Source organism: Gastrolobium bilobum, unplaced genomic scaffold, assembly GCF_033153095.1.
Source record: "Gastrolobium bilobum isolate Gb01-03AN ecotype WA unplaced genomic scaffold, APGP_CSIRO_Gbil_v1 utg500, whole genome shotgun sequence".
NCBI classification, from domain to species: Eukaryota; Viridiplantae; Streptophyta; class Magnoliopsida; order Fabales; family Fabaceae; genus Gastrolobium; species Gastrolobium bilobum.
This window is the reverse complement of record NW_026896335.1, coordinates 1,595,953-1,663,436: the sequence shown is the minus strand read 5'-3', so window position 1 is coordinate 1,663,436 and position 67,484 is coordinate 1,595,953. Positions and strand designations below refer to the sequence as shown.

The 67,484-nt window shown below is 33.5% G+C and overlaps 6 protein-coding genes and 1 pseudogene across 7 annotated transcripts; 5 read left to right on the top strand and 2 right to left on the bottom strand.

Moving 5' to 3' along the window:
- LOC133299214 (histone acetyltransferase HAC12-like) overlaps window positions 1-3,954 on the top strand; it is a 6,263-nt pseudogene extending 2,309 nt beyond the window's left edge.
- A 12,337-nt stretch (window positions 3,955-16,291) lies between these two features.
- On the top strand, window positions 16,292-18,675 carry LOC133299117 (FCS-Like Zinc finger 8-like). 2 transcript variants are annotated; one of them, XM_061498546.1, is made up of 3 exons: window positions 16,292-16,736; window positions 16,842-17,689; window positions 18,283-18,675. In XM_061498546.1, the coding sequence occupies exons 2-3, from the start codon at window positions 16,917-16,919 to the stop codon at window positions 18,371-18,373; spliced, it is 864 nt and encodes a 287-aa protein (XP_061354530.1). In that variant the 5' UTR covers window positions 16,292-16,736; window positions 16,842-16,916; the 3' UTR covers window positions 18,374-18,675. The 2 variants fall into 2 exon arrangements, with proteins under 2 accessions (XP_061354530.1, XP_061354529.1); XM_061498545.1 differs by having other exon boundaries at window positions 16,837-17,689.
- A 17,941-nt stretch (window positions 18,676-36,616) lies between these two features.
- LOC133299172 (uncharacterized) lies at window positions 36,617-37,353 on the top strand. The gene has a single exon (XM_061498613.1). It carries the CDS (start codon window positions 36,898-36,900, stop codon window positions 37,261-37,263), a length of 366 nt encoding a protein of 121 aa, XP_061354597.1. The 5' UTR covers window positions 36,617-36,897; the 3' UTR covers window positions 37,264-37,353.
- Window positions 37,354-43,998: 6,645 nt separating this feature from the next.
- On the bottom strand, window positions 43,999-46,329 carry LOC133299212 (pentatricopeptide repeat-containing protein At4g14820). Its single transcript, XM_061498650.1, has 2 exons — window positions 45,737-46,329; window positions 43,999-45,654 (listed from the first exon to the last, which is right to left on the bottom strand). The coding sequence occupies exons 1-2, from the start codon at window positions 46,327-46,329 to the stop codon at window positions 44,061-44,063; spliced, it is 2,187 nt and encodes a 728-aa protein (XP_061354634.1). The 3' UTR covers window positions 43,999-44,060.
- Window positions 46,330-47,948: 1,619 nt separating this feature from the next.
- LOC133299116 (uncharacterized) lies at window positions 47,949-54,826 on the top strand. The gene is made up of 6 exons (XM_061498544.1): window positions 47,949-48,069; window positions 48,510-48,615; window positions 49,516-49,560; window positions 49,748-49,856; window positions 53,254-53,539; window positions 54,437-54,826. The coding sequence occupies exons 1-6, from the start codon at window positions 48,022-48,024 to the stop codon at window positions 54,647-54,649; spliced, it is 807 nt and encodes a 268-aa protein (XP_061354528.1). The 5' UTR covers window positions 47,949-48,021; the 3' UTR covers window positions 54,650-54,826.
- A 6,638-nt stretch (window positions 54,827-61,464) lies between these two features.
- LOC133299211 (secreted RxLR effector protein 161-like) lies at window positions 61,465-62,079 on the bottom strand. The gene has a single exon (XM_061498648.1). The coding sequence runs from the start codon at window positions 62,077-62,079 to the stop codon at window positions 61,465-61,467; it is 615 nt and encodes a 204-aa protein (XP_061354632.1).
- A 3,938-nt stretch (window positions 62,080-66,017) lies between these two features.
- Window positions 66,018-66,922, top strand: LOC133299137 (uncharacterized). Its single transcript, XM_061498574.1, has one exon. It carries the CDS (start codon window positions 66,203-66,205, stop codon window positions 66,764-66,766), a length of 564 nt encoding a protein of 187 aa, XP_061354558.1. The 5' UTR covers window positions 66,018-66,202; the 3' UTR covers window positions 66,767-66,922.
- Window positions 66,923-67,484: the final 562 nt, after the last annotated feature.

Genomic DNA, 67,484 nt, shown 5'->3' with positions numbered 1-67,484 from the left:
TTTTATAATCACGATGAAGGTAAATAAAAATTTAAAATCAGTTAAATGATATATTATTTAATTACAATACATCCAAATGACAAATTTGAAATCAGATAGAGTTAAAAGTGAAGAATCATAAATCGAAAGAATTTGTTTATATATTTTTATAAATTCGCACCGACATGACATGTATAAACATTGGGTATTTACTGTGTGTGTAGGTATCATTCAATGCTGAGAAAGGCTTCAGAAGAAAATATCGCAGTTGGTTTGACTAATATGTATGATGAATTCTTTGATACAAGTGGGAAATGTGACTCCAAGTCCAAGGTAACAGCTGCTCGTTTGCCATACTTTTATGAAGAGTACTGGTCTGGAGCTGCTATCAATATAGTCAAAAAATTGAAGAAACCGGAGGAAAAAATGATGTAAGAAAGGTAAAGAAATGAGTGAAGAAAAGAACTTCCGAACTTACAAATCCTCCAAAAGGCTCCAGAGACGTTCAAGTGATGCAAGAGGTATGTCTATTTTATTTTTCACCTACATTCATTTGTTATTTTAGGTTAGGTTTTCATTGATCAATGCCTAGAGGAATTAGGTGCTTTATGATGTTTTGAAATTGCAAAAATAATGGGTTTATTTATATTTATTTATATGATGGATTTTATTGAATTGCTTTGGACAAAAACCTCCCAGCCTTTGTTTATATAACCATAAACATTTATAGCTTCCCACAAAATTCAATATAACAAAATTTTATTTACTCATGATTTGAATCTATTTACTTTTCCTCTATGGTGCTAGTTTTATTAGTGACTCAGTGAGTCATGCAGTGAAATTCTATTTACCATTTACCAATAGACCGTTGGTCTTCCTTGTCTTTTCCTTTGTTGCAGTGTTCTGTATTTATTGATTTAACAAATAATGGAATTTTAATCTGATCTTTCTTCTACTACTGCCTCTCTAACAGTTGGGCAAAAAAATATCACCTCACAAGGAAGATTTCATTATCGTCCAGTTGCAGTATGCATGCATCAATTGCAATGAAGTGATAGTGTCCGGAAAGCGTTGGTTCTGCAGGGAGTGCAAGATATTCCAGGAGTGTGAAAGGTGATGATGACTTAATATGCACATACTTAGACTATATCTAGTTGAATTCATTATGCACCTCTTGGTCTCTTGTGTATTTTTCCCTCTTCTTCTAGAATGTGCTGCTTCCTTCTATATTAATTAAGTAGCATTTATCCCTTGGATAAGAAGTAAAAGTACTGATTATTATATACTTTACTATTTTAGATGCCATTCTGCTGATACACACATTTCTAGTAGTGGGGAGAAGCATACACTCTGTCAGGTGAGCTGCCAAAGTTTTAGGCTATTTTCATGAGTTTCTCTCTCTCCTAATAGTAATTTCTGGCAAAATAACATATTTTAATCATGTTCCCAGGTTCTTGTGAATGATATCCCTCTCCGTACTAAGGAGAATGATATCATTCTTGATAATGGATTACTTGACACTAGGGATAAATTCTTGAGCTTCTGCCAGAGGAATCATTTTCAGTTTGATACACTCTGCCAATCTAAGCATTCCTCAATTATGATCTTTCATCATCTTAAGAATACTACTGTGCTGACAGTCAGAAAAACATGTAGTATTTGTTGTAAAGACAATGAGTTCCAAATGAGTTGGCAATGTAAGATATGTTCATTCACAATCTGCTCAGCCTGCTATAAGGATAGAGGTGCATCTTGTCATGAGCACAAGTTGAATCAATGTTCTTCAAGGGAACTTTGCCGGCCAGAATTAAGAGTTAAAGCAGAAATTTGAAGTGGTATGAACTTGGAATGGATTCTCTGGCTTTATATATAATTTCATCATTAATTTTTTTTAGATTAAGGAGGCCAACCGGAACAGTGGTAAAGTTGTTCCTTCATGACTAAAAGGTCATGAGTTCGAATTCAGGAAACAGCCTCTTTGCAATTATGCAAGGGTAAGGCTATGTGCAAGGATTGCCTTCACCCCACACTCGCTAGTCGGGTTTGATGGGGAGTGGTTTGTTTTTTTTTTAATTTGTTTTAGATTGTTGTTCACACATCTTTTGTGAAGTTAAAATTATGGTTACTGGAGTCTGAAAGTTGGAGCTCCATAAAATATTGTTGAAAGAAGGTTATGATTCTATTTTTCAGAATTGCAAATTGGTAACTAGAAATTGCTGGAAAAAAGTATATACTAACAAAAAACTGCTTTTAATGGAGTATCACCTCCATAGTCTTTACACAAACACAGTTAGATGTTGTTTTTATAATTTTATTATTTCCTCTTTGGTTGTGACATGTACACTTGTTTACCAGATAATTGGTCATGCGGTTGCAGAAACTGTTTGAAGTTTTACGGCATCAACTTCAATGTCCTCAATCGAAAATCAACTGTGCTCTCATCCATGGTGTCTCAAAATGAAAAAGTTGGTATGTCATGGAAATAGTTCACTGTTCAAGCTTCTCGGGGCTGCTAACCTTGTAAGAAGATATGGTGGTTACTAAATGCACGCTCAAAGCAATGCAGAGTCATGATGTTTGGATGAAAGATCACCCAACACCTAATAACATTGCAGGTGTGTTACTTTTCTTGTTCACAACCAAATAACAATTTTTGGCTAAGTTGTGGTTGAATAAATATTTATTCCTATATATTTATTGTAAGTTTTGCAGGAATCTGAAGAAGCGTTCAGAATGGACAGCCATTTAACAACAGACTCAAGATGTTTAGATAAAAGATCACCCAACACCTTCACACATTATTTCTTCAACTGTTGCGTCTGCTTGGGAGAAGGTGGATTTTGTTGTGTCTACAAAGGTTTGCTCGTAGATTGGAGAGAAGTGGCTGTGAAGCAGCTTAAAATTGGTGGTGAGCAAGGGGAACGTGAATTCAGGGCAGAGTTAAGGAAAAAGATTCATAATCATGATGTTATAAATTACTATTGATGTTGAATTTGGATCCTACAATCCAAGGGGGTTGTTTTGTAAGTTCCAGCAATTGTGCTATTATAAATCCATGATTTAGGATTAAGAACGATATATTTCTTCACCTAAAATTTGATCTATAACTTGACATGTAAATTTGAATTTTTACATGTCAAAACAGACCAGTTCTGGATTGACCTACCAGAGTTAAGGTTGTTGCTGGTGCAGCTCGTGGAATTGCTTATCTACATGAAGACTGTAAGTTTTTTCTTTCTAATTATTCTCAAATGTATAGCTATCCACATAAAGACGACATTATCATGGTAGATGGTGTTACATGTTTCTTTCATGCTTTGAGACATTCTTTTAAAATATATATATTTTGCTTCGGAATAAGTATACAAAGTTCTTTAGAAATTTGGCAACCACAATTAAGATGCAAATCATAAATAACTTATAAAGGATATTTTTCTTTCTATACGACTAATAGTTATTAGTTTAATACTTAAGTTGGGCAAGGTAGGGTTGTATTATCATAATCTGATGGCTTGTTCAAGTTCTAATCAATACTTTTTAATCTTTGTTCATTTCATTCCTCTCAGGTTGTATATTTTATGAACATAATGTATAGATTTGTAATATATTATGCCCTGTTGTTAAGCCTTTTTCAAAATATGAAGCTGAGTCATTGAGATGTTGATAATACTTGTTGCGTTTACTGTTCTAGTTATGAGCATATCTAATAGAAATAATGGTCTGAATTGCCAGGTACATGGCACCAGAGTATGCAACAAGTGGGAAATTGACTGCAAAATCTGATGTATATCCCTTAAATTGACTGCAACAGACAGGACTTGGAGAGATATATTAGAAGGCATTCAGTTGGAATAGTTTTTGGGTTATTAGAAATTTGAATTTGTTAGTTAATTAGTTGTAAACTCAATTCAAGAGTGGGTACTATATAATGCAATGACTTTATTGTTATCACACACTTTTATGCATTTACATTTCATAGAGAGTAACTGAGAGTGCTCAGTTGTGAAAGGGGATTTTCTCTATGGAGAGGATAATTCCCTTTGTAATCCTTTCTGACAATTTAGCAATAAAGACACTATTTTCTGTTCTTCTTTATGGTGTATCATTCATTTCTTCAAACCCTTTCTTGATTTCTGGTTGTATCATTTTTCATTTGGAATTCAGCTTAGCAGATTTACAGGAGATAACATCACTTACTTAGACCAATTTCTTGAGTGATTTCCACTTTTATTGTAAGTAGGGATCCTTGTTTATTGAGAAATATTTTGTTTTACAATTGATCTTTTATAGTGTATATCTGCAGGACCAAGTCCTGTGTATTTTAGCATTCATGGAAGTTTTCGTAGTTAAAAATTATTATTCTTCTGTATCTATAATACAAATGATTGTGATGTTTTTGCTTCGTATATATTTTTCTCCTGATAGTTATGTTAAGTTTGAAAGGTGTTATTTTGTGCATTGTAATGTACAATATATATCCCCTTTCCCAACAATTGACTGCATAGGTAGTCTCATCTTTTCTTTATTATGTTCTTACTTCAGGTTTTGATGTTCATGCCAGATTGTCTGGCTATCTTCCTGTAGTAAGTTTGTGTAATTTTATGGTGTTAGATTCAGGGATAGTTCCTATTGACAAAGTTTCATGTTTCTCTTTTTTTGAGGGGCTGTTTTTTGTTATTTAGTTAGCATTTGATTTTTTTTATTCTTTGTTTTTTTTTTCAAAAAATCTTAAACCTAATTATTAGGTGGATCAACATGGATAGTCATTTTTATTTTTGGTTCTTGCTATTCTTAATCCAAATTATGGAATGAATGTATGGATATCAGGATATGGGTGATCATGTTTCTGCCCTTGCTAAATTAACTACTATTGGAAAGTTATTCATGTTATAATAGTTGTTTGTTTGTAACTAACTTTAAATATGTTTGGCATCGAATCAAGAATCGTGATTACATTGCAAGAGCTAGTATGCTACACGAAAATTAGTGGTAAGCATTTTTTTGGTCCAATCATACTCCTATATGGTGCCCATCGAAAAAAGCAGAAGCACCTTCAAGTTGTTGTTGAATGAAGAAACAAAATAAAGTTTGCATGCATTTTTTATTCAATTTGTTTCTTTCACGGGTACTATGATAGAGTCCTGATGCTTGTGCTTGTTATTCTTCAACTCATGGGCTCGATAGTTTTTCCTTAAAGTGTGAAAAATATTAAGGCTGAGACTTGGAATCTATGGATAAAGTAGGCTGCCTCTTTCTATTGAGAATACAATTAGTTCCTCTTATATATATATATTTGTATGATATATTCGCAAGTGACTCCAGATTTTGTCTGAAATATACCTAGCCACTAGTTGAGGTGCAACATCAACAAAAAGCATTTTTCAATAAGCAGGATAGAATAAACTTATTCACATGTTTGATTTGTTAGAAAAAAATAAGGATAAAATCAACATCAACCATCAGCAGAACGTAACTTGGCTTCTACTTCTAAAGATTTATCTTCAATGCTAGCTACTAAAGCATTTGCTTCAGCCAACTTTGAGTCTCCTGTAAATTTAATTTTTGCATGCTCTTACCGCATTTCTCACAGAGCCTTCTCAAGCTGTTGACACATGAGTTTCCAAATATCAGCAAGAAATAACCATACTTCAGTTTTATGATAATAAAAGCATTAACGAACACAAACTATCCCGCCAATAAGGTTTCACATAAGAGGCATGCATTTTTATATAAGAAAAAAGTTAACATGTACATTAAAAAACTTACATCAAGCACACACTCTTTCTCAACACCCAAGGCCTTCCTCAGATTCTCTTCTCGCTTCTCTGCCTCAGATAGAGCAATTAAATGAGCTGTTTTTTCTCGTTCTAGAGCATCCTTCACTTCTACTAAATCTTGACTCAGTTCGTTATACTTAGAGCTCCACTCTTTTTTCTCAATCAAGAGAAGACCCATATTGAATTGGTACTCATGAAGCTGGCCCAAAGAAGCATGTAATCATGAGAAACCACAAAATAAACTTTAAAAAGGATAATACTGTGGACTGATGATGGAAATAGGTCGCATGAGCAAATATTTGATATGGGGTATAGCATCTTGGATAAACTCAAAGATCATTCTTTGTTGATGGAGACTAATATTATCAAGATGCATAGGCTGGTGCAGGACATGGGCCTTCGTATCACTAAAGAGAGTAAAATATGTTTTGAACCATACTACACAGTGGAGACGAGGAGGACCAATCTGATACGAATGGAATTTTGAGTAATATCAAGGGCATCCTACGTCTCGACTATATGTGCACAGTGATTGAGATATTAGTTATAAGCCAATCTAGATACCTATATATAGGATATCTCTGAGCGCATACCTTACGGTATTACTATAGTAGGACCGAATACTGACTAATTTATTTTTTAGGAATTGGTGTTTGGCATAGGTTAAAATTTTTTCCCGACTCAACCGTTGATCGAGTGTGATTGTGAAATGCGTGAACTCATACGAAGGAGTGAAATAGTGAATGCAGCTAAGAGTGCTCCGTACCGTAAGTATAACGAAATTATTTCGACAAAGTTGAGTAGCTAGGCTAGTCTAAGTTTGGTTGAACAAAAACTTGAACATATTTTTTCTTGCCTAACTTTAACACACTTTTAAGTTTTTGAATTATTCGCATTAATAAGTCAATACCTAAAATTGCATTAATTGAATGCTTTAAGTTCAGTCAATACCTAAAATTGTATTAATTGAATGCTTTAAGTTCAATGATGTAGGATTTTTAATATACTTAATAAAATAGTTTTAACCTATACTCCTATAAAAATAATTTGGTCAAAGAAAGAATAAAATTAAATAAAAGTGTGTATTTAATTAAAATAATATTTTTAAAAAATATATCTATATATTTTATGAGGCAGGATCCTTTGACACCGGTGTCAAAGAAAAAGTTTGACACCTCATCTGAGAGCCGTTAGATTAAAAAAAATCAATTGTGTTACATGCTTACAAATCAGAATCGTTGATTTTTTTTAATCTAACGGCTCTCAGATGAGGTGTCAAACTTTTTCTTTGACACCGGTGTCAAAGGATCCTGTCTCATATTTTATATCAAATTACTCAGACATTAATAAATTTAAATTTAAGTTATTTATAAATAAGTGAAAAAAACTTACTGATTCAACTATTAATAAACCGAATCACGAGAGTTGATTTTAACTCGCATCCAGCTCTACTTATACTGTGATTGATACATCTAACTTTCGAAGGGGGCGTGTGATGCTGGACATAACCTATAATACAGGGGGCGTGTTTGTGTGGCCCAATGATACTTTGAAAACTTCAGGAACAAAGCCCAGAGTTCCCTAGCAGTTGATATTAACCAGAGAAGACATCAGTCATAATTTCAGTGAGGTCCACCTTAAGATTTGAAAATGCAGGTTCGGAAGAGAGATTAGGTGACATATCTAATGGTGTATGGTGTTGGTCTTTCTATAGGAACAGAAAGGGTTAATACCGAAGTAATATAGTTTTAAAATAAAATTATTAATATAATATAACTTAAAAGTTATTGATAAAAATGATAGATATAAGTCTCACGAATTTGACATGTGAGTGACATGACATGACATGATAATAAGACGACCATGTTTGTGAGTACAACCAAATACAAAATTTATGCAATTGCTAGTATTCGCCCCTACAGGAGTAAATCCTAACCGCACGTGGTGACTGAGGAGCACTGGGTACAAGAGATAGTCACGGAGGTTTTGACGATGGCAATGTCTATTGTCTTCAAACAATTTCCGCGACTGCTGAAACTTGAGGCTTTGTCATAAAAGGGTTACTAAGGAAGTATGCCTTTTCTAAAGGGGAGATAAGGATTTCCTTATCTACTGCTTCTTGGCTTCAGATAAACTTATGTAATTCATCATTATCATTACCAAGGTTATTTATTATGGCATGTTTGGTACATAGTATAGAATAAGATATGATAATATAAGATTTGATAGTATGAGGCAATGTTGTATAAGACCTGATTAAATTTTAATACTATTCAGTATTTGGCATATTATTATTGTATAAGATTATCATCCAATGTTTGGTAATACATCGTATAATACTAGATAGGTAAAAAATAAATATTTTTGTCAAAAATACCTTTTAATAATGAATTTATATAATTCTTCCAAATATATATTATTTTTTATAGAAATATGTTCATCAGTGTGTCCAAAAAATATATTAATTTTTATAAAAATAAAAATCTCCAATATTTGAAAAAATTATATATTGAAAAATTATTTTTTATTGTAATATACTAATATTAAAATAATATATTAATTCTTGAGAATTGCATTGGTTAATACATCAACCACTTATCAGGCATAATCCTACCCTTCTAAGCCTGACTAAGTTATACATCACTTTGATGTATAAAGGGATCTTGCTATATAAACTTATACTATACAATAGTCACATCAAACAATTAAAAATGTCGTAATGTGTAATATAAGCTTATACTATCAGACTTTATACATCACACCAAACAGACCCTTAATCTATTGCAATGACTGTTGCGTGGTACAACGACCAAAGTGGGACAACCAAAGTGTCACACTTTTTTTTGTAAAATAAATATAGAATAGGATTTAAGAAAAAGAAGATTCATTTAATACCGATTTCAAATTTCAAATTTAACATATCATTAAAGATCCATTAAATCAAGGCAAATCAACAATATAATTTCTTGGAGTAGCGGATTGGCTTGCTACCCACTCTTTTGACCAAGATTGGAATTTGCAATTGCTTTACCATCTGCGTATGGGTGTAGTTCGCTTGTGTACAAAGATATGGTTGGGATTGCTATCCCACATATCTGTTAGCTTAGTTTGTGGTTTCTGTTTTGTTTCTTCCTTGTCTGTCCAAAAAAAATAATAATATAATTTCTTACAAATCAAAATCATTAAGTTAAGATAAAATTAACGACACTCGAATGAGATATCAAATAATTTGTCTCTTTAAAAAGTAATTTCTAACGAAATTATTGAACAAGTAAAACTACAACTCATACTCATAGTAAGTAAATATAGTTGTCATATCATAGATAGTACCTTCTGTCATCAAAGCACTATTTTTGAAAAATAACAAATCATTAGATCATAACTTAGCTATGATATTTTTCTTGTTTTAACAAAATCCCACATGGACTCACCCAACAAGGGACAACGATTAAGGTGCCACATTTTTTGCAAAAAATTACATGAATGTCATATTTTGTAAAAAAATTTCAAAATGCTACATCACCTAACTCGCTACAACATATGACGAGTTAGGTGTGGACACGTGGCAGAAGGTGCATGACCATGTAAGCCGCTGCGTATTGCAGCGAGATTACATGACGTCAAACGTGCTATGCAGCATAGTATGTTTAGTCAACTCTTCTGACACGTGACAAACGAACTGTGCAGCATAGCATGTTACGTGTCTATCAAAAAATAAATTAAATTAATATAGATTGAATTAAACTAAAATAATTATCAAACATAAATTATATTTAATTCATTAACCCTCCTAAATTAAATTACATTACTTAACGGTTCAAAAAATATTAACATAACTTGAACTAAATCAAATGAAATTAATTAATAGTTATAAAATAATTTAAATTAATATAAACGAAATTAAACTAAAAATAATTAGTAAACATAAATTACATTTAATTCATTAACACTTCTTAATTAAATTAAATTACTTAACAATTCAAAAAAATTTACTTAACTCACTCGAAATTAAATAAAATTAATTAACATTCTTAAAAATAATTAATTAATAGTTATAAAATATCATAACTAAGTTGTGATGTAATGATTTGTTATTTTTCAAAAAGCAGGGCTTTGATGACACAAGGTACTATCTATGATATGACAAATTGACAACTATATTTACTTACTATGAGTTGAAGTTTTACTTGTTTAATAATTTCATTAGGAATTATTTTTTAAAGAGACAAATTATTTGATATCTCATTTGAGTGTTATTAATTTTATCTTAATTTAATGATTTTAATTTGTAAGCATATTATATCGTTTATTTGCCTTGATTTAATGGCTTTTTAAATGGATGTCAAATTTAAAATTTGACATCGATATTAAATGAATCTACTTTTTCTTAAATCGTATGTTTTATTTATTTTACAAATTTTTTTATAAAGCTTATCTGTAGACATTTTTTACCCAACAATAGTTGGTTCTAATAAACGTGAACTGTTAAACATAAATAAACTTTACTTACAATCTCACCTATTTTTCGCTTAAGATTAGAATTGCGATAAGGGGGCAAAAGAAAAAAAAACTTTTACGAAAAGAAGGAAAATAAGTTATTTAAAGGGTTTTATAAAAGTTATGTTGTAGAAAAAGTGATTGTGTTATGTTATAGAGATTCGTTTTGCGTGCAATAGTTTTTTTTTGCTTCAAAAAATGTGAGCCCCACAAAATGTTGTATGTGTAGGAACTTTTTTCTTGTCATATTAAATGATGAATGCAAATTCCATATTTAAAATGATGATATTATTTGACACAAAACCCTTTGTGTGAAAGGTATTAAAATGTTTGTAAAAAAAAAAGTATTAAATGATTAAAAACCAATTATGCTTGGGCTCAACACTATTGGGCCCAACAATTAAAAACCTATTAAAATGAGTATTAGACTTGTTGTGCCCAACAATCGACAGAAAATTTTCAAAAAAGAAAGAATACATTAAATATTATTTTTTATTTTCTTTATGTCTCTTAATATATCTACTAAACATAACAAGAGTGGCGTGATGATATTTTGAATATCTTAGTACACAATACTTTAGCTAACATAACACAAATGACTTGTTTGGCCCAACTATTTAATTGTTTTATTCATCTTTAAGTAATGTCGTAAATGATATATATTTTAAAATGCAAGGAGCATCGTAATATCTTTTTTTTTTCGAAAAAAAATACAAAACTATAATAAATAAGAGAATTCTCAGGAACTTAATTTTAATAAATTATTAGTATAATTTTTTAACACCATCACTAAATTATGTGCCACATTATTAAAAATTTTATTTTTAAACATTTATTTACTTAATTAAATTCATTTAAAGATATGATAATATATAGTTAGACCGACTATATATACATAAAAACTAAATTTATATATTACAAAAAAAACTAAATTTATAGGAAGAGAGCCTCTTAATAACGACAAATATAATAGTCCTAGTCTAATTAATTAGTAAATTACATGTGATTAAATAATTAAGCGTGGATCAGTGAGTACAATTAAGTATATGGCCTAATTAAGTGAATTGGGGTCACTTTTGAGGTAAAAAGTGTACTCAGTGAAAATTAAGGGGTATAAATGGGTGTAGGCAAAAGTACCCAAAATATAAAAATGGAAGTGAAAATATTCCTAAAAATATATTCCAGACCTTTGGGTAAAGTTTGGTGGTTAATGGAGTCGAATAGATAGATGAGCTAATACCCGCTTAAAGCCATTTAACATAAGTTAAGTGACTCAAAGCAAAAAGAAACCATTTCTTTTTCTCACAATCCGTCGAGCCACATGAAGCAAGGAGAAAGGGAGAAGACATCATTGAAGCCCAAACCCTAGATCCTTCAATCCTCCACCATTTTGAGTGATTCCAAAGCCTAAATCACTCCAAATCTTCTCCTCTTTCATAATCCAAGCTTGGTTTTGAGTGAGAGGCTTTGTGGAGAGAGATTTTACCCTCCAAAATTTCGAACCATATGAAAAGTGGAGGGGTTTGGTAGCTTTTACCTCCATGGGAGCTTGAGGAACACCCATCCCATTGTTGTGTGATCATTTGTGGTAAGTTTCCACTCTCTTTCACCTGATTCCTTGAGATTTTCATGAGTTTAGGTTATGGTGAATAGTATTGTTAGGGTTTTATGATAATGTGAGTAGATTGACTATATTCTGGGAGGAATGAGGCTTGGTGTATGTTGTGGAAAATGCTAGGAATGACATTTAATCGGTGAAAATGAGTTTAGATGGTCATATGATTATGCTTTGAAAATTGCAATATTATATACTTGATTGTGGATTTGCTTGCATTGGTAAACAATGGGTTGGTTTGGTGGGATATTGATTGTGTTCCATGTGATGGCTAGGATTGAGGCAATTGGACCACCCTTGAGTGACCAACCATTGGAGGAAGCTATAGAGCTTGATTAACTCATTGGAATAGGTAAGTCCATGATTTTGTTGTAGCATGAATTGGATAGTTTGGTTGATGATTATAAGATACTCTTGAATGCAATGTTTTGATTGCATTACACATTGTGTAGGTGGTTGTGTGTGAAGTTGATTATTGTAATTGGTGGCAGAACTTGTTGGTGAACAAAGGTTGAACTGAAGCTTTGAGGTAAGCCTTCGAACCTTGGGTGTAATTCCCTTGATTGTTCCACCAAGCCCTGAATGGGTAGTGGTTGTGATAGTGTATATAAATGCAATGAAATAGTTTAATGCTTTGTTATACGTATGTATATGCATTTGGTGTGGCATAGGATGATGTTTCCCTATGTTGGTATGTTGCATGACGATGCATAATTCATACTTGGTAGTTTAGCTGACCAGTAGGACTATTTGCATCTGAGTATCCTTAGGACAGCTTGAGAGCTCGAGGAATTTCTCCTGGAGATGTTTGTGACACACTGCATGGATATGTATTTATTGCATTATTATTGTTATTGTTATTAGACTGCTATTGAACTATGGGGTGGAGAGATGCTCCAAGGACCCCTGGTTTACTGTGATATATTCGTATATCTCACCCCGTGTTGTGGGGACCCCCTTTCAGGTAAGGATGCTGCAGAAGCCTCTGGTGGCAAGTGGTCATATTTGGATTAATAGATACATGAAGATGTTGCATTCTTTTGGATTATACATGACATGTAGTAGTACCAAGTATAGGATTTACATTTGAAAGCTAATTGCTATATGTATGTCATGTTTTATTTGGAGGGACTTAGCCTATGCTCATCTCCTTTGGTATCTCTTTTGTTGATGGGAGCCAAGGAGTTGATCATAGTGGTTTGTAGCTAAGTCTCATGATTTGTAATTAAGACATGTTGCAATGATGTAATGTTGTATTATTGGATATATACCTATATGATGAAAGGGTATGCATGTTTCTCTTAGTGTATGAGTACCTAGAAAGAACTAGGAATCACTTATTGAAAGGATTGCATGATATCAATTAGGTGAAAGAAGACTCGTAGTTGGAAAATCCAAATAAAAGCAAAGATATCCTGTTGTTTTGTCCATTCTCATATCCTATATGATTGATTTGGACCATTGTGTCTTAATGGGAGTTGTAGATCTTCTTCTTAGCTTTCCAATGAGACCAAGATTGTGCAAATATGAGTAGTATAACTACAGTTATGGATGAAATGCCAATGGAGGCCAAATTGCCCTGTGGAGGGAAGCCTGAAAATGGAGGCTTAACCTCGTTCAGGGGGCTTAAGCGCCCTGATGCACCTGTGAAGGCCAAAAACTCTCTGTCGGTGGGCGCTTTAGCGCCCTGGAGCGCGCTTAAGCGCCATCGGTGGCCTAAAAATCCCATTTCCCTCTGCCTTTGGGCGCTTAAGCTCGCTGGAGCGCGCTGAAGCGCTCTGCCATACGAAAAACTGGGTCGTGGAGGGCGCTTAAGCGCAGCCCGTTTTCAGCATACACACAATTTAGTAAAATTGGCATAACTTGAGCTACGGAGCTCCAAATTGGGTGCGGTTTGAACCCACGCGTAGCTAATAAAGAGATCTATAACCTAGGGTGAAGAGAGTTTGGTAGTGAACTCGAACCAAATGATAATATGATGTTAAGCTTAATTTATTTTGTTCCGCAACGTAATATGATTTTGATCACACAATTGGGCATTTTAAATTCGACTTTGTTCAAAAAGAAAAATTTATCCGAATTTCTAATGGAAACAACGTGATTGTAATTGCACTTAATGTCATAATGCGATGTTAACAAACCGGTTCTAGAACGGGGTGTTACAACAATAGTCAAAAGTCAATAGCTAAATTCATTTTTTTTTTTGTCTGCCGTATAAATATTGTGTTGGGATTTATTTCATTTAAATATAAAATAAATATGTTGACACAATTTTTACTCACTGTAAATTTTTGTGTAGATAAAAAAAATACTTAATAATGCATTACGCATATCGTATCAGCGCAAAACACATCACTTAAACATTGCGTGAAGCGATAAATTAAAATATAAGCGTGTAAATAAATAAAATAAATTGTTATTAAATGATAAAAATACGAGATAATGTATGTATAAATAAATGTATGTATCATTATTAAAAGCATAGTTTGTAAGAATATGCTATGTTATTTGGACTGATTAATTTAACCATTAACTAGCAAAGTAACCTGTCTGCGACTGCAACTATATATTTGGATTAGTCTTGCATATAAAATGAGTGCGATCTTATTTGACTTGGCTGAATTTGGTAAAAGCAAAACCCGATGATTCAGCAGGAGTTTGATTGTACTCAAATTATTATTTAATAAAAAACACAAAACAACGCGTTTACCATAAAAAAAAAAAAAAAAAGAATTTCAATGTGATTCGATTTTGACTTTAGCAAACACAACAGCAGTAATAATGATAATTTATTATTATTATTATTATTATTATTATAGTTACAATTTGTAAACTTTTGTTTAGTTGTGTGGTGTGAACTTGTATTTTTTACTTTTTTTGGGCTTATTATACTACGTTACTTGTTATGAATTTATTTGAATTATAATATAACTTTGTAAAATTAAATATTAATTCATATTTATTTATTTGTATTCCCATCAACCGATTAAATAAGAAATTCATTAGTTCACCTACCGAAAAGGAAAAAAATAATTGAGATATAGAAAAAAGACCATAAAAATGATGGAAAGTGATCAGTGCATTTTTTAGAACTGAAAACATTTTCCATTGTCATGCACTCACGCGCAACCCAGATAGAGTAAAATGATGTTCGGTAGTTAGAGGAGAAAAAAAAATTTCTTCAAAAAGTCATCATTATCAAAAATATGTTGAGAAAGTAATTTTCTCAGAAATATGGGCAAAAAACTATTTAATAGGTAAAAATATTAATGAAAATATTGGTTCAAACTTATTAATTTTATATTTGGTTGATTTTTAAATATTATTGAAAATGTCAAATTTTAATGACACCCAAAATTTTAAGAATATCACTCTCCTTATAATATTTTTAGATGTCATTTTGCTATATAATTTATGAAAAATATTACTCTCCTTTTACATAAGATATCTTTTATCATGTTCTTTCACTTCGATTTTCGTACCCTATCTTTTTTTTTTCTTGTAATGGTGGGACCCACCTATTTTCTCTTTATAACCTAAGATAATTATCTTATGTTAAATGAGATTAATAAAATCCATAATTTATTCATAAATTAGAATAATGATAAAATTAAATTTACTTGAAAAATTTTCAAAAATCTTTTACCAAATATTATGGGTAAATAAAATTTGGATTTGGTATTTGTCATTTTAATTAACATAAGTTATGTCATTTTAGGAGAGAGATAGATACAAAAAATGAAAATCACGAGAGAGAAAAAATGAGTGATTTTTTTTAATTTAAATTTTAAATAAAAAAATTATTTTGTATCTATCTCTCTTAAAAACACGTAACTTTAGGTTATTTAAAATAATAACAAACATTTTTCCTGTACAATTCACAGTACCAATTTTTCGAAAATCCAAAAAAAAGTCGATGTACGAAACGCCCACTAAAGGAAATATTGCAAACTGCCATTGCTGATAGCAGAGTCTGTGTGTTTTTATCAAAGCCACTGATTCTCACGCACACGGGTCTTAATAATAACCCACCAAACCCCTCTTTTTTCTCCCCATTGCTCTGCTATCTATCTGCCAATTTTTCAAGGTTCATGACAAAGACTGGAGTAGTGGGCAAATAAAGGACAAGGAAGACTGCAGTGAAAAGATAACCCCACTTGTCATAAAAAGGGTTACAAGGTCTATAGAGAGAGAAAGAAGGGACTTCTTTATCATTTATCATCCTCACTTGTTTTCTTCTTCATCTAATTTATTATTATTTGGCCTTTTCTGTTTTGGTGCTGAAATGGGATTTTTGGGACCAGTTTTGGTTTCACTCTTGTGGGTCTTGACTTTGTGCATTTGATTGGCTTGACCAAATACAGTGCGAAATAATGGTGCTTCTAGTCCGAGACACAAATGCAAAAAATTGAAAGGCACCAAAAAGAAGGAACAAAACTAATAACTCTCCTCCTTTATTTCTGTTGTGTGATGCTGATGCATGCATGCCTGGTCCTTTGATCATGACCACTGACCTCTATTTGCATGTCGTTCCTTGTTTAGCACATGTCTGATTCTATTCTCAGTGACAGGTGAAGAGAGGGGAAAAGGTGACAATTCCTACATAGTTTTTCTTTTTTCCCTCTTGTATTGTTCCACCAATTTTCTCAGTGGTTTAGTAATGGAGGTTACAGAGGTATAAAGGGCTAGAGAGAGAGAGAGAGAGAGAGGGGTTTCTTGGAAACTTTTTTTCCAATTACTGGTTTCGGACTCTTCACATAATGGTTGATTTGACTGTAGCTTTGCCTAGACTGTATTACAAGCTTTCAAAAGTTCAGCCTCTAATACTGCAGTGAAGGCTCAAACACATGTCAGTAGTTTCCTTTCAGGTGATTCTTACAATCTCTCTTTCACACGCGCGCGCGCGCACGCACTCACACTTGTATAAGCAAGCAAGAATGTTCTAACTTTTTGGAGGGTGGTATTCAGTGTAGCTTAAAAGTAAACAGCGGTGGTGATGAAGAGATCCATCCAGAGCAGCTTCTATTGACTGACAAGCTCTGATTCTGATGGCAGATTCTGGTTCCTCACCATCCCTTGCAGAATATTACAAGAAACCCACGTCAACTTTCTTCAATATTCCAAGGCTATTCACCAATTTCACTTCAAAAGTGTTGAATGAAACCGAGGCTATGATGAGCCCAACTTCTATCCTCGACACTAAGCCTTTCAGTGGCTTCAAAAACTCTTTTTGGTCAGAAACAATTAGCCCCAGAACCACCACCGTTGGTGAACACAAGCGTTATTGGGATCAATTGGATTCAAAAGGCCTCGTTGATGCTCTTGTTGATGACAAACCTGCAGGGGAAATAACATCAAAATCACAAAGCAGGTTGATTCTATTTGGATCTCAGCTTAAGATTCAGATTCCTTCCCTGCCTCATGCAACACTTTCTCCATCTCGATCACCTAAGTCCACAGCTGATTTCGGTATAAAGGTGAGAAATTTTCAATTGGGGAAATCAGCATTTGTGTCTGCTACTAATTCCGCCCTTGAAACCTCCAAAACTCCTAGAGTTCTCATTGAGTGTCTCTCTGCTAGTGAAATGGAGCTCTCTGAGGACTACACTCGCGTGATTTCGCGTGGGCCTAACCCAAGAACTACTCACATATTTGATAACTGCATAGTTGAGAGTAGCTGCTTTGATGTTGGATGCTCTTCTTCTGCCATGGAAAGTGTGTTTCTTCCTGATCCCATCAGCTATCCCTCTGAGAGCTTCTTGAGCTTCTGTTTTTACTGCAACAAGAATCTTGGGCAGGGTATAGACATCTACATGTACAGGTACTCACTTATTTGTTATCCCCGTAAACCCTGATTGGTATTAATGTTATGTTAATATTCTAGGCACAGATACATACATGTGAATTAACAGTAAATTTGGCCCCTTTACGGAGTAGAAATTTTAATCTCTGATAAACTACGTGGTATAGCTTTAATAGTTTTATGCATTAAATTTAATATGATACCATAATTGTATTGTGTTGTTGATCACTGGATCTATTTCATATAAAATCACTGAAGTTTTACATTGCTTCCCTCCTTTTTTGCCTTGGCTTCCAACCATATGGCAGAAATTTGATATTATTATCATAATGGATATAAAATTCTGAATCATTTTCTCGTTCTTCCATCTATTGCCCATGTCTCAATAACCATTCCACCCCTCCCCTAAACCAAAGTTACCATTTCAAAAAAAGAGATTATCCATTGGTTATATAAACTGATGACAATATTGGAAACTTTTGAATTTAGTATTGTCAGTTAATGATTTTGTTTTTGGATAAAAAGACCAATTATGAATCAAATTAAGTGAAAATATGTGTGGTAATTAATCCAAATAGTTTTTCAGTGTAGTTTGTGTGCTTGTATTTCAGGGGTGAGAGGGCATTTTGCAGCCATGAATGCCGTTATCAAGGAATGCTGTTGGAAGAGGGGATAAGCAAATTGGAAGCAGGGGATTTATAGGGTACGTGGTTGAGTACCTTTCCGTCAATCTAGCTTGCTTTGCTTCGAAGAGCTTTTAGAACAACTCTGTCAATTTTATTAGTTGTCTAGGTTAATTTCTGGGACATAAGGTGATCCTCGAAGATCCTGGATCACTGTAGCTGATTGTTTTTGAAATCATGAATTAGGAGAATGCAAGGGTTTGTCCCCAGTTTTTGTCCCTCAATTCAAAGATAGTAGTGATAATGATCAATGATGTATGACTTAAGCTGACATTATCTTTGTTTATTGATATAAAGTATTCCACAGTAATAACACTATAATTACGCAAGTAGGACCAATCACCTCATCCCAACTAGATTCTTCTAAGGATCAGCAAATGATGTTGGAATTAGAAGGGGGCCAATTTGAGGTTATATTGACAAAAGATATTACAAAAGGAAACAGAAAGCTTTTACTGTAAAAGAAAATTCTCATTGTAAAATCAATTGAATCAAGTAAGTAGAAAATACAATGTAACTGACGTATATATCAGTATCATGACTAAACTGAACAAACTGTAATAATAGACTAACTAAGTATGGAACTAACTAACTGTCATAGTTAACTAACTAAATAAAATTAACTGCTGTGGTTAATTAACCGATGTGGACTCTATACACTAATACCCCCCTCAAGTTGGGAGTAGGATGTCAATGAGTCCCAACTTGGAAACATTCTCCCTGAAAGGTGCTGGGTGTAAAGACTTGGTTAGAACATCAGCAAGCTGATGTGCAGTGGCGATGAGCAGTAGTTTGAGAAGACCACTTGTTATTTTCTCCCTTGTTATGTGACAATCAATGTCAATGTGTTTACTTTTTTCATGAAAGGTGGGATTCTGTGCAAGGTGTATTGCAGATTGATTGTCACAGTAAATTGGGATTGGGTGAAGCAAGGGAACATGAAGATCATTAAATAGATAAGCCAGCCATTGAAGTTCACATGTGATGGCAGCAAGGGCACGATATTCAGCTTCAGAAGAAAAACGTGAAACCGTGCTCTGCTTCTTCGATCGCCAGGAAATGAGAGATGAACCAAGAAAGATGCAGAATCCGGTGATGGATTTTTGAGTGTCTGGACAAGAAGCCCAATCACTGTCAGCAAAACCAGAAGGAGAAAGAAAGTTATCTGCAGGAAAGAATAGACCTTTGCTGGGAGGAGTCTTGAGATAGCGTAAAACATGACAAGCAGCTATGTAATGGGCTTGGGTAGGTGAAGCCATAAATTGAGTAAGCTGTTGTACTGAGTGAGTGATGTCAGGTCTAGTGGTAGTGAGATATAACAATCTGCCAACTAGCCTGCGATATCCTTCTGGGTCAGAATAAAGATCCCCTTGATCACGACTGAGCTTGTGTGAAGGAGTGAGAGGATTCGAAGCTGGTTTAGCAGCAAGATTACCTGAATCAGCAAGTAATTCCAAAGTGTACTTGCGCTGATTTAATATTAGACCACGTTTAGATCGACTTACTTCCAAGCCAAGAAAAAATCTCAATTGGCCCAAGTCTTTGATACGAAACTGATTATGTAAGGAAGATTTGACATGAATAATCTCGTCCATGCTATCACCAGTCAGCACAAGGTCATCAACATACACCAGTAAGGCTGTAAAGGAAGTAGCAATTTTCTTTGTGAACAGAGAGTAGTCAGCCATGGATTGAATATAACCGAGACCTTGGAGAGCACTAGTGAGTTTGGCATTCCATTGCCTACTTGCTTGTTTTAATCCATAAAGAGATTTCTTGAGTTGACAAACCATGGTGGGTGAGCTACAAGAGAGACCAGGAGGAAGTTTCATGAAAACCTCTTCATGTAGTTCACCATGAAGAAAAGCATTATCAACATCAAGTTGTTCCAAATTTCAATTCCTAGCAACTGCCAAAGCAAGGAGCAATCGAATAGTGGTCATCTTGGCCACTGGTGAAAAGGTTTGAAAGTAGTCAACACCTTCACATTGAGTGTAACCCTTTGCAACCAAGCGTGCTTTATAACGATCAACAGAACCATCTGGTTTTCTTTTAATTTTGTACACCCATTTGCAACCAATGGGTTGTTTATGCATAGGCAATTCAACCAACTCCCATGTGTGATTTCTGTCTAAAGCTTGTAATTCAGCCTCCATGGCCTTTTGCCAGCAAGGAACAACAACAACTTGTTTATAGTTCTTTGGCTCAGTATCAATCAAAAGATTATTGCAGAAAACCGTATAAGGCTTAGAACAGTTATTGTAGGATAGGAAATCAGATAAAGGATAAGAAGGGGAAGATGACATACCTGAAGATGCTTTGGTGTCAGCTAAACTGGATAGACTGCAATGAAACTCTTCTAGATATTGAGGTGCTGCTCTAATTCTAGTTGATCTACGAAGGTTTGGTGTAGATGGAATAATTGGTTCATTATATGTGGGCAGCATAGAGTCAATGCTGAGATCAGTGTTTGATAAGGGCATTACCGAAACTGAAGGATTGAAATCAATGTTGATTTGAGAGAATGGAAAATTATTTTCATAGAAAATAACATTTCTGGAAGTAAGGATTTCGTTTGTGTTTAAGTCAAGAACAATGTATCCTTTTGTACCTTCTTTGTAACCAAGGAAAACAAATTGCTTAGCTCGATTGTCAAATTTTCTTCGATGCTGTGAGAGGGTGGAAATGAAACACAGTGTACCAAAGACCTTTAAATGATCAAAAGAGGGAGGTGTGTTGTATAAGAGTTCATAAGGTGTTTTATGATGTAAGGATGAAGTGGTCAATCTGTTTATAATGTGTACAGCATGAATGATGCAATAGGTCCAATATGACTTAGGAATTTTAGATTGAAAGAAGAGAGCTCTAGCAACATTCAATATATGTTGATGTTTTCGTTCAACTATCCCATTTTGTTGGGGACATTCTACACAAGAAGTTTGGTGTTGTATCCCTTTAGTTTTAAAAAATTCTGTCATGGCAAACTCAGTGCCATTATCTGTTCTAAAAATTTTAATGGTGATGTGGAATTGTGTTTGGACAAGAGACACAAAGTTTTGTATGTGTTGTCTTGTTTCTGATTTGGCTTTCATTGGTATTACCCATGTGAAACGTGAGTAGTCATCTACCAATGTTAGAAAATAACGATGTCCATGAATAGATTGGGTTGCATATGAACCCCATATATCGATGCATGCATCATATTGAAAGGATGTAAAGATTCTGAATTGCTAGAAGGAAAAAGGAAATTTCTTTTGTTTAGAATAGTGAAATATGTCACAAGGTTCAGAATCAGTTTTACAAGATATGAAAGGAAAAACAGTAGACATTTTATACAAAACAGATTGAGAACAATGGCCAAGTCGAAGATGCCATAACTTGGATGAGCTAGAATTAGTAGCAGAACAGCAATATCTATTCGAGTTTTTATTGAAGTTGAGAATGTAGAGTCCTCTATCCAATTTAGCTGAACCAATCATCCTCAAGGTACTGTTCTGCAAGATAGAACAACTTTGTGAATGGAAAATCACATGACAACTTGAATCATGGATTAACTTGGCAACAGATATAAGATTTACATGAAAGTTAGGAACAAAAAGGACATTGTGCAATGTGAGGAAGGGAGAAATGTAAGCACTGCCAGTTTGAGTGGCTAATACCTGAGTACCATTAGGTAGTGTGACAGAAACCGGTTTAATATTTCGAAGGGAAGATAATAGAAAATTTTGGTGACCTATATGATCGGTTGCACCAGTGTCAAGGATCCATTGTGGATGAGGATTACCTGGAGTTAAAGAAGCTGTATTAACCTGAACCAAATTAGACTTATGTATGTCTTCTTGCTTTGGATTCTGTAACAAGCCAAGGAGACTTTGATATTGTTCTTTTGTAAATTGAAATTGGTTAGCATCAAATTCTGCAGTTTCATTCTCTGGTTCAAAACTGAAAGGATCATTATCATCATGAGAAGCCATATTTTCTTTTCTTGGAAATCTGGTTTTGAAGCCAGGTGGGTAACCATGTTTCTCAAAACAGGTTTCTATTGTGTGATTAGATCTTCCACAATGAGTACATAGTCTTGAAGTATTTGTTCTTCCTCCTCTTCCAAAATTCATTCTCCCTCTACCTCTTTGGGAGACATATCCACGATTAAAGATTTGTTCTTGATTGTTCATTGGAGCATTGTTGCCTCGATTAAAATTCTGCTCATGAGCATTCAGAAAAGCCTTCACATCAAGATTAACACCAGCAGCACCAGCAGTGAACTGCCTTTCTTGTTGAGCCACTAAAGATAAAGCTCGATTCATGCTCGGTAAGGGATCCATAAGCATTATTTGTGATCTCACATGTGAGAATTGCTCATTGAGACCCCTTAAAAACCGAATTACATGATCTTTCTCTCTACAAACACGAGCTAGATTTTGCATTTGATTACCACAAAGGCAAGTTGGGTTACAATTACATTTGGGTAATGGCTGCAAACTGTCTAGCTCATCCCACAATGTTTTCAATTTTGTAAAATATTGAGAAATAGTGCAATCACCTTGGCACATACGAAACAGGTATTCTTGAAGATCTGCAATACGAAACACATCTGATTGGGAAAACCTCTCATGAAGGTCCCTCCATACTTCTGATGCTAACTCAGCACATACTATGGATTGAACAATTGAGTCTGCAATGGAATGATGCAACCAAGATAAAACTGTAGTGTTGCAGCGATCCCATGCATAGAACAAAGGATCAGTTTCTCGCGGAGCAGTGATGGAACCATCAACAAAACCCAGTTTGTTCTTCGACTTTAATGCCATCTTCATGGCTCTAATCCAGGGATGATAATTTTTTTTTATCAAGAACAGGGGAAACAAGAACCAGGGAAGGATTCTCATTTGGGTGTAGGTAGTAGGGACTTGACGGATTCGTCAGGTATTCTGGTAAGGGACGTGGGTTCTGGTATGCAGCTTCCATGTTGAAGCTTTCTTCCAAAGAGATCAATAACAAGAACGGAAGAAAGAAACGAATGTAAGAAATGAAGACAATGAATACCAGAACTCAGAATGAGCTCTGATACCATATTACAAAAGGAAACAGAAAGCTTTTACTGTAAAAGAAAATTCTCATTGTAAAATCAATTGAATCAAGTAAGTAGAAAATACAATGTAACTGACGTATATATCAGTATCAGGACTAAACTGAACAAATTGTAATAACAGACTAACTAAGTATGGAACTAACTAACTGTCATAGTTAACTAACTAAATAAAATTAACTGCTGTGGTTAATTAACCGATGTGGACTCTATACACTAATAAAAGAAGACATTACCAGCTAACGTGGAAACCTTATTCAGTTGGTTGATATTTTTCAAAGTGAAGCACATCTTTGTCCTTATTTCTGCTACCAATAAACTTATATCATTATTGGAGCTTTTTCCCATTATAACTGACAAGAAGATAAATAATATGATGGGAGAATCGCATCTAAGTTCTTCAAGGTCCATTTTATTAGATAGAAAAACTAGTGTTACAGAAATATAATATAATTATACAAATATAGTCTAAATATTGGCCTTTTACTTACCAGTTTAAACTCTTAGGTGAAGTAATTGCTTTACATGATTTCCAAGGTCATAAATTCGAATTTTAGAGATACACTTTGCAGGAGGCATAGTATTAAGGGGAATTGTTGGACAGCAACATCTTTCGATCAGTATAGTTATTGGATACTGAGGTGAAGAATATGAACGATAAAATCACTACTAAGCTTGCAGGTTCGTACGAGCCCAGTTATCCGTTGGATTGCAAATTGGTAGGATCAGGTGATCGCGGTGCATAATCGTGGGATCAAGCGTGGAACTCAAATATAAAGTTTTGGTAACACTACTACATTGTCATAAGACTACTAACCAAAAAGTGTTATGAATTATGTAATATACAAACATTATTTTGATATGATTTATATTTTTTAATATTTTACTAAAGCGCTGTAGTCATAAAAGAATTATTTGATCAATTTTTTTAGAAAATTATTAATTTGTATACTTGTTTTGGGCTAGTTTTCATGGCCCAATATATATGGGCAAGCCTGTAAAGGTTAATTAAGAGGTCATTTTTATGCTTTTCCATAGTGAGCACATAGACCTCACCTTAGATGATCTCTTATTCCTCTACACAACTCACTTATTGTATATGGTAGTGGGACAATTCCTCACTGACACCAATGAGGAGTGGGCAGAAACGGTTAGACTCCGTCTCTCTCTTTATAACATTAGAGTATATGATTCCAATACATATAAACCATTATTCTCCCATTGAAGAGGCATATGACAATCATCATATTTAGAAGCTTTTACTATGCCAAAATCTAGAGCCACTGTACCCATACATATTTCTTCTTTCTCAGCCTTGCCTGAGATTGCACTTACGGTGTCTCTCCTAGAGCTTTGGTCTTTACCTTTGCTGCTTGAGCACCTGCACAAAGATATACATCACACATTGCAAGATACATATGAAGCTCCAAATCTACACAATTCAATACTTTTAAAGTAATTTATTTATATGATTTAATAACTAATATTTAACAATAAATAATTAAATGTTTTAAAATACACATTAAGCAATTCCCTAATTCTATATTTAGTTTATTTATTAATGAAAGACGGATACTTATTTCTTATTTCATTGGAGATATTTCATATTTTGCTCAATTGATAAGAAGTAGGCTTATTTGGTTATATTTATGCTCTAACACCTTGGTCCGCAATTTGTTTCATAGAGGTCCAAATCGGCATCTTCTTATTTCATTGGAGTAAAACGGGTATCGTGAAATTTGCTGAACACCAAAAATAGTATTTACTCTAATAATAAAAGATCAAATACACTGCCCCATCAACAAGATAAATTAAGAAAACGGTTCAATCACGTGGATCAAAATGTTTTTGTATATTTTTTGTTGGATTTGAATGCTCTCTTTTATGCATATATGAGGGAGATACCTTAAAGATTAGTGGATTATGTTTATCGGGAAAAAAAAGAGATTAGCGGTTCACTGTGTACTATCGTAGACGACATAGTCAAGACGTAGCATGTGTGCATATTGATAGCTAAGAGGGAGAGAGTTAAAAAATATGTACTTGGTTGGCTTAACCCTTTGTTTATAGTTGAGTTATCTAGTAGGAGTGAACATATGTGCCTCTTAAGAATATTGGGGATCCAATTCTTGATCATTGCTGTCGCACTAAATTTAGTATAATTAAGAAATTTTTCTTTAATTTTTTTCTTAGCTCTTAACTCTTCTTAGATCTTCTAGAATGTAATCTTTATATCAGGTCCATAACAAAAAGCAAGCACACTTTGATCTTAAATTTAAAAGAAATTACGGTGAAAAAAGAAAATAGACACGCATAACGAAACCTGTTAATGAAATTGTAAAAATTTACTAAATACAAAGACTGAAATTAACTATCTACACTAACTGATAATATGATAGGGCTCAACTACATAAGGCCCAATATGGCAAAGTATACATCAGGGATAATAATAGGGGTAAATGACCCAAGAAGAATATTAGTGATGTTGTTTTGTCACATTCCATTGGGCATGCTAAGTCAGCTCATTTGTTACAAAAGTTTGTTACTCATGGAGTGCGAGTTGAAGGTGATAAAGGGGAGTCGTGAACGTGAGTAACGGCATCATGGTGGTCATTGGATTGCTGAGGCAAATGGAGAGATCTTAGGACATCTCGAAAGACCCTGAAGCCTTTTAGATTCTGTTCATTTTTTCTTTATTTTCTTATGCAAATTCTGAGCTATAGCGGCACTATAGTCTGTAACCAGAATTTAGTTTCATGCTGAATGTTGTTGATTCTACTGATTTGAGTTTAATATAGAGGGATTGTTCTGGAAATACTGTTGTATATCGTCTAATTCCTATCATAATATTAAGCAGAAAAATAACAAAACAAAGATAATGACCAACTCAAAATGAACTTCTAAGTTTGGAATAATAACAAACTAATAGTATTGAGCAGGAAAAAAAAACAAATAAAGTGATCTAACCATGTATAAATACTACATGCATAAAACTCTATGTATATTTTATTATAATATTTTTATTTTATAATGATTTAAATATTTTATTATTCTTAAATATATTCACTTGGTGAAATCCTTATGGCCCTATGTCTGATCTGATCCTCTCTAAGAATTGTGCTTTTGGTGCTGATGGGAATTGTATTTTTATGAGACAAGTTTAGTGCCCGTGTCCTGAAATCTTTAAAAATTAATAATGCAGTCTCTTACTTTCACTTTTTATCTCTTATGCTATTCAAAGCAGAGACTAGATCCTGTTCACGAATTTTTTTTCGGAATATTTGACGTCAAGAAATTATTATTAAAGATCAAATTATTACAACAATATTTTCATAACTAAATTAATGTTTTGAAAATCTTTGAAACCAAAAAAAGAGTTTAATTACTCCAAACACGACGTGGTCCTTGCCTCCCAGTCATGTTTTCGCGTAAACAAAAAATAAGGCACCAAACTTTGTTATATAATAATCACATCATAAAAGAAAAATAAAGCTTGATGATAAATATCTCAAATATTAACAAGACAATCCCAATCCAAAAGGGAGAAAGGGAAACTATAACTCAAATATTAACTCAGTGCTTGGTCATTGTCAACTACGACAGCTGAGACAAATGGAACTTATACTCAAAACTTTGGAACCCCAAGGGTCTGGTCAAAGGCAAGCAATCACTAATGTGATTGATAAGTGAATTGAGCCCTTCCAAAAATATTTATCAGATTACCGGATAGTGTTTCCGGGCAAAGGCATTGAGCTCATGCTTGCTTGCCCATACTATCCTTCTTGCTTGAAGCACTACAGATAACCATCAAAGTTCATTAAACACAAAAGGGCTTCAATTACGTACGTGCCCCAAATTATACCAACATCTATATATATATATATATATATATTTTTTCAAGCATGTTGTTCCGCTAAGTTGCAATTGCATCATCCTTTTAACATGGTCAAGGAACTTTCTGTTTTGATGTATGGAGAGGTATATCAGAATTGGAAATTTTTGATAACATTGAATTATGATGAGTTTCACTATGGCTGCCTTACTTAATAGGTCAGCACAATACATTAACACGTAAAGAAGAAAAGAAGCTAAAGATTAAAGAAACTGATACAGTTAAACTAACCAACTGATACAGTTAAATAGAATTAACAGAAAGAGATGAACTGCATTAACAAATTCTGTTACCTTCTATCGTGATTAGTTCCACGCGCATAAACTTCAGACGCTTCATGTGAACTCAGACTCTTTGACTTGTGATCAGCTGCATTCGTTGCTTGGGCCACTGCTGTGTTTGTGATCTGGGCTTTTAGAACTTGGGCTTTATAATTGGACTCCCGTAATATCCCCCACAAGATGGGCTTAGTATGCTAGTAATGCCCAGCTTGGAAATATTTGAAGTAAGCTGTGGAAGAAACAAGAAGCAAGTGCACCAGACCAGAGGTTATCTTTTCATGTATAACGTGACAATCGAGTTCGATATGCTTCGATTGTTCATGTTTGGATTGGTTTTCCTAAACCGTACCTTCCCAATAGATGGAAATTAATTCCCTGGTGTGCCTCCCCTCTTTCTTCTCGTCTCTCTCCCTATTCTCTCTAGGCGAACCACAAGGGTCCGGGAGCACTGAATTTGTCTCCCAATGGACATCTTAAATGGGAGATTAATTTTGGTACATATGAACCACTATCTTTTTGGTTGTCCCTTCACAAAAGGGAGGGCAAAAGAGAAAAAAAGGAAAAAAAAATTGGACAAAACTGAAAAAAATAAAATAAAATTATACTTGTGAGATTGTGAGAGGGAGCATTCAATCATTCAATGGCCTTGGATTATTTTGAATTTTCTTCTCAAATTGGACTTTCAATCGAATCCTCTACCATCCCCTCCCGGAGCCTAACATATGATGAGTCTAGCGTGAGGAATATGTTTTCATATTGTATGTTATCTCATGCAACACACAAACAATTGAATTGGATCCATAGAAGTGAGAAAAAAAAAATCTCATCCACTTTTCATGTGTTTGTATAATGCAATATAAAAAAGTATTTTCCATAAATTTACTAGTAATAACACACAAGTAAATTATGAAACATGACATTAATGAGGTGACGTTTTATTTAGCATATCGTCCTTTAAAATAAGCCAAATTTTTATTACATGCATGTACAGTTGCAATTTGATAATTGGTGGTGGTTGCTATACTATAACAATTTTTGAGAGACAATGAGAATGGTAATGATGGCGGAAAAGGTCAAAAGGACATTAAAGCAGAAATAATGAATGATTGGAAGTTTAGTGGTTATGACCTCTCTGCACGATTGTGGCTTGAGTTTAAATTTGATTCATCACGAAAGTAATTTGTTTAACACTATTTTTGTGAAGCAAAATGGAAACGAGGAAATTTGAGTCTATGACATTCTCTAAATTGCCTGAAGTATTCACCATTAAACCGATCTAATAACTTAAAACAGAAAAGTGAAACATTGTAATAATAACTAATGCTGTTGTTTACAATATAAACTTTTAATAAATTTTTTTAAATAATCACTACATGATTCATTGATATTTGATAGTGTATCACTCTATTTAAACGTGCCATGTTGATCAATCAGCCATACAAAAGATTGGAAAATTGGATAGAAAACTGTGAGTACTGTCTTCCATACAAAAAATGGATAATAGCCTGATTCCCTGAAACCGTATCCTTTTGCACAAAAGCATAAATTCAATTTTTGATACGATCGAGCAGTAACCTGGACTTGCATGTGACTCCAAAACAGAACCAGGACACATCATTTTGTAGTCACTGGAATTGCCGGGCACCTACTAGACAAGCTCTCCTATCGTTGGTCTAAATGAAAATGATATTGCGGCTATTGATAAGAAAGGACAATGCTTGCTTCTTCAACTTGATGTTCTATAACAAAGAAAACCAAACTCTCCTAGCTCACAAGGCTCGCTTGCAGAAGCAGACAGTTTTTGTTTTTATTGGATGGTCCATTTATTATGTGTCTATTTTCCGCTTGAAACAGAACACATCTCGGTACTGGTTTGATTGTAGCGATAAGAGCTCTGAGATTTATCTTAATTGCATTGGTTTCAATAGTCTTTTGGGCATCACAATCATTGTTACATCAGAGATGGGACCTTAATTCAAATTTAGCAAATTTTGATAGTTTCTGTTTCGAAGTGACTTTGATGTGCAAGTGTAACTAACCGATTGTGTGTTTTAAAGGAAAGAAAATGGGAACAGTTAAAACGATAATGAATTTAGGCGTGATATATGTTATAAGGGAAAAACTACTCTTATGCGTGATAAATTTTTCTCCTATACACCCGTCGATAAATGTCACTTTTTTTTTTTTTTTTTTTTTCAGGTGGTGGAGCCCACATATCTATCTCTATGACATGAGATAACTTATCTCCTTTAACATGAGATTAATAAAACTTATGTTATAATACATTACCAGTTTTAATTTGCTGCGTAGTTACTCCTACAGAAGTGATTTCCCAAACTAATGCAAAATTATTAGTTTGAGAAGAATATAGATTTTACTTTTAGTCCTGTGAGTTATCTACTTGCATATTAAGGATTTAAGGTATAAGAAAGATAACATGCGTGAGAGATTTCATGAGTGTCTTGTTATTGAACATAGACCATCGTAAGTAGGACTAGCAGGGAGACATTAAAACGTCTCACATGGAAATTTATTTAGTAATTTTGCTTTGATGCTACTTTAAATTTGTGTGTCCTTTTATGTTTATAATTTTTACTTGATTAAAGTCATTTTTCTGTGTCAACCGAACTTCATACACATACCTAGTTGTGATTAATTTAATTTTTTTTTTAAAATGTAATTCCAAGTTATGCTTAATTTGGTCACCAGCAAAAGTAGGTCCTAAAATAATTACCTAATGTTTGGAATTATTGTCGTAAAGTTAACCCACTCAATTGTGATTCTTCGCGTGCCACGAACCTAACTAATTTTGATTTTGTGCGGTTCAATAATGATCTGGGCCTCTAAGAAAAGATAAAAACCTGAAATAGTCGTATACATTGGTTGATTATATATATATATATATATATATGATTAAACAGATGTTATGTGACTTAAGGTAAGGATTCGTCAAGTTACATTATGTACTACAGGTAGTAAATGATTTTTAAAAAGAGAGAAAAATAATGTACTACCCCATAGTACATAGTTAATTTCTGAAATATATTATGTACCTGTAGTTACGAGAGTAAATGGGTTAGGCCGGCCTACAGGGCTCTACGACCTAGCTTATATTAGGTCAATCTTGACCTATTATAAATAGTTAAATAAAATAGACCTAGACTTTTAAAAAAATTATTTAGAAAGCAGGTCATAGACTTTTTCAAACTTATTGGGCCTATAAGCCGGCGCCTATATCATATTATGTATTTTAAATAAAATTATTATTTTAATAATTTTGAATAATAAAGAAATATTATTTTAGTTATTTTTTTAATAATTGAATATTTAATAGGCTTAAACAGGCTAATAGGCCTAGGTCAAGACTTTTATTTTTTAAATATAGGTCAAACCAGACTTGTAATTTAGGCTTAAACAAGGCTAACAAGTCAGGCAAGACCTACGTTTATTTACACATATCTGGGCTATTTAAGTCAAAGCCTATCTTAACCTATTTACACCCTTACCCGTAGTACATAGAGTAACTTTTAGGTCAAGTCACACGACAAATCATTTCTATATATATATATATATATATATATATATATATATCATGATTATTTGACATCAATATCAAATTAAAAGATCGATACCTCATTTGAGGACCGTTAGATCAAGGCAGATCAACGTTGTCATATATTTACAAATCATAGTCAGATCAATGCGAGATCAACGACTCTTAGGAAAAATGTCAAATTTTGACACTAGTGTCAAATGATTCTGTTTCTCTCTCTCTCTCTCTCTCTCTCTCTATATATATATATATATATATATATATATATATATATATATATATAGTATGGAGATAAATTTACATTAGTCTTACACTTTTAATCTTGGTCACTGATCTCACTTTTATCTAACGGCTATAATTTTTTAGTCATGTGAACCATTTGATACAAGTGGATCAATGGTAAAAATTAAGTGTAAGACTTATTATTCTTACACTGGGATAAGAATAACGCCCCCCATATATATAGGGATGAGATTCTTTGACACTTGTGTCAAACTAAAAAGTTTGACACTAAAACTTATCTGTTAATTTCTATGAATCTAACGTATAATTTATTGGATCACATTTATTTATTACAAATAAATTATAACCGTTAGATTGACAGAAATTAACAGTTAAGATTTGGTGTCAAATTACAAATTTTTTAATTTGACACCATGATCATGTCTCATATATATATATATATATATATATATGGTTTATATTTCTACAGCTGATGTACGTGTAGTAATCAAATAATTGTCATATATATACTTGAAAGCATTAAATGCAGGGAATCATAATCATACAAAGGATGAAAGCATTAAATGTGGGAAATCATAAACACACACCTGTTGTTGCTATACGTAAAACGGCAGGAGAAATGATTTTACCTATATATATAGGGTCCTTAACTTCTCTTTTCATTGTAGAAGAAATTTTGTGCAACAATTAATTACAACTATGTACTATTAAAGTTATTTTTTCTCTCTCCGCCACGTCAGCCGACAACCTTCTGAGGAGAGAAACAAAAACATCTTTTAAAATTGCAACTTTGTACTACCCGAAGTACATAGTTATAATTAGTTGCCGCACAAAATTTCTTCGGCAATAAAAGGAGAAGTAGATTTCTCATATATGTATATATGGGTTTAATATTTCTCATGTTGTAGGAGATAAATTTATCCTCACTTGGATCCACATAAGCCCCACATACTTTTATGTGTGCGTAGGAGATAAACTTATATTCTACAATATGAAAGACATTAAACCCTATATATATATGAGAAAAATTACTCTCACGTTACATGAGATAAGTTTCTCTCTACACACCCTTTGATAACTGTGTCACTTTTTTCTTTTTATTCTTTCAGGTGGTGGAGCCCACAAGTTTATCTCTATGACATGAGATAATTTATCTCCTTTAACATGAGATTAATAGAACCCTATATATATATATATATAGACAACATCATTTGATACTGGTGTCAAACTAAAAAGTTTGATATTAAATTCTAATCGTTGATTTTCATTAATCTGATGATTATAATTTATTGAGTCACACTTATTAATTAACTAATAATTCTCAATAAATTATAATTGTCGATTGGGCACAAATTAATGATTAGAATTTGGTTGGTGTAAAAGGATCATATATATATATATATAACACTAATGATATTCTAAATTTCGGAAAATAAGAGCAAGTAATGAATAAATGGTTTCATGATCATTTTACCCAAATTTGCATTATCTAACGGGATAGTTGGGGGGTTTCAAATTTTCAACAGAACATGCACGTGCCATGTTTCCTTTCTTATGTGCATCCTTCTTCAATATGCACCAACTCTGACTTTGAATTGCTTTCCTTTCGTCATAAAAGCAATTCAAGGTTTGAGTTCATGGGCAATGACAGATCAATTATGATATTGGACACCTCCGAAATGGCGAAGACAAATATCAATTTACCTGTGAAATTGAGTCAACATTATTAGACACAACATTGTAGATGAAAGCAACGTTGAAAGGAGGATATCAAGCTTCCCCATGGCCTATGACGCACACAAAGGTTTAAATTCCGAGAAATTCTAACACTACAATCCTCTAATAATTGATATTACTTCCAAATCAAATAATCAATGATGTTCGGATACGGTCAATGTGGCGTCACATAAAAGGAGACCCATGAAAGTGAGGTAATTGTAAATTTGAAGAATCGGTGCAACATCGGGAAGTGGGCTTGTATTGTGTCTCATTAGTATATGTAGATTAGTTTTACAGGTCGGTAACAGGATAGCAATTGCTAAAATTCTTGCATGCTAGCAATGCAAACTTGATTGGCCAAGACAAACAAGCAACATTGTACATTTGCCAAGTGCAGGCTAAGGAGCATTGCACATACGTTTTTGACTAAAATAACATGAAGATATATTCTTCGTTGCGTACAGGAAAAGAAAAGAAAAGACATAGTTGTTTAGCCAAAAAATAAAGCCAGCAAATTAATTGTATTATTCTTACTGGCAACACCGTAAAAAATCTGACTTTGTGTAGTCGAGTCGTCAATTTATTGTTATGTCACATTCATCAGTCAATTAATTTTGCAGTGATTTTGTGAATAACAATAAAGTTGTGTATGAAATAACAAAGAAGATAAGAAAATGAGCGAGTTAAGGTCCCTTTATATAGGGTATTGGAGATTCCCTTCAAATATTCAAATTGTGATGTCATAATTATTTCCAGTCTTGTAGATCTCACTAGATATGAGGTTACGTAAGCCCTATGTATGAAAAATCATACATGGAAAAATATAAAAAAATATATATACTAGAGAGTCATATGCTCCACGTCCTAAACAAGGGTTGCCTTGCGGAGCAACCATATGGGCGGGCTGGACAAGGTTATCCAGCAGAATCAGAACAACTTCTAGATTCAATTTTTTTTTGGATATTAGATTCAATTTTTTTTTTTTAATTATCTTAGTTATGGTTTTTCTCCTAAAACTCCCCCTTTCTTCGTAAAGATGAAGTTTTGATCTCTAGTAGAAATCCGTTTATCAGCTGAATCAAGTAGCCCATTCGATATAGCTCGCCAAGGGAAATTTATACACAACATTCTACTATAAACTTTATAAATCTGCAATGGCTATGAATATAGGCACTATATATAGCATTAGTCTAATCAAAATAAGGACACAAAAGCTAATGCGCATGAACAATCACATGGCCATTATAAGGAAAATCGCTAGTCAGCACTTTACATTCATAGAATTTAGCTAACCAAACGGACAAGACTAGATTAGCCAATGTTGCCATGTGCTTGAAGTTTCTCGGAGTTTTCCCTCCTTCACTTTTACACTAGAGAGGAGAAAAGAAAGAAGGCTTAGACGTTCATAGCCATTGGCGGACCTATTTGCTTGTAAATATGTGCAAGTATACACATAAATTTGGTTATATATTTTTTTTAGTAAAGAAGAGATATATTTTTTAATTAATTAAGAATGTCACTAAAGGAGCAATTTTAGTGGCTGCATTGTCAGGAATACAAGCACAAGTACTAAGAAGGAAACACATGTCATTTACTGCTTATGTTTTAGTGATTTTGTATCATTAAGTTGATTACTATTTTTTTATGTTAAGTCGAAGTTTTCTTTTCTTTTATTGTTTGAAGATTATATCTCTTATATTATATGAACAATTTTTTTTGTCATTTTAGAAAAAGACAAGTTATATAATATTAAAGTAAGTGAGATGACACATTATTCAATGAATTGGTCTTGTCTTTTTCTTAATATGACAGAAATTTGATTCATGTAACATAAGGGATATAAATCCCTTTTTTGTTTAAATTCTTTTATTTTTTAATGCATTTAATTTTTTTTTTTAAATTTTTTTCGGAGGCACTGCCCCCAAATCCCCTCCACTAAATATTCGAACTAAATATGCACACATAAATAAAATTTCCTAGGTCCGCCACTGATTATAGCCAAGTGTATGTGTGAGAGTATATATATGGGGGAATGATCCGTTTACAAACTTTTTTTACAAATTACATTATGTACTCTCGGAAGTACATAGTGTAACCTAGTGTACTTTAAGGAGTACATAATGTAGTTTGTAAAAGTTTATAAATAAAAAGTTTGTAAATATAACCCTATATATATATATATATATATATATATATATATATATATATATAGGGGCAGAATTATTTTACACCGGTGTACGAATAATAAGTCTTACTCCAAATCTTAACGATTGATTTACATGCATCTAACGGTTAAGATTTAGTGGGTCTCACACATTAATTAATTATTAATTTCTAATAAATTTCAACCGTTAGATGCATGAAAATCAACGGTTAAGATCTGGTTAAGATTTATTATTCTTATACCAATGTAAAATGATCATATCCCGTATGTATATATATATATATATATATATATATATATATGGCAAAATGATTTGTCTTGTGACTTGACTTAAGGATTGGTCAAGTTACACTATGTACTACTTGTAATACATAATGTAACTTGACTAATCCTTAAGTCAAGTTACATGATATAATTTAATATATATATATATATATATATATATATATATATATATATATATAATTTAATATAATTTTTCGGTGTCAAAAGATTTTATCCCATGTGTATATATAATTTAATACAATTCACCAAAATTGGCACTATGTCTCGTAGAGAGATGAAATTCACAATGAGAAATTCAATTTCAGAATATGAATATAACACTAAGATTTTTTCTTCGTATATATCCTCTCATTATTTTTCTTACAATCTCTCTTTTTCTCTTAAATAATTCAATCACTCAAGCACACAAGGACTCTCCCTTGTTTCATCTTTTAAATAATTTATCATCATTACAAATTGACATAAATAAAAGGAACCTTAAATGTATTACTTTAGTCAATCAAATTGACATTATTTTCATTAATACTAAAGCCCATTAATTTTTCATTATTAACAATAATGGATTCAAGCTATTTTCATTATAACAATTAACGTAGTGAATAAATTTTCTATTAACTTGAATCAAGCAATAATTTAATGCTCACTACTATTTTTATTTTTATTTTCCTCCAACACCCCCTCCCTTATTTTTCTGTTTCGGTCCTTTGCTTAGGATTGTTGGTGAGTAGAATTTTGTTTTATTGGTGAAGCAGTCGCAAAATTTGTAAATATTTATAAAGATAGAGGTAAGAAAAGATACAAAATTTTAACATTTATTGGGTTCCCGTATTTCAATAGATGCTGATATATTTGACATTGATTATGTATTAAATGCTAACAAGGGCCAGAGTAAAGGCCCCTCCGACCACGCTCGTCTTAATTTCCACTGCCCCATGTCCCTTAGAAGATGGAGGAAATTATGGCAGTCTTCCTTCCCTACTTAAACTTGCATTCCCTCTCTCATCTCAAACACCATAAAATTTAAAGCTCTCTTTGAACAACATACGCTTACTAGTTCTTGAAGCAACAACACCATCAAATCAATCCCAACCCAACTGAGAAAAATACACCAACATGCCAACAACATAAAGTAAGACCGGCTCTGTCATCATTGCGCTCGAGTCCAACTAAAAGAATTCACCCCTTGGCCCCTTGCTTACAAACAAATACCCTTTCTCTCTTGGTCATCCAAAGATTCGATCTCATCCTTATTATAAACCTTTTCAGTGAAGATACAAATTAAGGGGAGATATTAAGAAACATTTGTTTTACACAGATATGGAAATTGAATCAGCAAAGTGTGAGTGTTGTGGCTTGAAAGAGGATTGCACCCAAGATTATATCAGGGACGTGAAGTCTAAATTTGATGGAAAATGGTTATGTGGGTTGTGCTCAGAAGCAGTCAGAGATGAAGTTAGCAGAGGTAAAAAGCCATTCGCCATGGAAGAAGCTGTTAAAGCTCACATGTCATTCTGTGGTAAGATCAAATCGAATCCTGCAGTTCGGGTCGCTGATGGCATGAGGCAGATGCTAAGGAGAAGATCGATTGACTTGTCTTCATCGCCAACTTCATCAAACAAGTACAGTACGAGGTCAACCACCACTTCTCAGGTGGGTGATTCGTCAAGTTTCCCGTTGGACTGATGAAAACAGAGGAGGATGGAAGGTGGGAAAACTTTGTTTTCGTATCGTTAGAATAAAACTGATGTTTTGTATAGGAAGTGCTATTTCAGATTAAGGCTCTTTTCTTCTTCTTGTTTTTTTTCTTTCTAATGGATCCCTAGTTTGGTATATCCCTCTCTTTTGTTTTCCTTTCCTGGCAACAGAGAACTAATTTTCAAGAAGAAGAAAAAAAAGTTAATCCCAATTTTATTCTGCATGAAACAGATCCATACAACCATTCTCTCCCGAAAACTTCCAGTAATTCACACCACACAACTTTCTCTGCTTAAAATTAAAGGAAAAAAAGAAAAACAATAAAAAGGTGTTGTTGGATTATCTTCTACTTAGCTTTCCATTTTTGTATTCCTTCAAAGAAGGGACATTGTTCTGGTTGGGACTGATGGACTTATCTGATCATATCTCCCAATCTGTCTGGAGAGTTTATTATTATCCAGCACACATGGAGTACTTAGCTCCTTGGTACACGTGTCCCGTCATATTTACTTTGCACGCATAATTCTTTACACATCATGAGTCAAGCTGCCTCATACTTAGTGGGATCTCTAACCTCCAATATAAAGTGATCTTAGCTCCTTTACTATTCATCTTCTCCCCTCTACTCTCTATTCTTGTTACTTCATAACTGTAGCCCTTATATATTTTCCCCCCTTGTGCACCCTCAACATAGGTAAGAGTAATTAGAAATACAGCGTTTGCTACGCAGGATTTTTCGGAATTCCCGGTAAATTGAATTTTTCTAAATTTTTAAGTTTTGAATATTATCATAAACTGAATGCAAAAATTATATTTTTGAAAATCGAGATTCTTAGACAAATAAAAATTTCTCCTGTACCAAACGCTCCCTAAAGCTCTGGTCTATTTCACTGTCTCTTTCATTTCCCTCGTATCAACGTACTTCACTCTCGTTTGAGAAATAAATCCATACTTGGTACTTTAATTCAATTCAGACATGTTGTGTGTAACATCCCGTGCGCTAACGAGGGCGGGGAGTGATCGCCAGTGCAAAGAGGCACGGACAAGGAACGGCTCCTGACAGGCTTTCAGCGGGGGGTTACATGCATAAATGAATCGAATCGACACCCGAAAGAGGGAGATTCCAAAGGCTGTGCAGGTATAAGACTGCACAGTTTGGGATAGCTTATAAGAATTAATTGATACTACCTATGCTAACAAGATGCATCTGCTTTTCGGTAGCCCGGATCAGAAGAACTCCACAGTTAAGCGTGCTTAACTTGGAGCAAATCTAGGATGAGTGACCTCCTAGGAAGTTTTTTCGGGAAGTGTGCAAGTGAAGAAAAAACACACTGAAAAGTCTCGTGTTAGTATGTGGGGATAGTCATTGATTCTTAAAGCGGTCGGGCGTTACAAGTGGTATCAGAGCAGGGCCTCTCATCCAGTACGGTGTGGTTCGAGGACGAACCAGGCCGAAGCTAGTGGGCATGTAACATCCCGAGCGCTAACGAGGGCGGGGAGTGATCGCCGGTGCAAAGAGGCACAGACAAGGAGCGGCTCCATACAGGCTTCCAGCGGAGGGTTACATGCATGAATGAATCGAATCGACACCTGAAAGAGGGAGATTCCAAAGGCTGTGCAGGTATAAGACTGCACAGTTTGTGATAGCTTATAAGAATTAATTGGTACTACCTATGTTAACAAGATGTATCCGTTTTTCGATAGCCTGGATCGGAAGAACTCCACAGTTAAACGTGTTTGATTTGGAACAATTCTAAGATAGATGACCTCTTGGGAAGTTTTCCCGGAAAATGTGCGAATGAGGAAAAAGCACACTGAAAAGTCTCGTGTTAATATGTGGGGATAGTCATTGATTCTTAAAGCGGTCGGGGTTAGATTGTGCAATAGTAAAATTGAAATGATTCACATCAAAATAAAATTTTGCATCCATGTTTCTTTTCAAAAGATCTATTAAAAAAAACAAAAAGATAACGTACTTTGCAAGTCAAGTGACATTTGATGCATTCTAATTATTAGGTTTAAAGTGCAGTTTTTTTAGCAGTATATAGTCTGTATTATCTGTTGCGTCTTGCTTGACATAGATTAGACTCAACTAATCCACAAACATATCTGACAACTGATTATTCTATTAATAAAGCAATAACTATAGTCAACTTCCCACTCCATAATGCCGAGTTAGTTGATGCCATAATCCTCAATTTTCAAACACAAAAAATGTGAATCTTATCACTATTTTATAATGGAGAATGTCTTCATCACAACTTGCCTTAATTAAATAACAATAGTCGATAATTTTTGCTCTTTATATTATTCCTGATCATCTCATATAAAAAATTCACATTATATGCATATTAAATGGATAGATAGAGTGCTACTAAAATTTGTAAATACTTATAAAGAAAAAAATAAATATATTTTTGATTTGAGAATTTCGTGTGAAATTTTAATACAAGACAATCAATTTAGCCTTAAAAGAAAGAACAATGATATCCAATGGATGCTTGACGCAGTACTTAAACATTGTTGTTTAAATCTTAAGGTCTTCTTTAAAGAAGTACTTTTGGGAAGACTTTTCACCTTTACCACATCTGGATGAGAAAAAACAATATGTAAATGAAAAGAAAGAAAGAAAGAACAATGATAGTTTTCTTGAGATTGAACTATACCGTCTCGAAAGCTCACTTAATCCTTAATCGGAGGAACATCAATGGTGAAGACACAAATTCCTTTTGTTGCGGCTAAAGGAGGTTTATGAATTGTGCTCGTTATGGTTATTAATTAGAACTAACAGTTGTTTGAATTATAAAATCATGATTAGCCTGCTGCCATTTTGGGGGTGTCATGCCCCAAAGAAATGGATATTCTCATATGTTTTAAATAATATGATCATGTAAGAGAATTTTAATCATTAATATACAAATCAATGGTGATAATTTTGTAATTTTGTATTCTAATATTTTTCTCTCTCAGCTCTTTTTATCATTAATTCATTGTGTATGAATTATGATTAAGAATCTTTCACATATCATGATTATATTAAATAACATATAAGAGTATCTCCTCCCTGTAATAGGGCATGGATTCCCATTCTTGGAATGCCTTGTTATAAACTACTGATATGAATGAATACGGTCCTTTAGGTGCCGTTTGGTTCACGATCATTCACAAGTTTCCTATACAAATGAAACAAGGATTTCAGAAAACCAATGTTTGGTCAAATGGATTCAGTCAAAAAGGCCATGTATCCAATTTGCATAGCTTTTCAATTTTCTCATGGATACCCATCTTTCGGCACTGTTCAGAAAGCTTTTTCATCGGTAGTTTTTTGTTAAAAGATTGGTAAACCACTGTTTACTCAAATTGCAGAACACCCATTATACCCTATGAGAATGTTTCTCCTCTTTTTGCTTCCCTTCTCAACGCACACATTCTGTGAGCTTTTTTTCTAAGGATCTTCCTTTTCTTTTTTTAAAGATGGGTAAGCATCTTCCTTTTTTTTTTTTTTTTTTTTTCCTATTGAGTGATACTTGTTTGAACTATGGGAGCAAAGCCTTCGTTGGAAAGTTCCAGTTAAATATATCCTCTCTTTTCTTTTCTTTTTTAACGAATCTGATTCAGTGAATGATGAGGACTGTTGGTTTTGTTTCATGATGATGAGTTCTCTTATGAGAACTTTTAGAAAGGTTTTTCATTTTGCTTGGCTCCTTTGTTAACCAATATTTTTTGTTTTTTTGCACAAATGCTCGTTGGCAACTTACACTTTTTTAACAAATGGAACCCTGTTTACAGATAAAGGGTAGTTCATTCTGATTCAAAATTATTTCAAGACAGGGTTATTTTCGTAACTTCCAACCTTCTTTCCCATCTATATTTTACTTACATCCAAACATAGACATTATAAATTCACTTAATTTTCCTGGTAAATTTTTTTCCAACCAAACAATTTTTTTTACATTTTCCTACCTAACTCACTTTCCAATCATTTTTCTATCAATTATATTTTCTCAGTATTCACAAAATTTCTCCTCAACTAAACACTGCTTAAGAAATTTGTTACTGATAATGAAACATGAATGCCACTGCTAGTATTGGGAACTAAGTTTTAACACCACACCTCTCTAGACTCATTGCCCGATTTGAGCCCTTTTCCCAAATTTTTTTTCCAGAATGAGCTTTGGTGGAAAATATTTACCAATACACCTAAGTCGAGGTGCGACCACTCCTCCAACTTTATACTTTTTATTTTTTAAAAAAATAAAAATAAATTGGACAGTCAAGCCGTTTCACGTGACGCAGTATTTTATGTATGCACCTCTCGCTGGATACCGGATTGCGTTTGGTCCCATCTTTCCCCACTATCTTTCCATGAAATATTCACACCCCACACTCATTTCGAATCACTAATTAATACAATTAATAATTACTAATCATTAATGATTTAAATTAATAATTATTAATCCTTAACTACTAAAATTAATAATCAATAATTAAATCATTACTGACTACAAATAATAATTGCAGCTTGTCTCTTCATGCTAGGAAATCTAATTTATATAATGTATCATTTATTTATATCTTACATCATGAAAGCTCAAGTATTGTCAGAGATGCAAACTCATAATTTTGTGACAATGGACAGTCTCAATATCCTAAAGAAGCATTAATATCGCATTCAAATAATGTGAAGAAGTCTTACAAGGCCAAAATTTGTGAGACAACTTGGAAAATTGATTATCTCATGTGTTATTTAAGATGATTATGTCATCTGAGAGGACCTTAATCATTAATAAATAAATGAATGGTGATTATTTTGTAATTTCCTAATCCAATATTTTTTCTCTTTTTTCTCATCATTATTGATCCACCCTTTATCGTTATGATTCTCTCATATTACATGATCATATTAAATAATACACGAGAGAATTTACTACTGAGTAGGACACGAGAAACAAAAAATAAATAGGACGAGCATAGAGAATAGGGTGCTCTCCCACACTGGCAAACCGAGTCATGCGCAAATGTCCGCAAGTGCGGACATAAAATTTTGGATTTTTTTTTTGTCTTTGTTGTAGTCTTGTAGGTTCTTATTTGTTTCTTGGTTCAATATTTATATTAGGAGTAAATATTATTTTAAGTCCCTAATAAAAAATATCATCCCCACTTTAGTCCCTTACCAAAATTTAGTCTCCTGATCCTTAATAAATTTAAAGTGGATCAATTTAGTTAAAATTGTAGTCCCTCATAAATTTAAAAAGACCTACATTAGTCCCTCAAAAAGACTAAAATGGATCCACTTTAAAATTCATAGGGATCATGTGACTTTTTTTTATAATGGACTAAAGTGGGGACCAAATTTTTTGTTATGGACCAAAAAAGATATTTATTCTTATATTAGTTAGCAAGGTACCAACGTACGGAAATAATTAAAACAACGTAGAAATGCAAATTGATTAAAGAGAAAACTTATTATTTCTCCCCTGTCACGTACTCATTCATTTCCATGCCTCTTCATCCTTTGTTTTCTTTCTCACTTTTATAAAAAAAGAGGATTGATTGCAGGTCGGACATTCTCAAATAAGTTAATATCTAGAGACGATATCTTTACTGTGATTTTGCTTGCCTTTTGTACATGTAGTATTCACCACTATAAAATAGAATGATGAGGTAGTATTCACCACTATAAAATAGAATGACGATGTATGGATGTACTGGAGTATATTCTCATATTTGTTTTGGAGAATTGGTAAGATTTAAGAGGGAAAATGATTGGTCAAACTATTGCCTACATCTTGTTATGGAAGAGAACTAGATTATGAGTGGGTTCAAGCGTTAATTTAAATTTTTTTTTACAAAAAAAATTCGCGGACATAAAGAAATTTCTTGCATCCGCCACTGCTCTCCCAGCACCAAATCTAACATGTTTTTGGGGTATCTTCTGAAAAATAAAAATTGATTGTCTTACATTTTACTTCACCTGGTGTTAATGGGGATGCGGTTGTTGAGATATATAGTTCCACATTGGTTGTATGAGCAATTAATGTGGAGTTTATAAGGCCTTGGACACTCCCACCCTTTGAGCTAGCTTTTGGGGTGGTGTATCTCAAGGTTCTTTACATGGTATCAGAGCTTGAGTGACTATAAGGTCACAAGTTCGATCCTCACCGTCCCCCACTTTAAAGTGGAATTAAAAATAAAAAATAAAAAATAAAAAAGCACAAAAGGTAAACCAAAAAATTGGGCCTGTGCAATTCCACGCTTCAAGCCCAAAGGGCTCTTGCGTGAGGGGACGTGTTGAGATATATAGTCCCACATTGGTTGTATGAGCAACTAATGTGGAGTTTATAAGACCTTGGACACTCTCACCGTTTGAGCTAGCTTTTAAATATTTAGCTCTTTGTAAATATCTTGTGAAGATATGACTTCAGCTGTGTTGATGGGGTGCGCTACTAGTATAGCGCTCTCGCATATCTTTTCTGCAACGGAGCTGGGCAGAACCAGAACATTTGTGAACATGATTTGTCTCCTGATATCCTAAACTTCGAAGATCCAGTAAATCTTTTAACTTATAAACTCTTACACATGTATGACGTGGTCGAATTTCCAATGAGCAAGACTATATCCACTGTCAAGTTAATTTACAGTAATTTTCATTCAAACTAAAAAAAATAATCAATTTATAGTAGTGAACCTTCACTAAGCTCCACTAACTACATGCCGTAACTACTACAAGGAAGGCAAAAAAATGAGGGCATGACAGTGTCATTCAATTTACTAATAGAAATAAATCACCAATAGTCTCTACAAGAACATATACCACCATTAAAATGGTGAAACCTAGTCCTATCTCTCACAACAACCTCTATTTGATACACCTTCGAGACCAACTTCATAAAGGAATGACAATCCTCGCATATTCTAAGATTTTTAACTATACGAATGCATGATTCTTTCCTCGCACTAATTAGCCCATAGCTAAGTGCTAACTTTTCACTATGCCAGAGAACTACTACTTTTTTTTCTTCCTCTTCTAAATCAATCAAAATGCCTGAGGTACTCGGCATGTAGCCAACCAGCTTCAATTGACTGACTACCTCATCTAACTTCTCATATATTTCATCTGATTGTTCATGATATCTATCTGCCATTAAAAACACATGCACCTCATTATTCATTTCAATCCTGCTGCATGCCCTCTCCTTTGAGATACCTTTATGTCTCATTGATTTCCTGATCAGTCCAACATCATTCCACCTTTTTTCTTTGGCATAAATGTTTGACAAGACCACAAGGGCTCCGTCATGATCAGGCTCTAACTCGAGAAGTCGTTTGGCAGCAAATTCGCCTAACTCAACCTCGCCATGAACTTGACAAGCAGACATAAGGGATCCCCAAATGATAACATTGGGCGCGAATGGCATTGTCTCAATAAGCTCCATAGCTTTTCTCAAGAGATTGGCTCTACAATACAAGTCAACCATGCAACCATAATGCTCACGTTTGGGAGAGATGCCATGCTCATTAATCATGGATGAGAAGAATTTCTGGCCCTCCTCAACCAAACCTGCATGACTGCATGCATAAAGGACACCTATAAACGTAACCCCATTGGGCTCAATATTTTCTTCTCTCATCCTATGGAAAAGGTTTATGGCACTATCAGCATCCCCATGCATGGCAAAAGCATTGATCATACTGGACCAAGATATCACATTTTTTCTAGGCATATTCTCAAATACCTCTCTTGCTCTGACCAAGTTCCCACATTTGGCGTACATATCAATCAGGGCATTGTTGACAGATAGAACTCTTCCAAACCCATTTTTATCTGCATATCTATGAATCCATTTTGCTTGATTAAGTGCCCCAACATGAGCACAAGCAGAAATGACACTCAGCATAGTGATCTGATCAGGTACTATTCTCTGCAGTTGCATTTCATTGAACAATTTAAGAGCCTCTTGAGGCTGATCGCTTTCAGCATAACCGGATATCATTGCACTCCAACATACCAAGTCCTTTTCAATCATTTGGTCAAATATGAGGCGAGCATCTTTAACCATTCCAAGTTTTGCATACCCCGAAAGCATTGCAGTTGAAACAACCAAAGGTTTTGATGGGAGTTTATCATATATTTCTCGAGCCAAATCCATTGCACCACAATTTGCATACATGTTAACGAGAGCACTCTGTATATAAGAGTCAACATCAAGACCATTATCCTTAATGAATTCATGGATGGCTTTGCCATAGCTTAAATTTCCAGCATGACCACAGGCAGAAAGCACGGTACAAAGAATTACAGCATCTGGTTCAATACCAGAGCCCTTCATTTCTTCATAGAGCCTTAAAACATGATCATAAAGACCACTCTGGCAGTACCTGTTTCAAAATATCAGAATTAAAAATCTAATTCAGCAAAGTAGCAGCATGCTCATAATGTATGGCAAGAATTATAGCATACCCATCAATCATAATATTCCAGGTAACGACATCTCGATAAGACATTTTGTCAAACAGCAATCGTGCATCCATAATGCGGCGACATGCCGCATACATAGCAATCAACCCTGTTTGAATAAAGGGGTCAGCATGGAAGCCCAACTTAGATACCAGCCCATGAATCTCCAACCCTTCGTTAAAGGCGGAAACTTTTGAGACGGCCTTCAATAATGGCGGGAAGCTGAACCTGTCGAGAGTGGAGCCATCTCTCCTGAGCTTCTCGTAGAGCAAGAGGGTCTTACCGGGTCTGGGCCCGCGGGAGAATTGACGGAGGACTTGGTTGCAGAAATGGGTTTCTGGGTTTCGAATTTGGGAGAAAACGGAGAGGGCGTAGTCGAGGCCTGAGGCTGAGGCTGAAGCTGAGGAGATGGCGCAAGAGGAAAGGACAAGTCTGAAAAGGAGGTAGTTAGAGCGTTCAAGCTTGGAGCGGAGGATATGAGCATGCACTTGCTTCAGATGGGTAAGAGTTGTGGATGAAGCCAGTGCTGTCAACAATGGATTCACCTTTGGGTTTTGAGGAAGAGGAGCTAAGGTGATGCTGCTGCACATGGCCATTCTTCAATCACTCACCTACTGAGGTCTCTGAGGAGCCTTTTGTTCAATCAATGAGGCACTCTAGGATCATTCTGCAATTATTACACAAACAATTTCTGTTGTTTCGAGGGTCTATTTTCATAATTAACAACCTTACTACACATTAGACAAGTTTTATTTTATTACTTGCATATAATTTTTTTTTTGGAAAAAAGTTTCTAATATTACTTTAGAAAATTTTGTCTAATGTTCATCGAAACAACGTCGTTTTGGGTTGAAAAATTAAAAAATTAAAATGATAAAGACTATTATAACTCTGAAATAAATTAAAATTACAAAAACACCATGATTTCTGTCCTAAAACGACGTCGTTTCGATGAACATTAGATAAAGTTATTGATCAAAACCGATTTTGCAACTGGGCTGACCATGTGATCTTCCTCTACACAAATGGTCTGGAACCTCCTTGAGTCAGAACATCTTGCAGTTGGAGCAGCTTTAACTCATTGATCTTCAATGAAACAAAATGAAGGTGTAACTGCACGACACTCCGACGCTTAAGTCAGATATGGTTCAAGTAGGTTTTATTATGTAGAAGAAGGTGTGTACCTTAGTGTTGATACATATATATTTATAGTGGAGAGATGTGCAGCTTGGGAGATGACCAGCTTTGCAAGTGCTGAGGCATACTTGGAGATGAAGTATTCAGAAAGATAAGGCTTTTAATATTGAAAAGTTTGCTGTCATGTAATTTTTAATATTGTGGAGCTTGCCGCCTTCATTGACTAAGGCTTTGCTTCACTGTGAAGACTTTTAATTTGGGCCTTGTATTATTAATAATATATAATATATATTTAGATCAGTTATCTAAAGTAATATTAGAAAAAATAAACCCAACTTTTTTCTGTTATATTTATATAAAATTGAATGAGTCATATTATAAAAAAATAAAAATAAAAAGTTAACTGGATCCATATATTTTATTTGAAAACAGCAGAAAATTTTTTTTCCAACAAAAATAAAAACATTAAACTTTTTTAAGTAAGGGAAAATATTTTTATTTTTGTTACAAATTTTTTTTCTCCGACATACTTAATAAAAATAAGTAAACCTCGTGAACAAAATAAAATAATGAAATCCATACAATTTTATATAAGTGACACAAATAAATAATTTATGTCCTCTTTTAGATAATCAATCTTATGCAAATATGCAATTGATAATTTGATATTATAAATACAATATGAGATTTTTGTTTTTTGGGTGTTCCCAATACCTCATTTGGATAGATTAATCTTTTTGATGACATGCAAGATTTTTGTCGTTAATTCCAAGTTGTTTCACTTTAGAATCAAATTAAAAATCAACTCCATGAGTATGCTCTATTTCACAATCAGCTTAAGAGCTGTGGCACCCCTTGAGATTTCAAGAGAAAAAAAATTCAAGACACTTTTTGGCATATCTACTTTTAACACATTTTTATTATTATTATGGATAAGTTTATCTATTAAATAAAAAGTAAGTTTAAATTATTTAGTTATAATCTCATTTTAAAAAATATTATAAAAATAAAAAACATGATAATAATAAATTAAAACAAATATTATATAAAAAAAAAAGAGAGAAAGGAGGCGTGTGATAATATAACTCAAACAAAGGGAAAAAGAATTGGGGGTTAGGAGGCCGCAGGCAGAGTGTAGGAAAGGGACTGTAATGGGCGAAGCTTTGCTCGATCTTGAACAACTTCTCAGTTCCAAAAAGGTTCCTTTTTTACTTTTAATCTCCCAACGTGCTCTCTCTTCTCAACTTTTGATTCCAAAATTGAAATAATTTATCCTAGTTATTATATGTTCATTTTGTTGAAGTTATTGTCAATGGGTAATCCCTAATCATGCTAATTCGGAGTTTTACTGTTAAAATTTCTTGTATTTTGACTTAGGGGAGTACAGATTGATTGTTTTTTAGACTCAATTTCAATCGATGCTAGCAATTTGCAAATAAATTCTTTTACATTTTGGCAAATGTTGAGTTAAACTAGCTTCTTCTCTTATTTGGGGATAATCATGGAAGGACATCATGATTGTGTGCTTTTAAAATTCTTTGAAAAGGCTGCTGTGTGTACGTTTGGAAGTTCATTGAAACTGGACTTGATGTTGGTGATATCTGCATTATCACCAAATATCTGCCTTTTTTTTTCCTAGGAAAAATTGACTCCTCAGGAGGCAAATATTCTTCTATCATGGAAATCTAAAGCATTTAGGGATTTTACTGCTAGTGCACTTGCTGGGGGTACTGCCACATGGGCAGGTATGTGACTTAAGTTTCGTTGATGATTCTGGTGCTCGTTTACAATGAATTTTACTTCTATACATGAATTTTCTTGCTTCTGGAGCATGGCTTCTTTAATGTATTGAACTAAATCTAACTGGTGATCAGTCCAAGCTAGTGGCTTTTCTTATAGTTCTTTCTCTTTTTTCTCTTTTGCGTTAGTATTCTCACTGCTCATTGCATTTGGTCTTTTAGCATTCTGTATCTTCTGAAGTATGGTGCTTTCAAGTTTCAAAAGAATTGCTAGTGTATGTGCTGCTTCTAACGCTTTCATTTTCAGAGCCATCATGTGTTCGAAAGTCAAAACACGATGTTTACACTTCTTGACATTTATTTTCATTTTTATTTTTTAATCATGAGTTTGATTTACCTGTATCAAGGGGAATGCAAATCAACATGGCAGTAGACTCAAATTTTGGCTGGTAGTCATATTAAACGGGGTTGTATGTGGAGCTTGTCAAGTTAATGCAGATATATGCAATCTTGTACTTTTTTTTTTATAAAATACCAGAAATTTAGTAATTGGAATTTGGAATATAATCTCTCTCTTCCTTCATTTTTATTAATTCATTGAAACATATCTTTTCTCTTAGTGACCGGCTTACAGAAAGATGATAGACTGATAGTGATAGTAAAGTTAACTGAGCTATGAAAGAAAAGGCTTTCTTTCTCTCTTTGCTTTAACATCCTGATGGTACCGTTATCTTTCTCCTGATTCTAGAGCTCCATGACCTGTAAGATTTATATAATATTTTATTTATTCTACCATAGTTTCAGCATATTATCATTATTGCTGACTCCTGGGTTAGTTGAAAATCGGTTATTTTTCATCTTGTAACTTTTTCTTCTATGCTGATAATCTTTATTCCTTTATGGCAGCAACTTGGAAACTCAGTAAACCATTAAGAGTCAACCTTTCAGCTGGTAAGAGAAACCATCTGTCTTTCTTTTGCCTTAAATCGCTTGTTGTATCTTTACATCTAATGTTGAGATATGTAAAACTATTAATGTAGCCTCTCCCAATAGCTTAAGCTTTTAGGTTGAATTGGTTCTTTACATCTACTAAGGCCTTCCTCCCTTCTCCTTGTTTTTTTGCCTTGTCTTTTTGCAGGAGCTACTGCTTTCGTTGGACTGTGGATATTTCGTAGATCTTTGTATTCTTGTGTAGATCAGATTCTTACACTGGATGGGAGTATATTACAGAAGGAGTTAGCGAATATGTAGGTCTTCTCATCTTGGTTGTTCACACTTGATGAACATTTTTGGTTTGTGCATAAGCTCCAATTACTATCAGATTATATTCTCTGGTATTCCTCAGTAGGCATTAAAACAAATGCTGTGTCATATTCAGGACAAGTCAGCTGGCTTCGGTTCACTGTGCAGTGTACAGTAGGTGGCTTGAATTATTAAAAAAAAAAAAAACTACGAAGGTCATGTGTGTGACAAGATCAATGTCAAGTGTCACTTATTCTGTCTGAGTAGTAGTAGAAAGTAGCTTATTAAATGGAGTGATACTGACAACCTATTCCAAGTAAGATCAAAGAAAATTTAGGTTCACTTGGTAGGAGTGATAATGAAGAGTTATTAGAAGGGAGGAAATAGTTTGAGATGGTTAATGTCATTTTAGTTCATGTGTGTGACAAGATCAGTGTCAAGTGTCATTTATTCTGTCTGATTAGTAGTAGAAAGTAGCTTATTAAATGGAGTGATACTGACAACCTATTCCAAGTAAGATCAAAGAAAATTTAGGTTCACTTGGTAGGAGTGATAATGAAGAGTTATTAGAAGGGAGGAAAGAGTTTGAGATGGTTAATGTCATTTTAGTTCATGTGTGTGACAAGATCAGTGTCAAGTGTCATTTATTCTGTCTGAGTAGTAGTAGAAAGTAGCTTATTAAATGGAGTGATACTGACAACCTATTCCAAGTAAGATCAAAGAAAATTTAGGATTCACTTGGTAGAAGTGATAATGAAGAGTTTTTAGAAGGGAGGAAAGAGTTTGAGATGGTTAATGTCATTTTAGTTGTTGCCTTAGCGACAGCCTGATGGGCAGATATAATTTGAGATTTTAAAAAAAATTGTTTCCAACTTTCTATCATATATAATGTAGTCATAAAGACAAGGGTAAATTATACAAAACCTCCCCATACTTGATTGCTTTATCAAAATAGCACCCTAAACTTTTAATTGCAACAATTTACCCTCTCATACTATAATATTATAGCAATTAAGCATATTTGACCAATTTAAGACAAAATTACCCTGATTCCCTCGATCCACCAACGGGCCCCCCTCTCATCATATGCTGGCTCTTGTGTTGTGACTTATCTAATTTTCTCTCCCTAAATGGATGGATTTTGCGTAATGGTGCGTGTTGTGTTGGTATATGTTTGAACTTTGAATTGGCTTATTTTGAACCATTTGCGTTAACAACTTTAAGGTAACTTAAAAAAAATTATCTCTTTATTTTTTTACCAAACATACACCTGGTCTAAAATCTATAATAGGCTAATGAAATTTAGCCGGGAAAACTAATAGTGCTACGAGACTGGGGCTTGTCCTTAAATGGTTGGGTAAAAACGAAAAAAGAAAAAGTGTTGGAAGAGGAGGTAGTGATCTAACTCAGCATATGTATGATAGGCAGTGATAGGTGACCAACAATAATAGAGGGTTGTATCAAGGGAATAGGGGTAATTTTGTCTTTAATTGGTCAAATATGCTTAATTGCTATAATGTTATATAGTATGAAGGGGTAAATTGTTTCAATTAAAAGTTTAGGGTGCTATTTTGAAAATGCAATCAAGTAAAGGGTATTTTTGTATATCTACCCTAAAAACAATAATTACTGTAAAATGCAATGTTATTAACCTCGAACCAGTCATCGACTCGGTCAGGGTATCAAATCAGTGGGTCACTAGTTCAACCAATAGGTCACTAGTTGAACCGCATGACCCAGATAAATGTATATAAATTTATATTTTGTGCTTAATTATATAATAAATATTTTAAATGGTGCAATTCAAACAACATACCAATGTAGTGTAGTGGTAAGTACTATATGATGTATATCCCCATGACAAGGGTTCAATCCCCACTAGCTGCAACTTTTGAAATGATTCCATTAAATTATATAATGAATATATTAAATGGTGCATATTATCCAACAAGTGAGGGTAGCTTAGTGGTAAGTGATAGCGATTCCCAGCTGATACCGGTTAATACCAGTTGAACCGCGGTTCTTCACCGGGTCATCAGGTTGATACGGGGTTGATTGCGTAAATGATCCAATGCTTGAACCAGACTGGTTGATGGGCCGGTTTCCAGGCCAACCAGTCGAACCGACTGGGCCGGTTCGGTTTTAATAACACTAGTAAAATGGTAGGGCAAAGTGTAACTTCCATTAATTAAGCCTGTACTAAGAGAGCAAGAGCACTACAAAAGGAAACACCAAGACCCAAACTAGCACTTCTTACTTGATTGATATATGCACACAAGTAATCCTGAATTGTCGACACTTCAAAAAACTTGAAGTGTCCGTGTCGGATACTCCTGTACGGTGTCCGACACGTGGTCAACATTTTTGACATGTTGACTAATCCTACACGCGAATTTGACCATGTTCGACACGGTCAAAGGTTTGTAATAAAATTATTTTTTAAAAATTAAAATATATCAATAAAATAATTTTTAAAAAATTTAAAAACAAGTTAAAAATCAGTGTTTTTACTTGGTCTGAACAAGCCGGAGGACGAGGGGTCTTCGTGTGCTGATATCAGCCGCGTGGGAGGAAGTTGTGGTCGACGAGTGCCTGGAGGACGCTGACTTGCCGCTGCTCTGGCTGCCGTCGACGGCCACTTGTGGGAGGTTGATGGTGGATTGGCTGCCGACGCGGGCAAAGATGTCTTGAAGCCGGTTCACTAAGGAGATCATGCTAGAACCCAGAGGAGCTGCAACTGCAACACCCTCCTCCGCCATGAATCCATGATACTAATTCGATCGCTCTATTCAAGGAACCCTACCTAGGGATTTTGTTTTGATTTCAAATGGAAACAATAGTAGAATGGGGACTCTCACTCCCTGCTTCTCTTGCGTTTGTTCACTTTTTCTTTTTTCTTTTTTCTGTAAACTATTATGCTTGCTAGTTGCTATAGGTTTATTATTCTGTAAAATTTTGTATCAGTTTAGTTTCATTTTATTGTTAAATTATTGAATATTAAATGTTATATAAACTATATAAATTAAAAATATTATTTAATATTAAAACATGTCTCATCTTGTCGAAATCCAAATTTTATTAGAATTAATGTGTCAGAGTGTCATACGGTATCATGTCGCGTATCGTGTGTCGGTGTCAGTGCTACCTAGCCTCTCCCTAAGTTGTTACTTTGCTTGAAAATAAGACTATCATCTTTGCAGTTGAAATTTTCCGTGCCCCCCTGAAATTGTTTGGCTCCAGATTGCTTTATCACTGACTACATCCCTAATCTGGAAAAGAAAAGAGGGAGTGACGAGGGAAGAGAAAAGAAAATAATTTCCTGTGGACTTTCCTATTTTATGCTTATCTTTATACATATGATTTGATTCCATTACATGTTCTTGTGATTTTTGTAAATGACAGAATGGTGACAAAGTACCCGAATGATCCTTTGCTAATGCAGCTAATATCTAAGCATTTCTATTCGGAGAAGATTTTTGATGATTCAACGTCTAATAATCCTAAATTAAGATGGCGATACCGGAATTTCTTTAGCGATAATGTAGTCTATGGTCATAGGAAAGATGATCATGACTCTTATGATTATTCCGAAGGAGACTCTCATGATGATTCCTATAATAATTCCCAAGGCGAGTCTGAAATTGTCACTGACAGCGAAAGAACAAATCTTGAAGCCAAACATATTTTTGTAAGTATTCTTAGACTTCCCTCTTGTTCTTGAATTAATTGACATAGATCCTTTTGATGGAATTAATTGCTAATTCATGGGGAGAAGGTCATGGACTGTGTCAGGGGGCACCGGCGGGGTCCATGCTAATTCTCGTCAGTGTGGCTGGGGCTCTCAGTTCTAGGAATTGCAGGGTTTTTTTATACTTTCTTCCATTTTCTTGTACTTATATTATATGAGGGGAGATATTCTTACTACCAAAAATATCCAGTACCAACCCACTACCTCCACAATTACCATTGGATCAAAGAGAGAGAATGCTAAAAAGTTTTTGAAGAAAGAGAAAATGCTGATCCAATGGTGATTATGAAAGTAGTGAGTTGATAGTGAATTCCCCACTTATATTATATTCCCTACTTTCATCCCATAGATATCTATCGTTTCTGTGGATTATCTTGTACATATATAAAAGAAGTTCACTAGTTTTGTGCGTCTGTTTCTATCACAATGTTATATCATTTTGGGCAAACTAACTCCTTTTTGCAATGGTCATTTCTGTAACCTGATTGTGTCTACAACAAACTAGTGTGCCTAAAATTACTCTATTAAAAGTTGATGTGCCTGCAAACAAAGCGATCAAATTACAGTGGGATGATTTTTTATTTTTTTTGTAGGATTGTTTTTTGGTTTGGACATATAAGTTTTATTTATTTTTTCCACAAATATTTCATGGGTTATACATGTATAATGTTACATGAAAAACACTATTTGGTCCTACACAAACATAAAAGAAAAGAGAGAAAATGAGTTGAGGAAAGAGAAAATAAAAAATTGTGGACCCCACGTCTGTTTGTTTATCTAGAAAAAGAAGCTTTCATAATGTTACATAATAGATACATTTCGCATATTTCATTGCAGAAAAAAGCTTGTCCTGATATCATGTCAGAGATAGACCCTCTTGAATGTCTTTTTGGTTATGGTGCTCCATTGGAGGAGATTCATCATCCTCATTCCCCAAATAAACCATCGGGAACGAATAGTCGGGGTCATAGAAGATTTCACCGTAGGCGTCGGGTGCGTAATCATAATCATGAAGACCTTTCAAACTCAGAGCATGCAGCAGCTGTTTGACTGTCACCTAATATGTTAGGATTATATGCTTTTGTTTTCTTAGCAACGTTCAGATTTGATCCCTTTTCTCCAAACAGTGTTACAGAAAGGAAGAGTGTTCCGAGTATGTTCAGTATCATTAGTATTTAAGATTATCATGGTAAGTTATATCACATATTATTATAAATCAGACTTTCTTTGGGTTCATTATGCTTTTCTTGATCCATTTCATATTTCACGAGCCATTAAGTGTTTGCATCTGCGTTTCCTTTTCCTCGCGCGTTGTTACTACAGAGCTAGGAACCACTGACTTGGGAATACGTCTCAGAATTCATGGTGTAGATGGCATGTTGGTTGGTTGTGCATAATTCCAATTCATATTTCAAAGTAGTTTTTCTCCTTCTCCCAAGGAAAAAACAAAAAAAGATGCTTAGGTTAGAAAATTACTGTTTATCTCTATTTACCGACCCGCCTTGGGCAACCAAAATCAAAGGTATAATGCAATTTATTTTACTTACATTATTAAGTACTTTGCACCATCAAAAGTAAGAACCATTTAAAGCTTCAGAAATGTTACTTGCATATCATTTTTATTTTTTTTGTAAAAACTTGCATATCATTTTTATTATGATATTCTTATATCATTTTTTAAAATAAGATAAATATATTGCTTGATGCACACTTTCTCTTTCTTTTTAACCTTACAAGTGTAACAAAAGGTGTGTACTAAAAAAAAAAGGTGTGTCTGAAAGTAGTGTAAAGGATCGTTGCCCTTTAACCTTATGAAATTGGATTCCTTAGCTGGACTTCGCAACCTTGGCTTCCCTGGCTCAGTTGATTTATTGGAACCATGGTGATATATGTCTCCTCTTGCTTCTTGTGGGGAGGAATCCAAAATCAGAAGATTTGCCTTTGCCTCTAGAATTAGATAGGGGTAAGGGACAAAGATTAATCACCTGTCTCATGGGATGAATCTAGCTTCTAATTATGTTGTTTTTCTCTGCATGGTTTTTAGGCACCTTGTGGTAAGTAGATGTTTGGTGCAATGAGAGTAGGTATTTTCTTATCAAAAATAGAAAAAAGATTACCATAAAGATAAAGATAGTTTAAATGTGCTACTTTTTCATATTTAATAAATGATATTTGAAGTCGACGGTACATCCGTAGTGCTGTAAATATTTCCCCCAATGGAACTCTTATGTGAGCCCAATCTCTAATAAATTTGAATTTTTGGTGTGTGTGACAACTGACAAGGCTTGCAATGAGACCATACGAACATGAACTGAACTCATTATAGAATATTCATCCTGAAGAATACAGGATTGACTCCAAAAGCACAACTTTAAATTTGAAATTTTTTTATAGAAAATTTTATAGTTAGAAGACTTTTCTTAATCTAAAGTTAGAATAAATTTCTAATTTCAACAAATATTTTAATAAAATTACAAATCATCTATTAATAAAAAAAAATTGAATTTGTTTACCAAAAAAAAGAAGAACTTTTGAATTTGATTTCAAATTATACAATTATCACGAGTAAACTTCTAGTTTTAAGTGGAACTATATAAATAATTGAAAAACTATTTTTGTTTTTTTGCAGAAATTTTTTTGTTATACTCAAATAAAAATGAATGAATTTTATTATATAGAGAAGAGAAAAAAAATTATGAGAATATAATAAAAAAAAATTTCAGCAACAAAAACAAAAATATTAAACCCAGAAAATAATTTCCGTTAAACTATAACGTCACGTGTAATTGTACTTGGATACGATTATAGCCACATCAATTTTGTATGTGGCATTATTCCACACAAAAATTGACAGCTACAATAATGTTAAGTACTGAATTTCAAAGTAATTGCCCATTGTTTTCTATGAAAAAGGCGAGTGGCTTTCAATAAGAGAGAGAATGAAGAGGGTTGGACTAAGGAGGAATCACGAATGAAAAATTCTTGTATACTGAGTCAATAAAGTATTGACAATTGACACATTATTAATCATTGTTAAACACAAGTTATGTTTATTATTTTGTTAATATTATATCAGTATTAATACTTTACTAATTTAATACATTCAAATTAGATACATTAAAATTTTTTTAGTACAAAGATACATTAAATTTATGTAAGAGTCTCATTGACAAAAGAGAAAATATAAATTATTGTTTACTTTTTCCCTTTGTGTTTTTTGAGAAAATAGAGCTAAGAGGGCAAAAAAATTTATTTATTGTAATTTAATAAAATAATTACATATATATGATAGTTTTTGGAATTTTTACGGATCTAATGCACAATGTGACGTCATATTTGGGCGTCACATGTGACGCTCAAATGTGGCGTTACATTGTGCAGCCTATTTAATCCCCTCACCCCTCCATTCACTCTTCACACCTCTTCTTCTCTCACTCTTCATATCTATTCCCTTTGTATTTGAATTTTATTTCTACTATTTAAGAATGAGACCACTGGTTGATGGAATATTGGGACGTCATGCATTTCGGCACCTTCATCTCCTTCGGAAGCACTAGCATCCTCCGCCAGAAGACGTTCTTCCATTGCGATATTTTCATCATCGTCGTCGTTGTGCATTTCCCAAGTCGGATCAATTTCATCTCCCTCAGAATAGTTACCAACTGGAGACGCATGAGCGACAGACAAAGATGGAAGACAGGTAGAATTTAAATCAACTGACCTCACCGGTAAGGGAACATTCTCGGTTGCGGCAATGTCGACATACAACTCCAGAAAATCTGTCCTTGACTGGTTGAAAAATTCTTCCATTGTCATCTTCAGGTCTTCATCGTCAACCACTTGCAAACTAATGTATTTATCACATTGCCATAATCTTGTTGTGATCTGAGTGATACATTGGTTGCCTTGAAGACTTAGCTTCTGTCGAATTTTCTAATGCAGTTCGCCAATAGTTGCATTGCGTTCGATACGTATCGGCCTTTTTTCATCTTCAAATATGACACCTCGTCGACCTTCTACCTTCCTACCATTGTAATATAACACAACACGAACAGAATCAGGACGTGAGCTCATTCTTAAATAGTAGACATAAAATTCAAATACAAAGGGAATAGATATGAAGAGTGAGAGAATAAGAGGTGTGAAGAGTGAATGGAGGAGTGAGGGAATTAAATAGGGTGCACAATGTGATGCCACATTTGGGCGTCACATTGTGCATTAAATCCGTAAAAATTTCAAAAACTCTCATATATGTGTAATTATTTTATTAAATTACAATAAATAAATTTTTTTGGAGTCAATATTCATTAGACTCTCTCTGCTTGCATAGCATGACAATGGAAGGTAACTTCTGTCTCCTCCCGCTTCCAAATGACTAAAGTGTGTACCCTACCCCATGTTTGTGCAAGTCCAAAAATTGTTTGTGATACTTTTTGTCTTTTATTCTGAGGGAAGGACCATAGCACCTTCCTCCTCTGTCTGTCTTTTTTTTTTTTAATAAAATAAAATAAAAACCCCACCTCTGCCTTTACCTATGAAATTTGTAGATGGTTTCTGTTCTTTTTTAATTTTTTTAAAATTGAAAAAATAAAAACCAATAATAAGTTATAGTTTGTTATCAAGCTTAAATTATTTTTTTATTTTTTATTAAATTACAATAATTATTTCATAAAGTATTAATTATTTATAAAAATTATGAAATAAAATTTTAAAACAAATTTTATTTTAATTATTTAACCCGTACTGTAGAGCACATAATAAAAAACTCATAAACACATATATATGCTTTTTTTCATGAAATTATTCTTTCTCAAAGCGTAGAATGGAGAACAAGAAACGTCAAAAGAGAGGAATATTGGAGAGAAAATAGTTCAATACGGTATGCTCTTCTATTATTTATAATCCAAATGAAATTTACCTCTTTTTATTTATGGATTTTATTAGTGTTATGTAACATAATATTAGTGTTGTTTCCAACTCTCACATCAAAAGAGAGAGAGAAAGTGGAATGATAAAAGAAAAAGAAAAATATGTGGACCCTACCTCTTTAATGTGCGTGTAGGAAAATGAAGTTATATTATGTTAAATGATAAACATAAAACCCTTTATTTATTTTGGGTAAAGGTATGTATAAAAGGCATGTCATCCACATGTTATAGAAAAAAGGGCAAGTCGCCCACAAAAACGAGTTATTATAAACTTTTAGTTTAGCTCTCTATCACAACTTTGATCAAAGGAAATCATTCTTTTTGTCATCTTTTCAACCACGGGTGTTCAGAATTTTAATTATGCGTCCTCGACATTACATTTTTTCCACAACATAATTGACGAATGATAACTACTTTTTGACGTCGTTAAAAAGTAATTATTTAATTCTATACAATCATAAACACACACATGCATATTGGTGTATAGCTGAATCAATATTTTTTATCTTCTTTTATCACGAGTCATGTTTATAATTATTTGGTGAGATTCCATTTCTCACGTTCTCATTTTCTATTTCCCTTTAACTTCAATAAGACATCACTTTTAAAAATGCATATATTTTTTTTTGATAAATTAAAAATGCATATTTTAAGTTCTGCTAAGGAGTTTTATACTTTTATTAATTTATATATGATTTTAGTTTTACTATATTTAAATATTAATTGTTACGGTTTTTAATCATTTTTAATTTGATTTATAATTTTGCTTTCAATACTTTACAAATATTCTTGAAATAATTCTTTTACAGATTAAGTGGTATATATATATATATATATAGGATTTAGTGTTTATCATATTTTAGAAAATAAATTTATCTCCTACACATATAAAAATATGAGACTTATATGGGCTCGTGTGAGATGAAGAGAGAGAAAAAAATGGGCCCATATACTTTTATGTATATATAAAAAATAAATTTATCTCCTACACAATATAAGAAACATTAAAGTTATATATATATATATATATATATATATATATATATATATATATATATAAGGAGAAAGATCAGTTTATAAATTTTTTCTTATAATCTTTTACAAATTACACAATATATTTCTGAGAGTACATAACATAATTTGTAAGAATTTATAAACAAAAAATTTATAAATATAACCCTCTTGGACTTATAAGAGTACCCACCCAGAAATATGATAATTTATAGAGCACTTATCATAGTAAAAGAGGGCTCAATAGAATAGACATTTTAAATTTAAAGCATATAAAGGAGTGCCCACCGAGAAAAATGATAACTTATACAGCACTTACGATATGAAAGATAACTTAATGAACATTTTTAAACATACAGAGGAGTAGATAACTTAATGGACATTTTAAAGCATATAAACGAGTGCATAACTTAATGGACATTTTAAAAGCATATAAACGAGTACTTATAGTATATTGAAAAGAAGAAAACAATATGGATTAAATTGAAATGAGTAGAAATGATAAAGACAAAAGTTTTAATCCCAAATCAAACTAGTCACCAAATGATGAAATTATGGAAAATTTTCAAAAAAAAAAAAATACATTAATTGATTGATAATATTATTTAACTTAATTAGTGATTTTGAATTTAATAGTAAAAAAATTATTACTCTTCTAATCCTTCCTATCTCGTAATCAAATAATTGATGAACCGGTGAAGTAGTAATAATAATAAAACCATGACATTAATCAATAAATAAGTATTCATAATTGAACAACAATATTTAGAAAAAAAAATTGATCAATAAGTCAACGATAATATATGAAATTAAGAAAGAATGTTTACGTACATGACCAGACAAATACATATAATATATAAGAATTAGAGGGTAAACCATAGTTATGCATGTTTAAATTAGCTATATAAAATGGCTATCAAAAAAAAAAATAGCTATATAAAAATGAGGCGCGGTCGAACTCATGAATTATTTTTTATATATTTTTTTGTGTTGGCTTCCAACCGAAATTGTAGGTTGTAACTGTTAGAGAGGTGCTTCAAATCAACAAGCCACTCGGAAACCGACAACTCATGACTCTTCTAATTGTGGATCCCAATCCCCATTCTCAGTCACAATAATGGGGAAAACAAGTATCACGACAATTCTTTGATTATTTCTTTTTTTCATTTTCTTTTTTTTCCAAACATACATATCTGGCGATCTAACATGACATTCATCGAGTTATAGTCATAGACATTTGGCGGGGCCCTTTCGTGTGTGAATGTTTTTTCTTAATTTTATTTTACCGAGAATATATAGTTAAAAAGTCACATATATTTTAAATTTTAATCGTTAATTTTTTTTAATTAACAGTTAGTATTTATTGGATCAAATTTATTAATTAATTAGTAATTCACAATAAAATTCAATAAATTCTAGCCATTAATTGACGAAAATGAGCTGTTAAAATCTAAAACGATACAAAATTATATCCTTTAAAAGGATAAATATTTTTCTCAATTAAAAATCCATGATATTTTGATGACATCAAAATATAAAAAGAAAAATAATTTTAGCATTTTTTAAATAGCTTCTAAAAAACCTTTAAAAAACTGTAAATCCAAATCCACCTCGAATCTAAAAATGGAAGTGGATTCATTTATTAATTGTTACAAAATAATACTATTAATATTGAAACTGTTATGCCTTAATTATCTTCCTCTTACTGAGGTTCTTATATACAATTGGGTATTCATCATACCGTAACAGTGTGCTAAAAATAATAACACCTAACAGTGGTTACAAAATAATATCTTAACAAAATATATCCTAACAAAAAGATTACATTCCAGAAGCCTATGCAACAACATTTTGAATTCAAAAAACTTCCTTTCAACACTCCCCCTCAAGTTGGTGCATGGATATTTATCATGCCCAACTTGCCAACTATTTCTTCAAAAATTCTTCCGGATACAGCCTTGTTTTATCATGTTGGACTGGGTTGTGGGCAATCTCAATTTCAGCTTTGTTGTCACAGAATAAATTCATAGGTTGGTCATAACTAATCCCCAAATCACTCAAGATGCTTTTAACCCATAATAACTCACAAATATCATAGGCCATACCTCTGTATTCTGCCTCAGCACTTGACCTTGCTATCACCTTTTGTTTCTTGCTTCTCCAAGTGACAAGGTTGCCTTCTACAAAAGTAAAGTATCCTGATGTTGATTGTCTGGTAGTTTTATCTCCAGCCCAGTCAGAGTCACTATATCCTTCTATTCTAGCCTCATTATTTTTGCAATACAAGAGACCTTTTCCTGGTGATCCTTTTAGATATCTAAGGATGCGGTATACTGCATTCATGTGTTGTTCACTAGGAGAGTGCATGAACCTGCTCATAATGCTTACAGAGTATGCAATGTCAGGTCTAGTATGAGATAAATAGATTAACTTCCCTACTAACCTTTGATATCTATTCTTATCGGCTGCAACTTGATCTGGATAGACTGCAAGGGAGTGATTCATCTCGATTGGAGTATCTGCAGTTTTACATGCTAACATGCCAGTTTCGGCCAGTAGATCAAGGATGTACTTACTTTGTGACAGAAATATGCCTTGTTTAGATCTTGTAATCTCTATTCCAAGAAAGTATTTTAGTTGGCCTGGGTCTTTCATCTCAAATTCAGCAGCTAACTTCTTCTAGAGTGACCTCATTTCTTCCATATCATCACCTGTTAAGCCATATCATCTACATAGACAATCAGAATAGCTACCTTTCCACTATTATGCTTTATGAACAGTGTGTGGTCTGAGTTACTTTGCTTATACCCGAACCTCTTCATTGCCAAGGTGAATCTTTCAAACCATGCTCTGGGTGATTGTTTAAGACCATACAGGGCTTTGTTAAGTTTGCAGACTGTATTTTCCTTTGATGGTGCTAGCTTGACTCTTGGTGGGACCTCCATGTAGACCTCTTCTTCTAAATCACCATTTAAAAAGGCATTCTTAACAACAAATTGTTTTAGAGGCCATTCTCTGTTGGCTGCTATGGAAATCAGAATTATAATCATGTTGAGCTTAGCCACTAGAGCAAATGTATCTTGATAATCCACGCCGTATTTTTGAGTGTACCCTTTTGCTACGAGTCTTGCTTTAAATCTGTCAATGCTTCCGTCTACCATAAGTTTTATAGTGTACACCCATTTGCATCCAACTGTCTTCTTTCCTTTAGGTAAGGGAGTTAGCTGCCAAGTTTCATTTTTTTGGAGGGCTTTCATCTCGGTTTCCATGGCTTGCTTCCATCTCGGATCTTCTAAAGCTTCATGTACACTATTAGGAATAGACACATTGGATAATTGATCAACCGTTAGAGCATATGATTTGGATAATTTGTGAGATGATACATAATTGCTAATGGGGTATTTCACTTTTGTTTTAAGGTCTGGTTCATAAACTGATTTTGGTATGCCTTTGTTTGGTCTTTCGAATTTTCTGGTTTATGGGGCAGAAGTTGAAGTATTTAAAGGTGGGCCAGAGATTACCTCAACAGCAGATCCAGGTTGCATTTCAGGACTATCCACATAAGGTGATTCGGCTATGTGAGGCATGCTTTGATCTTTATGTGATGGAGGAGAGATTTCATTCAGAGGAGTTGTTTCAGAGGTTTCAGGCAACAAATTTTGAGGAGAATTTGGAGAGGGAGAGGGTACTGAAGTAGGAGTTATACGTGAAGGCAGAGGATCTGGAGAAGGTGAGGGTACTGAAGTAGGAGTTATAAGTGGAGGCAGCCAGAATTATTCTGTTACTCTATGTTGGATCTCCCTTTGAGGAGAATTAGAGGTGTCTCCCTCTGAATAAAAAGCCTAGGACTCTCCAAAGGAGGCCTCAATAGTGACATACAATTTATGATTCTTAGGGTCAAAGAAACGATATCCTTTTTGGAGGTTAGAATATCCGACAAAAATGCATTTTCTGGCACAAGGTTCAAGTTTGTTACGAAGGGATTTAGGAATATGGACATACACTTAGCAGCCAAAGATTAGAGAAGAAGGTTTCAATTTTCTGTTGTGGGGTGAGGAAATTCAATGCACTATAGGGGGTTCAATTCATTAAGTAGGCAGCAGATAATAAGGCTTCACCCCAATATGTAGAGGGTACATTCATATCAAATAAGGAGGCTCTCACAATTTCTAATAGCTGTCGATTTTTTCTCTCAGCCATCCCATTTTGTTGGGGTGTATAGATACAAGATGTCTGATGTTTGATGCCAATAGATGATAAAAAATAAGAGAAGAGTCCATTTTTATATTTAAGGCCATTATCCGATTGAAGGATTTGAATTGAACTATTTAATTATGTTTGAACCATGCTATGAAATTTTTCCTTTGTGCAACTTGGTAACATCTAAATTGCAATTTAACACAACATTTTCACGTATTATATAACTCCTTGAAATTTTTAAAAATTTAATTTTCATTTTTGAGAGTTTTATTTTATTTTGTCTTCTAAGTTTTTAGCTGTTGAGAATTCACATGCTCAGTTACACGCCAACTATATGTTAAAACTTAAAATATTTTGTTTATCTAAATTTTAAAAATAAACAGTTATTGTTAGTTTTGGTTAGTAGCATAATAGCATTTATACATTGAATTTTTTTCCGGTTAAGTTATAAAACTAATTTACTAGTGATTAACGCATGTCCTAAAATATGAAGTATTTAATAGAAAATCCACACAATCTGCATAGAAATGAAAAGTCAATTCTAATGTCCGGCCACTTGCAAGAATCAATGACTGTCCCCACACATTAATACGAGACTTTTCAGTGTGCTTTGTTCTCACTCGCACACTTCCCGAGAAAACTTCTCAGGAGGTCACCCATCCCAGAATTGCTCCAATTCAAGCACGCTTAACTGTGGAGTTCTTCCGATCCGGGCTACCGAAAAGTAGATGTATCTTGTTTGTATAGGTAGTACCAATTAATTCTTATAAGTCATTCCTAACTGTACCGTCCCATACCAGCACAGTCTCTGAAATTCCTCTCTTTCGGGTGTTGATTCGATTTATTCATGAACCCCCAAGCTGCAAGATTTGGCATGAGCCGCTCACTGTTCGTGCCCTTTCGCACCGGCGATCACTCCCTGCCCTTGCCAGCTCTTGGGATGTTACATCAATCAGTTCAATTTTTAGATAATAATTTTTTTATCTAAAACAATTTTTAATAATTTCTCCATACATTTAATAGTATTATTAATTGCTTCATTTTAATAAAAGTATAAATTGCTGCATTTTACTATAAATTTTTATATAAAAAAATAATGTATTCAAAATATTTTTAGAATTTACTTGGACAGCTACATATTATTTAATGAAATACTTATATGATATTTCATTGTTATTGGATAAAAAATAGTAAAATAAATAGATATTTTTTTTTCTCGTTTCCAATTACGCCTTTGCATAAAACTTGTGTTACGGAAATTTTAAAATGGGTTTGATTTTTCTACAGTTACTGCAGATAAATTATCTGTAGAAAGTCTAATACGACGTCGTTTTGTGGCGGAAATCATGGAGTCTTTGTAATTTTAATTTATTTCAGGGTTATAATAGTCTTTATATTTATAATTTTTTAAGATTTTAATACCAAAACGACGTCGTTTTGAGAATAAATGCAGATAACTTATCTGGTGCAAGTGCATAAATATTTTTCCCTTTCAAAATACTCTGTCAAACAATGAAAGTAACTTTTTCCCGTTGAAATTATAGAATTGATGGTAAGTTATTAATAATTAATTACTTGTTACTTATATATACTAATTTTTTAAATATTTATGATAAATAATTAATAAGTATTTGATAATTTATCTTAGATGTAAGATAATAAAAAATAAATCACTTTTTTTTCGGTAAAAAAAATAAATAACTGATTGAGAAAAGTTTATTCTCAGATTCAATGTTGAAAATCGATTTAATTCGATTGGATTAAAATTATTTATAAATTTTAAAACATATTTTACTTGCTTACTTATTTTAAAAAATATTGATATTATGTTTCAAGTTAAAGTTTTATTTATATATATATATACATAATTGATAATTAATTAATAATTTTTTTAAAATAATTCACTTGAAATCAATTTAAATTAAGTCAAATTATTTTAAATTAAATCAAAGAAATCAAACAACATTATAAAATTTATTTAAATTAAATAAATTGGCTTTTTCTGTAAAAATGGATCCAATCAAGTTCCTCAAGATTAACATATTTAAAAGTATCATCAATTTATTGTCAAAATAATATTAATAAGTTATTAACTATTTTGTTATTTTTTGGTAACAAAGTTATTAATTATTTTAGTAATTGTCATTTGTTTTCCATCTACATTAAATAATTTATAATATTGAGAGTGGGTGATACAGTAAATTGGAAGAAGCATAAAGGGTAATGTAAGAATCAGGTATTCTTTATCTGCGCAGTGACTCACTCAACATTACAATACATTTCATAAACACACCCTTTTCCCTTTCCCTGAGAGGTTTTCTCGGAATAAAGAAGAAGAAAGGGGGGATTAGAGAAAATACAAACACAATCTCAAAGGGTCAATGGTGAAAGCAAATAATAGGGTTTGCTAATTGTTTGATTGCCACTTGACACAGAGAACATTCAAAAGAGAAAACAAACAATCATGAAGGTTCAGGTTGAGGTTCAAGTTCACTCAGGGCCCAGAAAGCGCAACATCAGCATCCAATACGACATGAATGGGAATGGGAATGGGAATGGAAGGAACCCTCTTTCGGAGGCACAGGCGCTTCTGGGTCTCACCACCAAGAAGCTGAGGAGGCTTCCACACGTGTTCAGCAGGGTACTCGAACTCCCTTTTCGTTCCGATGCTGACGTGTCGGTGGAGGAAGCCCCCGATTGTTTCCGATTTGTGGTGGAGACCGACGCCATCGGCGATGTGGAGGCCCACACCGTGGAAATCCATCCTGGGGTCACAAAGATTGTGGTTAGGGAAAGTGGGTCGATGGAATTTTCATTGAACGAGCTCGAACTTGATATCTGGAGGTTCCGGCTGCCGGAATCGACGCGGCCGGAGCTGGCTAGCGCCGTCTTGGTTGATGGGGAGCTCATCGTGACGGTGCCAAAGGGTGAGGGTGAGGGTGAAGGTAAAGGTGAAGGTGAAGGTGAAGATATGTGGAGTGATGAGAATAGAGGTATAGGTGGTGCTACACTTGTGCTTGTACAGTGATTTAACCTTGTTCGCCTTTTAGTATGCAAGTTAAGTTTCAGGTCGTTGTTGGATTGGAACTTGTTTTTTTTTCTCTTTGCTCTTGTTGCTGTTCAATCATAAACATGTTCTTTTCACCTAGTAAAAATGGTCTGGTCCTAATCCTTTCACAATTGTTTCTCATATTAGTTTCTGGTATTTGGGATTAGATGATTTTATAATTGAACGAGGTGAACATCTGAACCTAAACTCTTGCGTGCTCAATTACAATTAGAATTAGAATTAGAAAGAAAGGTTGATCAGAGAAGAAACAGCAGGAGGGTGTGAATCCTGTTAACTTTTCAGACTCTTGAATTTGGTTTTTCATTTTTTGGAATAGAATCTAACATTTTCATGAATGGTTGACTAGACCAGTATCTGAATTCCGGGCAGTGATTTCTTTACTGGTGTAGTTTTCTGAGTTGTGGTCACTGGTCAACACGCGCCTCACCTGAATCTCTAGGAAATGAAATGAAACTTAGTTATTGGCTTTGATTTTACACTCTATTCCCTCTATCGTTTTATAATTAGTTGCATTTCTTGTTATTCCTCCCCTCACAATGAAACATATCTGAAGAACACGTTCTCGTGTTCAAATGCTAAGACATATATTTGTGAGTGATTAATGATATGTCTACTCTGCTGCTCTGCAGACATCTTTTATGAGATATATGTTTGGTTCGCATTTTTGCATTCATTT

What these genes read in the sequence shown, in the direction of transcription:
- LOC133299117 (XM_061498546.1), top strand. Translation starts at nt 16,917, where the DNA reads ATGGCAGATTCTGGTTCCTCACCATCCCTTGCAGAATATTACAAGAAA. An exon ending in ATAGACATCTACATGTACAG is followed by an intron (nt 17,690 to 18,282) that starts GTACTCACTTAT and finishes CTTGTATTTCAG; the next exon opens with GGGTGAGAGGGCATTTTGCA.
- LOC133299172 (XM_061498613.1), top strand. Translation starts at nt 36,898, where the DNA reads ATGGAAATTGAATCAGCAAAGTGTGAGTGTTGTGGCTTGAAAGAGGAT.
- LOC133299211 (XM_061498648.1), bottom strand. Translation starts at nt 62,079, where the DNA reads ATGTTAGCATGTAAAACTGCAGATACTCCAATCGAGATGAATCACTCC.
- LOC133299212 (XM_061498650.1), bottom strand. Translation starts at nt 46,329, where the DNA reads ATGGCCATGTGCAGCAGCATCACCTTAGCTCCTCTTCCTCAAAACCCA. An exon ending in TGGAATATTATGATTGATGG is followed by an intron (nt 45,655 to 45,736) that starts GTATGCTATAAT and finishes ATTTTGAAACAG; the next exon opens with GTACTGCCAGAGTGGTCTTT.
- LOC133299137 (XM_061498574.1), top strand. Translation starts at nt 66,203, where the DNA reads ATGAAGGTTCAGGTTGAGGTTCAAGTTCACTCAGGGCCCAGAAAGCGC.
- LOC133299116 (XM_061498544.1), top strand. Translation starts at nt 48,022, where the DNA reads ATGGGCGAAGCTTTGCTCGATCTTGAACAACTTCTCAGTTCCAAAAAG. An exon ending in AACTTCTCAGTTCCAAAAAG is followed by an intron (nt 48,070 to 48,509) that starts GTTCCTTTTTTA and finishes TTTTTTTCCTAG; the next exon opens with GAAAAATTGACTCCTCAGGA. An exon ending in GGGTACTGCCACATGGGCAG is followed by an intron (nt 48,616 to 49,515) that starts GTATGTGACTTA and finishes CCTTTATGGCAG; the next exon opens with CAACTTGGAAACTCAGTAAA.